This window comes from Triticum urartu, chromosome 4A, assembly GCF_056163025.1.
Source record: "Triticum urartu cultivar PI428250 chromosome 4A, HENAU_Tu73, whole genome shotgun sequence".
NCBI lineage: Eukaryota > Viridiplantae > Streptophyta > Magnoliopsida > Poales > Poaceae > Triticum > Triticum urartu.
In genome coordinates, this window is record NC_141876.1 from 427,740,901 (window position 1) to 427,812,989 (window position 72,089).

Consider the following 72,089-nt stretch of genomic DNA (forward strand, 5'->3'; position numbering starts at 1 on the left):
CCCTCTCTACTCTTTTGCACATGCTATGTGGGTGAAATGATGATACCATGCCAAGTTTCAACATTTTAAAGGTGCATTTATAGTGATTTTCAATTTCACGGTCATTTAGCTCTCTAAACAAATTGGTAAATGACTGAAAAATAGCAAATGATGCCAGAACATGTTGAAAATTGATGATGTCGCTTTGAATGGTGCATACGGAATGCAAAAAAAGTCTGGAGTTCAAATAAGTTTTAAAAAATAAAGTGCCCGTGTAATAGATGAGTTCTTGTCCGAAACCCTGATACTCCAAAAAAGATTTTTCAGTTTGTACACGAAGTGCGTCCAGTTTTTGCCGTAACCCTCTCTACTTTTTTGCACATGCTATGTGGGTGAAATGATGATACCATGCCAAGTTTCAACATTTTCAGAGTTCATTTTGTAGTGATTTTTGATTTCACGGTCATTTAGCTGGGGCGATTGGCGGGGGAGGACCGGCGCGGGGGGTTGAGGGGGAGACCGAGTGAGTGTGAGTGGAGAGAGAAGAGAGTGAGGGCGTAAACATGTAAATATATATATATATATAATATTGATTATCGATAATCTTTTTGTGTAAAATCTAAATTGTCAATATGAGTCTTTACCGGTTAACGGTTTAGAAACCGGTGAAGACTCATATTGCGACCATAAATTCTACACATAGAGTTCAATTAGGACCAAGTGCTTCTGATTGTTTGAGAAGTAACATATTTAAGGTGATAAAAATCCTGCTAGGGGAGCGAGGTGGGACTAAAAACAGCCTGCCACAACCTCTTTACTACCGGTTCATGCCATGAACCGGTACTAAAGGGGCTGGCCGGGCCCCAGCCTGACAACAGCCAGCCACTGCCTCTTTAGTACCGGTTCGTGGCACGAACCGGTACTAAAAGTTCACTACGAACCGGTACTAAAGATCTCTTCCCGCCTAGCCATTGGAACCGGCACTAATGGACACATAGTGCCGGCTCAAATTCAAACCGGAACTAATGTGTCTTACATTTAACCATTTTTCTACTAGTGGTAGTTTACTAGGCAAAACTGATGAAAACATCATGATGCAACTTAAGAAAAACACCACGCTGACTGAAGAAATACATGAGCTTTTTATTTGATCAGAGAAACTATGCATCTCCAAGCGCTGCAAGAGGCCAGCATACACCAGAGGATGCTCTACACGAGTACACCACTCCAGTTTCTCCAATCATGCTGCATCGATGATCAGATCAGACGAGCCCACACCTTCCTTCCTACGTACATATACCAGTAGTCCAATACTAATTAACTACTAGTACTAGTAATTAACCAACAACATACGATCGGATTGGCACGAACTTATACATAACGAACTGAACACATAGACGTACGCATGCATGCATGGTGCCGCGCCCGCAATTGATAAACATACCGCAGCTATATAGTTAGGTCATTCTGCTCCATCACGTAGATCAGACCACCTCGACGGCCATTCTCATGGGCGGCAGTGGCGCAGGGTGGTCGACCGGCGGCAGTGTGGGGTGCTCCTCGGGGGGCGGCAGCACGATGTCCACCACGGACACGCTTTGCTGCTTGTCGCCGCCGACGTCGTCCTCCCTGCCGTTCACGACCTCCTCGTCGCCTTCGATGATCGGCGCAACGACGTGTGCCGTTGTGCCGGCCTGCTGCTGCTGCTGAAGTGGCAGCTGGTTCTTCTCGTCGTCCGCCGGGACCTGGACCTCCGACACGGCGCCCTTCTTCTTGGGGTTCTTGTACACCAGGTGCAGCGACATCTGGGCCAGCCCGAACAGCAGCCCCAGCACGTTGGGTGCCTACACACACAGATACACGTTTTGGTCAGTGCAAAACGCGTGCAACGTCTTGAGGTTCCGGTAGCTAGTGCTGAAATGCTGATTGATTTACACTCCTAGTTAACAACAAAAGTTTATAGCTTCACGTTAATTGAACATCATCGTGTGGGGATATACTACTACTACTTTGACTGATCGTCCTTTACGCCTGTAAGTACGATCTTTGCTTTTGGTGCCCAAGATAAATAGTATATACTAGTCCTTGTAGCTCAATTACGTGTTGGGGAGTAGTATCTTTTTGTTAGGTTCTACTCCTGTTCTGGTCATGCATGCAACAACCGGGGGCACCTGGCGCATGACACAGCCGCAGCGCACTAGCTAGCTTGTTTGCGCTAGTATTAGTATGCATGCATGATTGCCCAAAAGTTGGTGTATAAAACCAATTAACCACACCCCAAGCTGGCAAGGCTAGATATCTTAGCTTAGCTCGCGTGCCTGCCTGCTTGCTTGCATGAAAATATTATGCAATTCTTAATTTTGTAGGCCGGGGAAACAACCGTACCGCTACGAAGAAATCTTTCATGAGTAGGCCGTAGAAGAACCAGACGACGGCGCTGATGGTGAGGAAGAAGGATAGCCAGAAGGGCAGGAACTCCACGCTCTTGGTCCTGATCACTTGCCTCTGCAAATTTAACAGCGTGCCGTCAGTCAACTACGACGATGCAGATGAAGAACGTACAGAGGACAAGGTATTACTCTACTTACGATGATGGCTAGAGGGGCGACGAAGACGGCGAGCGCGAAGGCGGAGCCGATGCCACCGGCGATGGTGACGCGGCTCTCGCCGTCCTTGACCAACAGCTGCAGGACGCAGACCATGGCCCCGTAGAGCGCCATGTTCATGATGCACACGAGCTTGACGGTGAAGGCCCTGGCCTGCTTGGGTGCGTAGGCGAGGTAGATGGCGAGGTAGGCGGACTCGACGACGCACCCCACCGTGTTGATGGTGAGGAGGAGGAGGTCCTTGGTGAGCAGCGCGTAGTAGAGCCACAGCATTGCGCTCAGCAGCGCCATCGCGTAGGGAACTGACTGGAACGACTCCGTCGACTTCCTCGTGTACACACGGTAGAACGTCGGCACCGGCGCCAGGATAACCAGGAACGACAGGATGTTGCCTGCGTGCAAAAAACACAAAGGAAAACAAAAACTCATCAGACCTAGCTACATCTTCTCTCTTACACAAACAAAACAATCTAGACGTAATTAACACGGGAAATTCAAGCATAGTGGTACTGTGGCATACTGGTAGGTTATGGTGTAATTTCATGGAAGTAGGTATAAAATACTCCTACTTGATCTACGTATGAAATTGTGACCATGATGTGCATGCATGCATGCATACCTAGGATGCCCACAGCAAAGACCAAAGGGCTCCCAACGGCACCCATCTTGGCGGGTGGTCTGATACTGATCTCCTGCTCTATAAACAAAGACCAGCTAAACTAGAGCAAAGTGGTCGATTGACCCCTCTTGCTCTTGGGAGACTACTACTGCATGTAGTGCTGCGTACCACTTGACACTGGTTGCTTCCTGGCCACCCCATGGTATTTATAGAGCTGGGAAAGGAGCTGAGGAGCTTAAAAATTATTATTGTTCAGATCAATCGAAGGACAAGGATGATATAGACTATACAGTTCATTGCTTAACGAGCTTTGCCTTCCACAGTGCATGTATACGTGTGGCCCGGCGCACCATGAGCCATAGTCCTACTCATATTTTTGCCCGGTGTATGTGTCGCCCATCGGAGGCATCTCACCTGACACATGGATAAGAGCATCTCCAACAGCCGCATACAAATTTAGCGCACAATAAAAATTATAACGCATCATTATAGCATTTTTATTGCGTCGGGACCAACATTGCTTTTGCAAACGCTCAAAAACGTGCGCCTAAAAAAGCACGCAGTGCAAATTATAATGTGCGCGTAATCCGAAGCCCAAAATATGTTGCGCACGAGATAGCGTTTTTCACCGCGTGCCCAAAACTTTTTAGCGCGCGCAATATTTTACTGTTGGAGTTGTTCGGCGCTAAAAAAATGAATTTCTAGCATGCGGAGCTCTTTTTAGGCGTCTGTTGGAGATGCTCTAATCAGCTGTTTACATGTGTCGGTCGATGGATGATCTTAAGTAAGGCCTTGGGCAACTAATAGCCGTGAAAATCTTGTACGGAAGCCGGCTGGAAAAAAAGAACTTGTAATTAACGCCTCTGTTGAAGCCTCTCCTTAATGAAGCCGACCCACTAGTGACCCAAAAAACAACCATATCTGGACATGGCATTTTTTTATGAGAATAATACGTGTATTACTTATTCACCAAGTCTTTACAATCATCAAAGACTAACTGCAAAACATCCTCCGGGCCGAACCGACCCAAGTCATCTCTGGACATGACTAACTCAAACCCCTCGGCCGTCATTTTCTTTTGCGGGCAACTCAGAGAGCTTTATTTAACAAAAGTGTTCCCCAAGCAATCAGCCAAGAGGCTGGTTACAAAAAACTAGGGGTCTCCTCGAGCCAACATTCGGTCACATTCAATGTGCATGCACGTTTTGCACATAGATGTGCCGGTAAGTTTGCTGACCTGTTTACATGTTGAATCTCAAAAACAAAAAAATCACAACTAAGCTCTCCTATTTCATCTAGGATAGGAGCCACAATCAAACGTGAATTGTGGCGTGTATGCCAGAGTTGCACTAACTCCTGACAGTCAGTCTCCATTATCAGATGTGATAGGCCTCGAAGTTTTGCAAAGAGCGTTCCTTCTCGCATTCATAAGGCTTCCATTATCAAAGGATCGGATATGTCACCGAATGGCTTGCACCAAGCTCTTAGTAGCACGGACTCGGACCGGGCTATGCCACCCGCTCCTCCTCAATTGTTGGTGTCAAAACCGGCGGATCTCGGGTAGGGGGTCCCGAACTGTGCGTCTAAGGCGGATGTTAACAGGAGGCGGGGGACACGATGTTTACCCAGGTTCGGGCCCTCTTGATGAAGGTAATACCCTACGTCCTGCTTGATTGATCTTGATGATATGAATATTACAAGACTTGATCTACCACGAGATCGTAGAGGCTAAACCCTAGAAGCTAGCCTATGGTATGATTGTTGTTGTCCTACGGACAAAACCCTCCGGTTTATATAGACACCAGAGGGGGCTAGGGTTACACAGAGTCGGTTACAAGGGAGGAGATCTACATATCCATATTATCAAGCTTGCCTTCCATGCCAAGGAGAGTCCCATCCGGACACGGGACGAAGTCTTCAATCTTGTATCTTCATAGTCCAACAGTCCGGCCAAAGGATATAGTCCGGCTGTACGGAGACCCCCTAATCCAGGACTCCCTCAGTAGCCCCTGAACCAGCCTTCAATGACGATGAGTCCGGCGTGCAGATTTGTCTTTGGCATTGTAAGGCGGGTTCTTCCTTCGAGTACTCCATAGAAGATTTTGAACACAAGGGTAGTGTCCGGCTCTGCAAAACAAGTTCCATATACCACCATAGAGAGAATAATATTTCCACAAATCTAATCTGCTGACACGTTTGACAGCATGACATCATACCACGGCCCGATCATTATTCGAACCGTTTTTCTCAACCAGCACTGCACATATCACGAGGCGATTTTCTTAACACGTCTTGTCGAAGCAGAGATCGTGTCCCCTTATCACGGGATTCTCATCAATACGGGTATGGGTAACCCAACCACGCCATCAATTACGGCGTTCGGAGAATAAGCGATTTTACCAGGTAAGTGGGGAGGCGCATCGCCTTCTCCGCCCTTATAAAGGGACAAAGATTCACCCTTTTTACCCACGCCTTCTTCCTCCTTGCTTATCCATTCTCTCAGACTCGAGCTTCAGCGCCCAAGTTCGCGTCTTTCTCCTCAAACCACTCCAAGCATGTCCGGAGCGGGAGGCAAGTGGATGGTCTCCTCGTCATGGAGGAGAACATCACAAAGCTACGGGAAGCCGGATATCTGGCCGCGGACATTGCGCACCGGCTGCCAGATGCGGGGCAGATCATCCCTACGCCCGAACCCCATGAGAGGGTAGTTTTCCTTACCCACTTTGTCCGCGGGCTCATGTTCTACTACGGGCTGGATTTTCATGATCTGGCCCCCAATTTCATTCTCAACATCTCGGTGTTTATCGTCGTGTGCGAGGCCTTCCTCCGCATCAGGCCCCACTTCATCGTGTGGATGAAGACCTTCAATGTTAAACCAAAGGTGGTGGTCGGCCAGCAAGCAGAGTGCGGAGGCGCCATGGTGGGCAAAATGCCTAACGTCACTTGGCTCGAAGGCTCCTATGAGGAGACCATAAAGGGGTGGCAATCGGGGTGGTTCTACATCACTAAGCCGCGCGACACCAACTGGGTGGCGGCCCCCGAATTCCGATCCGGAATCCCCACGCGGCTCACTTCCTGGAAAGAGAAGGGCCTGTCCCAGGGTTCCCCGGTAGAGCTGACCAGACTCCAGACCTGCATCAAGAACATGATGAGCAAGAAAATCAAGCTCGTCAACGTGGTCCAGGTCATGCTCTTCCGCCGGATCCTCCCGTGTCAACGACGGGTATTCAATTTGTGGGAGTTCGACCCGGCCAAGCACCAGACGCTACGAGAGCTCTTCGACACGATGCACAAGGACATCTGGAAGGTGTTGTTCAAGGGCGCCGAGGTACCTCCTCCCCTTACCGAGGACCACGAACTCAGCGCAAAGCGCCATGCCAATCCGGTAAGTTTTTATATCTCCCAGGATATTTATTTGCCCCAGTTTAATCATGTGCGGGATCTAAGCTTCCATGCCCTTAACAGGACTGGGTAGAGACGGCGGAGCAGATCGATTGCCCAGCCCCCTGCCTGAAGATCCTGCAGATGCTCTCCTAGCGGAGATGCTAGTTCTGGCGCCTTACGAGGTGTCGGTGAAGAAGGCCAAGAAGAAGGCCACGGGGACCCGAAAGGGTCTCCGGCGCAAGGTTATATCGGACTCATCGTCCGATAACTCCGAGGCGCACTCCTCCCACGAAAACGAGGAGGAGGAAGAGGAAAGCCCCCCCCCCCAGCCGGGGGAGACAAGAAAAGGAAGGCCGCCCCAACCGGGGAGGCCGAAGGGTCCAAGAAGGGGAGGACCCTCCTTTCGGACTGCTCCACGACGGCCGCCTACAGCGGCGACGAGTGGTTACCCAGGGACAAGCCCCTGGCGAAGTCGTAAGTATCCGGATACCATAGTAATTCACGGTATGTTTTATTGCACTGCTTCTCCTTACGCCGAATATGATTATGCAGTCTGTCCCGAGCCCGTCTTGACGTATCTTCGTCGGACGGTTCTTTGGACTCGTCGGATATGAATAGCAATTCACTTCCGACCGCCTCCACCCCTTGCCCTACGGACAACGTCGAGGTGTTGTCTCAAAAGGCACCGAGCCGAGGGGAGGTAGTCCTGGGGCGCCTCGAGGCGACCTTCCGGACCCTGGGCGCAAAGGGAGCAAGACTCCCACGGGCTCCAAGTTCGGCCCCCAGCCGAACACTGCGCCAGAACCTTCGGTGGTTCCGGACTCCGGCAGGCGATCCCCCGTTAAGAGGGGCAAGCTGCCCGTGTCGGTGGCCTCTGTCCATCCACAGGCACCGGACAACTTGCTGGAAGCGCTTCGCGGTGCTTCCATCGACGAAGAGCACCGCACTATCATGAGTGCGGTGATCGAGAAAGTTCAGTCCGCTAAAAGCGGACTAACCGAAGCTTGTGCCAGCCTCCTAACAGGCTTTGAGGTAAGCAATCAAAATATAGGAAAATATTACCGCATAGACAGTAGCCCCTGATGCTCTGTTTGGCGTTCGCGTAGAAAGGCCGAATAGAGGATCAAATAATGACTCAGGAGTCTAATCAAAATATGTCTATGTGCATATGCAGGCTTCACTGCTAGCCGCTGCCACACGTACTGCGGAGGTCGCTGCACTGAAGCAGGACCTTGGGCGGTCCGAAGTCGACCTCGGCCTTACCAAGAGGCAGCTCGAGGAGAGCAAAGGTAAGCAATACCTTGTCTATATATTAAAAAGAAATTCGGTTGTAAAGTAATAGGATCATCATGAATTTGCCAGGGGCCACAACCAAGGTGGCGACCCTGAAGAAGGCGCTGTCCGAGGCCAAAGACAAAGCGGCCCAGGAGCGCATTGAGCGGGAAAAGCAAGAAGCCCGGGTAGGCCAGGTGCAGCAAGAGCTCAAGGCTCTCGCCAAAAAACATGAGTCCTTGGATCTTGACTCTAAGACGCGGGAGTCCGAGCTTGCGAAGGCGCTCGAAAGCGCACGGAGCGCCAAGGCTGAAGCCCACAAGGCCCTCCAGGAGATGGATGTGGTGAAGAAGATAGCAGCGGGCCGGCTAAGGCATTCATTATGCAAAGCAAGCATGTGAAGGAAACTTTTCTTTTACTTACCCGAGTTCGGAGCTCTCCAGGAGCGTTCGCAGATCTTCCCCGCAGTGTACTGGATGCCGCGGAGTTTTACCGAGCTAAGGAGGGGAGCTCGACGGAAAAGTTGTTCTGGTCTCAGTATACTGGGACCGAACACCCAATGCCCTTGAGCGACCAGCTGAAGCAACTGGTCGAGCTTCACAAGGCGGACGAACAGGCCATGAAGGGTCTTATAGTCCGGATGTGGCCTGGCGATCCCCTGCCTAGCAGCTACTTCGGTCTGGTGAGGCGGCTTGTGGATGCCTGCCCACGGCTTGAAGTCATAAAGCGGTCCGTCTGCATCGATGATGCATGCATGGCTTTTGCCTGGGCGAAGGTGCACTGGGCGAAGCTGGACGCCATAAAGCTGGTGAAGGAGGGGCCGCCAGAGGGCAAGGAGCATCGCTGCCCCGAAATGTATTATGACAGTGTCCTGAAGGGTTCCCGCCTTGTGGTGGAGGAATGTGCTAGAGATGTAATTTTTGAATGAACATGCTCATGTGATCCTGTAATGTGAAACGAGTTCATTTGCGCTATGCAACGCCTTTTGAATTTAAAATATTACCTTCTGTGCGGCCGCTTATAAAATCTAAGAGTTGGCTAGTCGTCGGCTTCTGCCCCCATGTAACTAGTACTGGGGTGTTCGGGATAAACCTGAGCACTCTTTATCCTAATTTTGGGTCCTTCGAGGGAGGTGTTCAGCACAACGAACCAGGCAATTGGACTATAAGGCTTTATCACTCACACTTAGCCATAGAAGTCTACAATTTTAAATTTTGGTGAAGCCCCTAGTATTCGGAAGGCCGAATTTGGGGCGCTATATACGCCTAAGTCGGGCAAGGCCGGCTCCTCGCCCGAAGCGGAAAAAGTCATTAAGGACTTGAGACCTCTCGAACAGCGACCAGCTCTTGCCTTATCATGACAGTCAGTTTTTGACTTTCTCTACTGAGGTGCTCGTCTGGAAGAACCGGGACACAATTGTAGTAGTTCTCCCTGCGCTACCTTAGCCGATATAGCGGAATGTAAGGTACCAAATCATGGGAGCCGGGCAAACCCAACTATTGACCCAAGACATGATTCGGAGCTGATGCATATAATGCTATAAGTTCGAGGTGTCGCACTGTTGAAAGTGTTCGGACTTCTCATGCCGTACTATGGGGTAAACGAAAGCCCCTGGCGTACTGACTGTACCAAAATGAACGGGTGCAAGTTGTCGTAAATGAACATATAAGAAAAAATGGATGGATAATGCAATAATAGAATAATGCTATGCATTGTTATTTAAATAATACGTCAAAGCGTACTGATACAAGTAGTGCAATAAGCAAAAAATAGGACTATTTGACATGTCCTATCCAAGGGCAAGCTGTGTATGGGTAGTAAAAACGGGTATGTCGATTGTTATGAGAGACCACCTGGGGGTTCCCTTGTACGTCTTAGCTTTCTTGCCTCCTTGGTTGTTCCTTCCCGTAATGTTTCCGGCAATCATACTGCCGGAGAGGGCTTCCAGAGAGTAAGGTCCTGAAAGAGAAAAAATGATAAAGGTATGCAGCCCCTAGGGCGGCTAAGCCGCATTATGGGACGTGCCCTGATCATGCCCCCACCTATGCCCATGATATTTTCAGTGCGTAATTATGTACGCGCGGCACGGATTTCGTCGCTTCACTAGGACTGGGACGGGGGCCGAATTGCTAGGTGAGCTCTGAACGTGCCAGGCGATCATGTTGCAGGTTACTCCGGACTCGCTTAACAGTGTCCGGGGGCTGTATCGCCGAATTGGCGGTTTGCCTTAAAAGGCTGCTTTGTGCTTCTGCTGCGAGGGCCGCAGTGTGCTCTTCCGTGCGGAGCGAGCGTTCTGTGTTTCCATTGACTGTTATGACCCCCCTAGGTCCTGGCATCTTGAGCTTGAGGTATGCGTAATGCGTTACCGCATTGAATTTTGCAAATGCAGTTTGCCCGAGCAGTGCGTGATAGCCACTACGGAACGGGATGATATCGAAGATTAACTCCTCGCTTCGGAAGTTATCCGGAGATCCGAAGAGCACGTCCAGTGTGATTGAGCCCGTGCAATGGGCCTCTACACCTGGGATGACGCCCTTAAAGGTGGTTTTGGTGGGTTTGATCCTCGAGGGATCTAACCCATTTTGCGTATTGTATCCTGATAGAGCAGGTTCAGACTGCTGCCGCCGTCCATAAGGACTCGAGTGAGGTGAAATCCATCGATGATGGGGTCTAGGACCAATGCGGCGGATCCGCCATGACGGATACTAGTGGGGTGGTCCTTGCGATCGAATGTGATCAGACAAGAGGACCATGGGTTGAACTTTTGTAACGCCCCGAGACCGCTGTGCCAGGTGTCCTCCAGTTATTCGTTGTCGTTGCCTTGTCATTGCTTGCGTGTCATGCATTGCATATCATTTCATCATGTGCATTTCATTTGCATACGTGTTCGTCTCATGCATCCGAGCATTTTCCACGTTGTCCGTTTTGCATTCCGGCGCTCCTATGTCCTCCGGTGGTCCTTTCTACCTCTTTTCATGTGCGGGTGTTAAACATTCTCGGATTGGACCGAGACTTGCCATGCGGCCTGGGTTTACTACCGGTAGACCGCCTGTCAAGTTTCGTGCCATTTGGACTTCGTTTGATACTCCAACAGTTAACCGAGGAACCGAAAAGGCCTCGTGTGTGTTGCAGCCCAACACCCTTCCAAAGTGGCCCAAAACCCACCTAAACCTCCTCCATCATCTCGGTCGTTCGATCACGATCGCGTGGCCGAAAACCACCTCATTTGGACTCTCCTAGCTCCCTCTACCTATATATATGTGATCCCCTCCAAAAATCTCGCGCAGTTGAAACCCTAAGAATCTCCCCGCACGCCGCCGGACATGTCCGTCCCGCCGCCGGACGTGTCCGCTCGCCCGGCCACCTCACCCGACCAATGGGAGCAAGACACCTCAGCACCACCGCCGCCTCCTTCCATTCAGGGGCCGCCACCTGTCCGGCGACGCGCCCCACTTCGCCGCGTCTGGCCCGCCGGCCCATCTCCGGCCCTCGCCTGAGCCGCTCCGGGCCCGAGCCGCCCGCGCACTCCTCTCGCCTGCGCCGCCCTTTGCCGCCATGCGCCGCCCCGCTCCCCGCTGGAAGCCGCGCTCCGCCGCCCCGCCACCGCGCCTGCACGCCGCCCCTCGCCTTCGGCCGCCGCGCCCGCCTGAGCCGCGCCGCCGCCCTGCACGCCGCCGCCGGCGACCCGCGTCCTCGTCACCGGCGCAACCACCGCCGCCGCCGTGCCCGAATCTGGCACCGGCCGGCCGGACCTCGCCGCCCCCCTCTCCGACCTCTACTCCGGCATCTACAGGAACTCTGTTGATCCTCGGGAAGCGCGCCACCTCAAATCCAGATCCAGATTTGGATTAGGGTTGACTTTTTGCCCTATTCTCCGTAATTTTTGGGCATTTTCATCATGGCATAACTCTGCACCCGTTGCTCCAATTCGTGCATGTAGCATATCAAAATGTTCGTCTCGACGAGTACATCATTTCATATCATTGCATCATTTTCTTTTGAGCTCATCTTGATGCTTGAAATGCTGTTGGAAGAGGGCTATGTTATGATTATGTCAGATCTGTTTCAGCAAATGGCCTTTTGTCATTTTTGCCATGATTAATGTGTGCATGCTGTGATCCTGAGCTCTACATGTGTTTTGTAGAATGCCATGCCATATTTACATGGGTGTATGCCATGTATTTTTGTGATCTTTGTGGTGACTAGCACAAGCATGCAAAGTAGCTTACTCAATGATGCTGATTTTAGGGACTTAGAATTTCACTAAGTCCTTGTCCTGTTATTGTTTTTATGCCATATGTTCATGTTGTTTCCTAGTGATCCGTGCCTCTTTTGAGGATGATCAGTAAGGATGTTTTGTTAATATTGTGGTGCTCTATACATCCATGTCTTTGTTTGCATTTATGGAGCAACCTAGCTTGAGTCAATCGAGCTCTACTTTTGCTATAAAATGATCTTGGCAGATTGTTGACATATTTAGCGATTTTGCCGAGGATGTTGCTATTGATCCGTGCATGCTATGTTATCGTTCTTGCCATATCTAGCTCCTATGCCATGTCTTCTTGATGGGTGTATGCTTAGTTTGTCATGCCATGCTCTGTAGTGAGTGCATCGAGCTCGTAAACATGCCTACTTGTTAATCTGTTTGCATGCTCCAGTTTTTCACTAAGTCTAAATATGTTTATGTTTTGCTATGTTCGCATGCTTGAAATTGTATTCTCTGATCCCTTTTGGCTCAAGGTCACTAAGGGACTTTTGTTATATGCTTAGAGTAGCTTCATTCCATGCCTTGATGTGCCATGATATGTTCCTGTAGCATGTAGTTTTCATGCTCTAAACATTGCTTCCTGATGATAAATTCTTGAATTGCTGTTAATTTCACCAAGTCTGAAACCTGATATCTTTTGCATTTTTGCCATGCCTGTTTGAGCTTACTATTGAGTGAATTAGCCATAGCTCAGTGTTCATCTTTTGTCAAGCATCATGAGTGGATACCTGCCATGTATTTTGTTGCCATGTTTGAATGCATTAGCATGTTGTTCTTGATGCATTTAGATGGTCTCGTGCTGATTATCGCAGACCGGTGCCATATTTGTTTTGCTTGCCATTTCCAAACCGTGCATCCGATTCCGGTGATCTTTATATCGATTTCAACCGAAATCAACTCACCTTTCCAGTGACACTCTTGGATTTCCAAGTTGAGGCCAGGTTCAATCATTCCTTTTCAAATCATGCATATGCATCACATAACGCATCCCGCATATCATACCATGTTCGTGTGTTGGTTGTTTACTATGTTGTGTGCTTATTTCCGGTGTTGCTTCTTCAGGTTGGTTCCGTTAACGTCGTGTTTGTGAGGACCTGTTCTACTACGTCCGTTTGTCTTCTTCATGGACTCGTTCTTCTTCCTTGCGGGATTTCAGGCAAGATGACCATACCCTCGAAATCACTTCTGTCTTTGCTTGCTAGATGCTCGCTCTTTTGCTATGCCTATGCTACGATACCTACCACTTGCTTATCATGCCTCCCATATCGTTAAGCCAAGCCTCTAACCCACCTTGTCCCAGCAAGCCGTTGTTTGGCTATGTTACCACTTTGCATAGCCCCTCTTATAGCGTTGTTAGTTGCAGGTGAAGATTGGAGCTTGTTCCATGTTTGGAACATGGATATTTTGTTGGGATATCACAATATCTCTTATTTAATTAATGCATCTATATACTTGGTAAAGGGTGGAAGGCTCGGCCTTATGCCTGGTGTTTTGTTCCACTCTTGCCGCCCTAGTTTCCGTCATATCGGTGTTATGTTCCCGGATTTTGCGTTCCTTACACGGTTGGGTTATAATGGGAACTCCTTGACAGTTCGCCTTGAATAAAACTCCTCCAGCAATGCCCAACATTGGTTTTACCATTCGCCACCTAGCCTTTTCTTTCCCTTGAGTCGGCCGGCTCAAGGGTCATCTTTATTTTAACCCCCCCCCCGGGCCAGTGCTTCTCTAAGTGTTGGTCCAACTGAGCGATGTCCGGAGCTACCAGGGGCAACTCTGGGCTGGCCTACCCGACGTCTGGCTCATCTGAGTGTGCCCTGAGAATGAGATATGTGCAGCTCCTATCGGGATTTTTCAGCACATTCGGGCGGTTTTGCTGGACTTGTTTTACCATTGTCGAGGATGTCTTGTAACCGGGATGCCGAGTCTGATCGTATTGTCTTGGGAGAAGAAATATCCTTCGTTGACCGTGAGAGCTTGTGATGGGCTAAGTTGGGACACCCCTGCAGGGATTGAACTTTCGAAAGTCGTGCCTGCGGTTATGGGCAGATGGGAATTTGTTAATGTCCAGTTGTAGAAAACCTGAAGTTTATCTTAATTAAAATGCACCAACCGCGTGTGTAATCGTGATGGTCTCTTCTCGACGGAGTCCGGGAAGTGAACACGGTGTTGGAGTTATGCTTGACGTAGGTTGTTCTAGGATCACTTCTTGATCATAGATTCTCGACCGTGCTTTGCCTTCTCTTCTCGCTCTCTTTTGCGTATGTTAGCCACCATATATGCTAGTCGCTTGCTGCAGCTCCACCTCATACCTTTTATCCCTACCTATAAGCTTAAATAGTCTTGATCGCGAGGGTGTGAGATTGCTGAGTCCCCGTGACTCACAGATACTTCCAAAACCAGCTTGCAGGTGCCGTTGAACCGTGCAGGTGACGCAACCCGGCTCAAGGAGGAGCTCGATGAAGATCTTGTCCTTTGTGTTGCTTTGTCCTAGTTGTTCAGTAGTGGAGCCTAGTTGGGACGATCGGGGATCTGTGTAGCATTTGGGGTAGTCTTCTTTTATTTTGGTTCCGTAGTCGGACCTTGATTGTATCTGGATGATGTAATGTTTTATTCATGTACTTGTGTGAAGCGGCGATTGTAAGCCAACTATGTATCCTTTTCCCCTTTATGTATGTACATGGGTTGTTTGCAAAGATTACCTCACTTGCGACATTGCTTTCAATGCGGTTATGCCTCTAAGTCGTGCTTCGACACGTGGGAGATATAGCCGCATCGAGGGCGTTACAACTTTGGGGCGATGGGCTCTATCGCATAGACGTCCCTTAGTGCACGCTTCTGTCCTCCCGTGTTGGGAATGTGGGTTCCGTATATCATGTTCACCGTCTTCACTTGTGGGGGGAACCTCTTCTGTCCTCCCATATTCGGCGGCCGGGGCTCCTCCTCGTCATCACTATGCAGCCCCTTGTCCTTGTTTTCGGCAATTAACTTGCCGGCCTGCTTGAACACCCAGCATTCTCTGTTGGTGTTATTGGCTGGCTTATCGGGGGTGCCGTGGATTTGACATGAGCGATCAAGTATGCGATCCAAACTGGACGGGCCCAGAGTACTTCTTTTGAATGCCTTTTTCCGCTAACCAGATTTAGAGCCTCTGAATACGGCATTAACTGACGTATCATCGGCGTTATCGCCGTTGTTGCGGCGCTTGTGTCTGTTACGACGTGGTCTGCCGTTGGCATCTTTAGTATCCGAAGTGCTCGGATTCCTTGATGTATTGTTGCTGCGAGCCAACCAGCTATCCATGCCCGCGCAAAAGCGGGTCATGAGTGTCGTGAGGGCTGCCATAGACTTCAACTTCTCCTGGCCGAGGTGCCGGGCGAGCCACTCATCATGGATGTTATGCTTGAATGCCGCTAAGGCCTCTGCATCCGGACAGTCGACAATTTGGTTTTTCTTAGTTAGGAACCGTGTCCAGAATTGCCTGGCCGATTCCCCTGGCTGCTGAGTTATGTGGCTCAAGTTGCCAGCATCTGGTGGTCGCACATAAGTGCCCTAGAAGTTGTCAAGGAATTCATCTTCCAAATCCTCCCAACTGCCGACGGAGTCTGCTGGTAGGCTATTCAGCCAATGCCGAGCTGGTCCTTTAAGTTTTAGTGGGAGGTACTTGATGGCATGCAGATCACCACCGTGAGCCATGTGGATGTGGAGGAGGAAATCCTCAATCCATACAGCGGGATCTGTTGTACCATCATACGATTTGATATTTACGGGTTTAAAACCCTCCGGGAATTCGTGATCCATAACTTCATCAGTGAAGCATAGGGGGTGTGCGGCGCCTCTGTGCCGGGCTATATCATGACGTAGTTCATATGAGTCTTGTCTGTTGCATTCAGCCCAGACGAATTTACTTTTAGTGTATCCGGCGTGACGGTCATCGTCCCGTGTTGGCACGCGCCCCCGTGACCCGTATATCAACCTTGCATGTTTTGCCCTGCTTTCCAATACGTCTCGCAGGTCCCGCGTGTTGCCCCAGGCCTTGATATTTTTCTTTGAGTGACGGCGGGGTGCATGCTGAACTTCAGGCTGAAACGCCTCTCTGGCTCGGCCACGAGGTGGCCAGTCAACCGCATCGTACACTGGTGATGTAGGTTTTAGTGCTTCCTCCTCGAGTCGGGGTAGCAACCTGCGCTTTGGGTAACTCTTGGAGGGGCGCTCGAGTTCGTATTCCTCAGCCGCAAGGACTTCGGTCCATCTGTCTGCTAGCAAATCTTGATCAGCCCGAAGCTGTTGTTGCTTTTTCTTCAAGCTATTTGTTGTGGCAATAAGTCGGCGCTTGAAGTGCTCCTGCTCAACGGGATCCTCAGGCATGATAAATTCTTCATCGCCAAGGCTCACCTCGTCTTCGGAGAGAGGCATGTAATTGTCCTCCTTCGATTCTCTATCTGCTGCCCGCTCTGGAGGGCTAGCTTGTTCACCCTCCCGCTCTAAATCGTGCTGGAGGGGATTGTTGTCGTCTTCGGCACTATCCGAAGTGTTATTGTCTCTCGTGCCGGTATCACTACTTTTGCTATGGTGGGACTTAGAGCGGCGCCGCTGAAGTCGACGCTTGGGTTGCTTCTTGGAGGGGTCATCCTCCGCTGTCTCGTCACCATTGCCTTCTTTGGGGGTGTCCACCATGTATATATCATATGATGAGGTGGCGGTCCAGCGCCCTATGGGCGGTGGTTCCGGTTCGTCTCCTGCATCGTTGTCCATACCGTCGATGTCTTCGGAGTAGAAGTCGAGCATGTCGGTTAAATCGTCGACAGTGGCTACTAAGTGGGTTGTGGATGGGGGGGGCAAATTTCTTCGACGTCCGCATCCCATTCTAGCCGGACATAGTTCGGCCAAGGTTCTCCTGACAAGGAAAGAGACCTTAATGAATTTAGCATGTCGCCGAAAGGTGAGTGCTTAAAGATATCCACGGAGGTGAACTCCATGATCGGCGCCCAATCGGATTCGATAGGCATGGACGCAGGCGGCTCGGAGTCCGTGGCCGGAGATGAATCCAATGGTTCGGCAACACGGCTCTCGTAAGGGGTGAAGTCAGTATCCGGCTCTATCACCACTAAGAGTGCGGCCTCTATGGCGGGGTCTATCCACCCGTCCTCGGATGGCGCAATTTGCTCCGGATTGAAGGCCGGAATAGTTGTAGGTGTGATTTCTCGAACACTGTCCGACGACAGAGTTACGTCATGCTTGTCGTGATTGTGCGGTGCACCTGACATGGTCTCAAATCCGTCGAAGATCAAGTCTCCGCGAATGTCGGCAGTGTAGTTTAAGTTTCCGAACCTGACCTGATGGCTAGGGGAGTAGCTCTCGATCTGCTCCAGATGGCCAAGCGAATTGGCCCGCAGTGCGAAGCCGCTGAATATGAAGATCTGTCCGGGGAGGAAAGCCTCAACCTGGATCGCATCGTTACCGATGATCGAAGGAGCCATCAAGCCTTGCGGTGACGGCACAGTGTAACTCTCAATGAAAGCACCAATGTCGGTGTCAAAACCGGCGGATCTCGGGTAGGGGGTCCCGAACTGTGCGTCTAAGGCGGATGCTAACAGGAGGCGGGGGACACGATGTTTCCCCAGGTTCGGGCCCTCTTGATGGAGGTAATACCCTACGTCCTGCTTGATTGATCTTGATGATATGAGTATTACAAGAGTTGATCTACCACGAGATCATAGAGGCTAAACCCTAGAAGCTAGCCTATGGTATGATTGTTGTTGTCCTACGGACAAAACCCTTTGTTTTATATAGACACCGGAGGGGGCTAGGGTTACACAGAGTCGGTTACAATGGAGGAGATCTACATATCCGTATTACCAAGCTTGCCTTCCACGCCAAGGAGAGTCCCATCCGGACACGGGACGAAGTCTTCAATCTTGTATCTTCATAATCCAACAGTCCGGCTGTCCGGAGACCCCCTAATCCAGGACTCCCTCATCGACCCTCTGCCACATTGAGTGCTCCATCACAAGATATCTTGGTCATACCTGATTCAGGTGGCCTCCATCCATGACCTGGTAACACAGTCGCTTCATTCCGGTGTAGCTCCAGTAGCGCTAGGGCCTCCTGGGTAGATCTAATAGCGGCTGTTGGGTCTCTCCCCTCTTCCCCATGTTTGATCCGGTTGCGGGAATGCCAGATCGTCCACATGATGGTGAGGATCTTTGCGCGATGTTCATCCCTGATCTGATCGCCACATAGTATATCTCTGGCCCACGAGCGTGGGTGCAGTTGAGGGAGTCTGAGATCAAACCAAGCACTAGCTTCGTTCCAAAAACGTCGTGCGTGGTAGCATTTTATTAGCGCATGCATAATATCCTCCTCTCTTGCCATGCACACTTTACAAGTGTCTACAACTAAGATGTGGCGGTACTTGAGGGTACATTCATCAGGTAGAATCCCCCGCAATACCCTCCACCAAAACACCCGTACCTTTGGGATCACTTTGAGTTTCCACAGGGCTGTCCACATATGTTTATCATCCGTTGAAGCACCGGTAGCCGTCCCTTCTTCTAGAGCTAGATGCTCGTTTTGAGTCACTAGAGCACGGTACACCGATTTAACAGTGTAGTTGTCTGATCGTTCAAAGGCACAAGCATAAAAATCTTGTCCTCCCCCTCCTGATTGGTATATTGAGAACAACATCGGCATCTGGGGCGATAAAAGTTGTCCTTATGAGATCCTGGCTCCATGACCAGTTTTCGGTGTCAATGAGATCCAAAACTGTCTAAACATTAGTGTTGGGAGGTCTAAACAAAGGTTTCATGGAGATAGTTCCGAGAATCCACTTGTCCGTCCAAACATCAATGGAGCTCCCGTCTCCCACTCTCATGACAAGTCCCGCTTGTAAAGCTTCCTGCCAGCAATGATAGCTCGCCAAGTAGCAGACACTGATTTGGGAACAGTAGCATGCAAGAAATCTGTGTCAGGAAAATAGCGGCCTTTCATTACCCTTGTGCTCAGAGAATTAGGGTTTGTCATAAACCGCCACCCATGCTTCCCGAGTAGCGCAATGTTAAACTGATGGGGATCACGAAACCCCATACCACCTTGGCACTTTGGTGTAGCCAAATTCTTCCAGGACACCCAACGTAAAGCATTTTTGTCAATGGAGCTGCTCCAAAAGAATTTTGCCATTGGTGACATCAAACTCTTGCACACCTTTTTTGTTAATAAGAATGTGCTCATGTTGTACGTTGGAATGGCCTGTACAACTGATTTCAACAATGTCTCCCTACCTACACATGCGAGTAGTTTTTCAGACCATCCCTGCATCTTCCCGCGATCTCTCTCCCCGATGTGATCGAAAGTTCCGCTTGTGATGCGGCCGATCGCAGTGGGTAGCCCCAGGTACCGCTCGCTAAAAGCCTCGACATCAATGTTGAGGACCGTTTTAAGCTGCTGCTTGAGCTGGGCCGGTGTGTTGGGGCTGAAGTATACTGCACTCTTGGCATGATTGACACACTGACCCGAAGAATCACCATAAACCCTCAGGATATCATTCAGTCTTGCTGCACTTTGGGTGTTTCCACTAATAAAGATCAAACTATCGTCTGCGAAAAGCAAGTGTGTCACCTAAGGCGATCTGTAGCTTACTCTAATACCTCTATCAATATATCCATGATTATAGTACTTCAACAGAGAGGAGAAACCCTCCGCGCACAGCAGGAAAAGAAAGGGTGAGGCTGGGTCACCTTGTCTCAGCCCACGCGAGGGTGAAAAGAATGGCAATAGCTCACCATTAACTCGGACTGAGAAGCACCAAAGACACACACTTCATGTTGAGCCTGGCAAAATCAATGTTGAAGCCCAACTTAGTGAGAATTGCCTCAAGAAAATGCCACTCGACACGGTCGTAGGCTTTCATCATATCGAGTTTGATAGCACAAGCATAGTTTTTCCCTTCTTCCGCCTTCGCATAGTGTGCACACTTTCGTATGCCACCAAGACATTGTCCGTTATGAGCCGTCCAGGGACAAACGCGCTCTGCTCTTCACTGATAATCCCCTCCGTGAATACCCTCAATCGGTTTGTCACACATTTTGAAGCAATCTTATATAGAACCGAACAAAGAGAGATAGGCATGTACTATGATATAGACTGAGGATGCCGTAGCTTGGGGATCAAAGTGATCGAAGTGTCATTCAAACCCACAAGTAGTTCCCCTCTGTTTAAGAAATCCAAAACTGCCTCGGTTACAGCCTCACCAAGCAAGCTCCAGTGACGCTGATAGAACCCCGCGGTAAAACCGACTACCCCGGTGCTTTGGAGGGAGCCATTTGAAACAAAGTTGTCCTGACTTCCCCTGTTGTATAGGGTTTCGTTAACTCTACATTCATGTCCTCCGTAACCTTGGCTGGAACATGGTCGAGCAGTTCTGTAGAGTCCCTAAAACCTTGAGACTCATACAAGTTATGATAGAACGACTGAACCTCAGTCTTGTCTTCCTCTTCATTTGCACAAAACGAGCCATCCGATCTACATAAACCCTGAATTCTGTTGATACGTTTCCTTTGTGCCTCCTGAGCTTGAAAATACGAAGTATTACGGTCACCTTCTCTCAGCCAGGGAACACGGGATCGCTGCCGTAACCAGATCTCTTCCTGATGCAGGGCCTCGCGCAGCTGTCTTACCACTGTTTTCTCCTCCTCTGTAGGCCCTCGGCCCACCGAACGAATTGTAGGTTATCGAGTCTCTTCTGTAGCTGTCTGAGACGGCGGGTTAAGCAGCCAAACTCGCGGGTCCCCCAAGGTTCAAGTGTTTCCTTCGGATGATGCAGTGAATCCGCAATACCTTGAAGGCCCGGTCCTCTATTTGCCTACTGCCACGCATTGGTGACAATACGATCATAGTCCACATGCGATGACCAAACATTTTCATATCTGAACTGTCTCTTTGCACGTGACATGTTCATGATCTTATCCCTTATCTCCGCTACAACATAGCAATGATCAGATTCGACAGAAGGAACATGCTTGATTCTGATATATTGAAAATGTTGCCGGAATTCCTCATTGGCAAAGACCCTTTCTAGCCTTGCCTTAACATTCGCGTCACTCGCTTGACGATTGTCCCAGGTGTACGCAGTGCCTGACCACCCCAAATCTTGGAGAGCCACTTCGTCGGTGACTTCTCTGAATGCTCTCATCTGTCTCTCCGTCCTAGCAGCCCGACTAAAATGTTCATCAGAGAAGAGAGTTTCATTAAAATCACCCAAACATATCCATGCAGCATGCGGTATGTTATACAAAGTGCGTAGGAAACGCCAACTGTGATGCCTATCTTCAGCTCGGGGCGCCCCATAGAAACCAGTAAACCTCCATTGAAAGGAGTCTTGCTCTTTAAATTTAACAGAAACATCAATGTGACTAGCACTATAATTTTTGAGATCCACAAGAACATCATGCGACCAAAACAACCCAATGCCACCACTTAGACCAACACTATCCACTGCAAAGCACCCGCCGAAGCCTAGATGTCTCTACAAGTCCTCAACTCTCTTCCCTTCGATTTTTGTTTCCATGACGAAGAGAAGAGTGGGTCCTTCTAGCTTCACAATATCGAACCGCCTCGGGGTTCCCAAGCCCCCGGCAGTTCCAAGAGAGGCAACTCATTGGGATGGGCTGGACCGATCAATGGTCTCTGCCGAGTTGTCAGGCGTGGGCCTCTTCTTCTTTGGTTCGCAAACTAGGTCCTCATCATCTTCTCCCCCTGCAGTGCTCGTGCTCGGATCCTCCCCCTATAGTGCTCGTGCTCGGATCAAGTTCTCCAGGGTTTTGTGCCACCGTCAGAAGCAACTGCTTTGGTTTGTAGACTGTTGTAGGTCCCTCCTTCCTCTTGTAGCGGATGTTCTCTTTGTTCTTAAGGGGAGAGACCACCTCTTCCCCCCCATCTTGCTTCGATTTTGTTCTAGAATTCCTTGTCTCTTGCTTGCTTCCATGATCAGACTTCTGTCCCCTAGAGGAGTTGTCGCTACTGGCTGGATATCTGGTCTCATCAGGAGCTCGCAATGACAGCCCAAACGGCAGCTCTCCCTTGTCATCTCGTGAGCCAGGGTTAGAGCAGTAAAGATCCGAGTGGCCCAGCCTTCCACAAGAGAAATAGAAGTATGGAATCTGCTCATATTGTATGTCATAGGGATCCACCTTCTTCCTCCTTGCCGAATCTATGAGCACCCATCTCCTGAGCGGTTTATTGACATCCACCGAAACCCTTGCTCCGAGATAGCCTCAAGATCGAACTTAGCAATCTGCACCTCCTTATCAATCATCCATGCTATTGGGAGACTCCATGCATCATCTCTCAGGTTGTATGGTAAATTCAAAACCCTAGCCCAAACTTGTAGTCGATCAAACATGACCTCATCAGGGCGCATGCACTCTTCGAACTCAGCCAGGATGACCGCGTTCTTGTTGATGTGCCAGGGCGATCCCGCCCAAACTCTATCATGATCACGCTGGGCCTCAAATTCAGCAACAAAAGTGTTCGCCCCAGTTGATCGGAATTGCAGTCCTCTAGGGTTTCCCCAAGCCGGTCGCAAAGCGTTGCCAATGGTATGAATATGATACAGGTTTCGGTAGAGAACCTTCCCTGCCAGCAACCACTTCGCCAGAGCATCGTCCTGCCGGTCATCTATCACGAGAGGAGTCGCCTCCTCTTCGGATATATCCAGCTTCCCCAGAGCTTCCTATAGTTTCTCCCTCGCCGATCTAGGGTTGGTCGAACTATTGGGGAACGTAGTAATTTCATAATTTTCCCACTCACACGCAGGAACATGGTGATGCATAGCAACGAGAGGGAAGAGTGTTGTCTATGTACCCTCGTAGACCATTCGCGGAAGCGTTATATCAACGCGGTTGATGTAGTCATACGTCTTCACGACCCGACCGATCCAAGTACCGAAAGCACGGCACCTCCAAGTTCTGCACATGTTCGGCTCGGTGACGTCATCTCCTTCTCGATCCAGCAAGAGGAACGGAGTAGTAGATGAGTTCTGGCAGCACGACGGCGTGGTGACGGTGTTGGTGAAGAACAATCTTCGCAGGGCTTCGCCTAAGCACTACGAAAACTATGACGGAGGATAAACTAGAGGGGATGGGGTTGCCGGCACACGGCTTGGTGTTTCCTGATGTGTCTTGGGTGCTAGCCCTACCCCTCTATTTATATGTTGAGCCTTGGGGTCGAAACTTGGAGTAAAAGCCTCCACAAAGTCAGTTTCACCCGAAAGGCAAGAGTCCTCGGACTCCAGGGCCAGACGCCAGGGTTTCCGGCGTCTGGACCCAAACGCCAGGCACCCTGGCGTCTGGCCCCTGGACTTCGCAAAACTTCCTTTTGCGCTTTCCAAAAACCTTGTGGGCTTTCCCCTTTGGCCCAAATAAAGTGGTCTCGTACCCAAACATTTCGGGAAACATTCAGAACCCCTTCCGGTGAATTCCGGAACCCTTCCGGTGACTAAACACTATTATCCCATATATCAAACTTTATCTCCAGACCATTCCAGAGTTCCTTGTCATGTTCGTGATCTCATCCCGGACTCCGAACAACATTCGGTTACCAACATACATAACTCATATAGTACTATATCGTCAACGAACGTTAAGCGTGCGGACCCTACGGGTTCGAGAACTATGTAGACATGACCGAGACACCTCTCTGGTCAATAACCAATAGCGGGACCTAGATTCTCATATTGGCTCCTAGATATTCTACGAAGATCTTTACCAGTCAGACCGCATAACAACATATGTTGTTCCCTTTGTCATCGGTATGTTACTTGCCCGAGATTCGATCCTCGGTATCTCAATACCTAGTTCAATCTCGTTACCGGCAAGTCTCTTTACTCGTTCCGTAATACATCATCCCGCAACTAACTCATTAGTTGTAATGCTTGCAAGGCTTATAGTGATGTGCATTACCGAGTGGGCCCAGAGATACCTCTTCGACAATCGGAGTGACAAATCCTAGTCTCGAAATACGCCAACCCAACAAGTACCTTCTGAGACACCTATAGAGCACCTTTATAATCACCCAATTACATTGTGATGTTTGGTAGCACACAAAGTGTTCCTCCGGTAAACGGGAGTTGCATAATCTCATAGTTATAGGAACATGTATAAGTCATGAAGAAAGCAATAGCAACAAACTAAACGATCAAGTGCTAAACTCACGGAATGGGTCAAGTCAATCACATCATTCTCCTAATGATGTGATCCCGTTAATGAAATGACAACTCTTTATCTATGGCTAGGAAACATAACCATCTTTTATCAACGAGCTAGTCAAGTAGAGGCAATACTAGTGACACTTTGTTTGTCTATGTATTCACACATGTATCATGTTTCCGGTTAATACAATTCTAGCATGAATAATAAACATTTATCATGTATAAGGAAATAAATAATAACTTTATTATTGCCTCTAGGGCATATTTCCTTCAGTCTCCCACTTGCACTAGAGTCAATAATCTAGTTCACATCTCCATGTGATTTAACACCAATAGTTCACATCACCATGTGATTAAAACCCATAGTTCACATCGTCATGTGACCAACACCCAAAGGGTTTACTAGAGTCAACAATCTAGTTCACGTCGCTATGTGATTAACACCCAAAGAGTAATAAGGTGTGATCATGTTTTGCTTGTGAGAGAATTTTAGTCTACGGGTCTGGCACATTCAGATCTATATGTATTTTGCAAATTTCTATGTCAACAATGCTCTGCACGAAGCTACTCTAGCTAATTGCTCCCACTTTCAAAATGTATCCAGATTGAGACTTAGAGTCATCTGGATTAGTGTCAAAAATTTCATCGACGTAACCCTTTACGACGAACCTTTTTGTCACTTCAGTAATCGAGAAACATATCCTTATTTCACTAAGGATAATTTTGACCGCTGTCCAGTGATCTACTCCTAGATCACTATTGTACTCCCTTGCCAAAAACAATGTAGGGTATATAGTAGATCTGGTACACAGTATGGCATATTTTACAGAACCTATGGCCAAGGCATAGGGAATGACTTTCATTCTCTTTCTCTCTTCTGCCACGGTCGGGCTTTGAGTGTTACTCAGTTTCACACCTTGTAACACAGGCAAGAACTCTTCCTTTGACTGTTCCATTTTGAACTACTTCAAAATCTTGTCAAGGTATGTACTCATTGAAAAACTTATCAAGTGTCTTGATCTATATCTATAGATCTTGATGCTCAATATGTAAGCAGCTTCACTGAGGTCTTTCTTTAAAAAACTCCTTTCAAACACTCCTTTATGCTTTGCAGAATAATTCTACATTATCTCCGATCAACAATATGTCATTCACATATACTTATCAGAAATGTTGTAGTGCTCCCACTCACTTTCTTGTAAATACAGGCTTCACCGCAATTCTATATAAACTATATGCTTTGATCAACTTATCAAAGTGTATATTCCAACTCCGAGATGCTTGCACCACTCCATAGATGGATCGCTGGAGCTTGCATATTTTGTTAGCACCTTTAGGATTGACAAAACCTTCTGGTTGCATCATATACAACTATTCTTTAATAAATCCATTAAGGAATGCAGTTTTGTTTATCCATTTGCCAGATTTCATAAAATGCGGTAATTGCTAACATGATTCGGACAGACTTAAGCATAGATACGAGTGAGAAACTCTCATCGTAGTCAACACCTTGAACTTGTCGAAAACCTTTTGCGACAATTCTAGCTTTGTAGATAGTAACACTACTATCAGCGTCCGTCTTCCTCTTGAAGATCCATTTAATCTCAATGGCTCGCCGATCATTGGGCAAGTCAATCAAAGTCCATACTTTGTTCTCATACATGGATCTCATCTTAGATTTCATGGCCTCAAGCCATTTCGCGGAATCTGGGCTCATCATCGCTTCCTCATAGTTCGTAGGTTCGTCATGGTCAAGTAACATGACCTCCAGAACAGGATTACCGTACCACTCTGGTGCGGATCTCACTCTTGTTTACCTACGAGGTTCAGTATTAAATTGATCTGAAGTTACATCATCATCGTCATTAGCTTCCTCACTAATTGGTGTAGTAGTCACAAGAACAATTTTCTGTGATGAACTACTTTCCAATAAGGGAGCAGGTATAGTTACCTCATCAAGTTCTACTTTCCTCCCACTCACTTCTTTCGAGAGGAACTCCTTCTCCAGGAAGGATCCATTCTCAGCAATGAATGCCTTGCCTTTGGATCTGTGATAGAAGGTGTACCCAACAGTCTCCTTTGGGTATCCTATGAAGACACATTTCTCTGATTTGGGTTCGAGCTTATCAGGTTGAAGCTTTTTCACATAAGCATCGCAGCCCCAAACTTTAAGAAACGACAACTTTGGTTTCTTGCCAAACCATAGTTCATAAGGCGTCGTCTCAACGGATTTCGATGGTGCCCTATTTAACGTGAATGCAGCAGTCTCTAAAGCATAACCCCAAAATAATAGCGGTAAATTAGTAAGAGACATCATAGATCGCACCATATCTAGTAAAGTACGATTACGACGTTCGGACACACCATTACGTTGTGGTGTTCCGGGTGGCGTGAGTTGCGAAACTATTCCGCATTGTTTCAAATGTAGACCAAACTCGTAACTCAAATATTCTCCTCCATGATATGATCGTAGAAACTTTATTTTCTTGTTACGATGATTTTCAACTTCACTCTGAAATTCTTTGAACTTTTCAAATGTTTCAGACTTATGTTTCATTAAGTAGATATACCCATATCTGCTCAAATCATCTGTGAAGGTGAGAAAATAATGATATCCGCCATGAGCTTCAATATTCATTGGACCACATACATCTGTATGTATGATTTCCAACAAATCTGTTGCTCTCTCCATAGTTCCGGAGAACGGCGGTTTTGTCATATTGCCCATGAGGCACGGTTCGCAAGTACCAAGTGATTCATAATCAAGTGGTTCCAAAAGTCCATCAGTATGGAGTTTCTTCATGCGCTTTACACCGATATGACCTAAACGGCAGTGCCACAAATAAGTTGCACTATCATTATCAACTTTGCATCTTTTGGCTTCAACATTATGGATATGTGTATCACTATTATCGAGATCCAACGAACCATTTTCATTGGGTGTATGACCATAGAAGGTTTTATTCATGAAAACAGAACAACAATTATTCTCTAACTTAAATGAATAATTGTTTTGCAATAAACATGATCAAATCATATTCATGCTCAACGCAAACACCAAATAACATTTATTTAGGTTTAACACTAATCCCGAAAGTATAGGGAGTGTGTGATGATGATCATATCAATCTTGGAACTACTTCCAACACACATCGTCACTTCACCCTTAACTAGTCTCTGTTCATTCTGCAACTCCCGTTTCGAGTTACTACTCTTAGCAACTGAACCAGTATCAAATACCGTGGGGTTTCTATAAACACTAGTAAAGTACACATCAATAACATGTATATCAAATATAGCATTGTTCACTTTGCCATCCTTCTTATCCGCCAAATACTTGGGGCAGTTCCGCTTCCAGTGACCAGTCCCTTTGCAGTAGAAGCACTTAGTCTCAGGCTTAGGTCCAGACTTGGGCTTATTCACTTGAGCAGTGATACGTCTCCAACGTATCTATAATTTTTGATTTCTCCATGCTACTTTATCTACTGTTTTGGACTATATTGGGCTTTATTTTCCACTTTTATATTACTTTTGGGACTAACCTATTAACCGGAGGCCCAGCCCAGGATTGTTGTTTTTTGCCTATTTCAGTATTTCGAGGAAATAGAATATCAAACGGAGTCCAAACGGAATGAAACCTTCGGGAACGTGATCTTCTCAGCGAACGTGATCCAGGAGACTTGGACCCTACTCCAAGAAGTTTCCGGGGAGGTCACGAGGGTGGAGGGCGTGCCCCCTGGGCGCGCCCCCTTGCCTCGTGGGCCCCTCGGAGCTCCACCGACGTGCTCCTTCCTCCTATATATACCTACGTACCCCCATTAGACCAGACACGGAGCCAAAAACCTAATTCCACCGCCGCAACTTCCTGTATCCACGAGATCCCATCTTGGGGCCTGTTCCGGAGCTCCGCCGGAGAGGGCATCCATCACGGAGGGCTTCTACATCAACACCATAGCCCTTCCGATGAAGTGTGAGTAGTTTACTTCAGACCTTCAGGTCCATAGCTAGTAGCTAGATGGCTTCTTCTCTCTTTTTGGATCTCAATACAATGTTCTCCCCCTCTTTCGTGGAGATCTATTCGATGTAATCTTCTTTTTGCGGTGTGTTTGTTGAGACTGATGAATTGTGGGTTTATGATCCAACTTATCTATGAATAATATTTGAATATTCTCTGAATTCTTTTATGTATGATTGAGTTATCTTTGCAAGTCTCTTCAAATTATCCGTTTGGTTTGGCCAACTAGATTGGTAGTTCTTGCAATGGGAGAAGTGCTTAGCTTTGGGTTCAATCTTGCGGTGTCCTTACTCAGTGACATAAAGAGTTGCAAGGCACGTATTGTATTGTTGCCATCAAGGATAACAAGATGGGGTATTTATCATATTGCATGAATTTATTCCTCTACATCATGTCATCTTGCTTAAGGCGTTACTCTGTTTTTAACTTAATACTCTAGATGCATGCTGGATAGCGGTCGATGAGTGGAGTAATAGTAGTAGATGCAGGAAGGAGTCGGTCTACTTGTCACGGACGTGATGCCTATATACATGATCATACCTAGATAACCTCATAACTATGCTCAATTCTATTAATTGCTCAACAGTAATTTGTTCACCCACCGTAGAATATCTATGCTCTTGAGAGAAGCCACTAGTGAAACCTATGGCCCCCGGGTCTATTCTCATCATATCAATCTCCATTACTTTATTTTACTTGTTTTGATTTTACTTTTCACTTTGCATCTTTATACCAAAAATACCAAAAATATTATCTCTATCAGATCTCACTCTCGTAAGTGACCATGAAGAGATTGACAACCCCTAAGCGTTGGTTGCGAGTTGTTACCGTTTTGTGCAGGTATGAGGGACTTGCGCATGACCTCCTACTGGATTGATACCTTGGTTCTCAAAAACTGAGGGAAAAACTTACGCTAATGTGCTGCATCACCCCCTCCTCTTCGGGGAAAACCAATGCTAGCTCGAGACGTAGCAAGCAGCAACTTGCTTGTCGTTCTTCTTGAAGTTCCCTTTCTTTCCTTTTTCCCTTTTCTTGAAACTAGTGGTCTTGTTAATCATCAACACTTGATGCTCTTTCTTGATTTCTACCTTCATCGATTTCATCATCATGAAAAGCTTGGGAATCGTTTTCGTCATCCCTTGCATACTATAGTTCATCACGAAGTTCTACTAACTTGGTGATGGTGACTAGAGAATTCTGTCAATCACTATTTTATCTGGAAGATTAACTCCCACTTGATTCAAGAGATTGTAGTACCCAGACAATCTGAGCACATGCTCACTGCTTGAGCTATTCTCCTCCATCTTTTAGCTATAGAACTTGTTGGAGACTTCATATCTCTCAACTCGGGTATTTGCTTGAAATATTAACTTCAACTCCTGGAACATCTCATATGATCCATGTCGTTCAAAACGTCTTTGAAGTCTCGATTCTAAGCTGTTAAGTATGGTGCACTAAACTATCAAGTAGTCATCATATTGAGCATGCCAAACGTTCATAACATCTGCATCTGCTCCTGCAATAGGTCTGTCACCCAGCGGTGCATCAAGGACATAATTCTTCTGTGCAGCAATGAGGATAATCCTCAGATCATGGATCCAATCCGCATCATTGCTACTAACATCTTTCAACTTAGTTTTCTCTAGGAACATATCAAAAAATAAAGGGATAAGTATATTTTTCGTCCTCGAACTCTGGCGATAGTATAGGAATGGTCCCTCAACTCCGAAACCGGTAAAACTCAGTCCCTCAACTATTTAAACCGGATAATTTCCGTCCCTCGCGGCACCTTAAGTGGTTTTGGTATGACCTGGACCCGGTTTTGACTAAAATTGTACACGTGGCTGGTTTTGACTGCCATGTCACTTAAGTGTCCCTGAATCTCTCTCTCTCCCGTGCATTCTCTCGATCCCATCTCGCAGACGAACCCTAAACCTAGCAGCAGCGGCGGCGGCGGAGAATCCCTCATGGGCTGCGGCGGCGGCGGTTGCGGCGGCTGGCGGTGAGGCGAAACTAAGACGGCGCGGCAGCGTGGCCTGTGAGGCGCGGCGATTGCTCCTGTGAGGTGCGACGCTGGCTGGCTGGCTAGGCACGGGAGCGACGGCAGCGTGATTTAGGCAGCGACGGTGATTCAGGCTGGGGTCGCCCGTTGAATCCCTTGGCTGGGCAAGCAGATGGCAACCTCGCTCACTTCAAGTCGCTCCCGTGGGTCTTGTTCTTCACCATCGATCCCTCTCGGCCGCTCCTCCCCCATTCCCTACTGTGAGGGGCCATTGGATTATCAGTCGGTGATTAAGTGCGACTGTGGCAACAAGGCAGCAAGATGGATATCATGGAGCAATGCTAATCCTGGAAGGAGGTATGTGAAATGCATGAGAGATCGGGTGAGTAAAATTCTGTACAAATTTTCACATGATTTGTTGCTTATTATGTACATTGTGAAGGGGATTAATTCAGGTTTTCTGTTGGCAGTTTCCCAACAGATGCAACTTGTTTGAATTTGTCGATGATCCAACTCCTCCTCACCTCGCCCAACTGATTATCGATCTCCGAGATGCTGTTTTGTCACTGAAGAAGGAGAAGCAAGTGGTATGTACTGAAAGAGATGACCTTGAGATGGCAAGGATTGCTGATTATGCTGAAATGGAGCCCCTAAGGCATGCATTGCGTAAGAAGGACCAGATGTTGATGGAGAAGGATGAGCTGCTGTTGCACAAGACAACTGAATTACATGTGCAAAAGAAGAGGAATGTGATGTTGTTTGTTGTACTGATGTGTTTTATTAGTGTTGTTCTGTATCGTGTCATGTAGCAATTGTAGACAAGTAGACGAGAACTGAATGTGCCATGTAAATTGTCCTATGTTATTTATGAAAATTTGGGTTTGCTCAGAACATTTTAGTCACATGTTTGTCCAGTTTGGACAGAGTACAGAACAGATTTCAAGACAAACATAATCTGACATAACCACAAACATAGTACTGATTAGTCTTACAAGCAAACCACAAGGGAATTTCTTAGTCTGACAAAGCAAATGAGAGATAGTACTGATTACTCTTGCAAGCAACCACAAACATGAATTCTGACATAACCACAAGGGAACATCAGTACAAGTACAGTACTAGTCCAGTAGTTTTGCTGGGACTTTCTTTGCTCTTTTATTTCCTCCAACTTGAGCACTTGCAGCACCAGATGTAACATTGACTGTAAATGATGAACTAGACTGCACGTTCACTGTCACATTTTTTACAGCAATATTGGAGGAAGCCTTCATCTTGTGCTTAGGCAGTCCTAGGGATTTATTTGCCCTCTTTTGCATAGGACCAAAGTTCTCATCAGTTGTAGATGCTCTTTTTCGGCTGGTGCTTTGTTGGGATGTTTTCACATTTGCCTGACAAGGGAAGAAAGATTTAACATCAGCAAAAAAATCATTTACAAGATTTAACATCAGCATGGTTATGTGTATTGTACCTGGGAACTAGACATCTTGGAGGCTTTTGCATTGCTTCTGGACTTGGTAAATGATCTAGCGGCATTTCCTGAAGCTGCATTTTGTCCAACAGTAGCTGCTCCATTTGAACTTGAAGCGGCATTTCCTGGACATGTAGTTTTATTGTGACCAGTGCACTTGCATTTCCTGCATCTAATCAAAGTTCCAACCCTCGAAACTTTGGTAGCTTTTGGTTTTTCAGTACCCTCTCTTTTTCTCTCTTTCCGAGGCCTTCCTGGCATCTTAACATATCCAGGGGCTAGTGGTTTAGGCTTGTCTGATTCTGGCCAACCTTGGGGTCCTTCAACTGGTTGCAGGTAATATGCATAGGTTTTCTTGAATGCTTCCACTGAGTAACAACTAGCCACATAACCATGTAACTGGTTGGTGTGTTGATGGATTGCAGAGACGGCATGAGCACAAACTATACCAGATAACTGCCAATATCTACAGCTATAGGTCATTTGATTGAGATCAACTGTAAACCTTTGAGATCCATGTTGCACCTCAAAACAGTTATTTCCATTGCTAACTGCATGACATATACCAGATACATCGATGGCCTTGCTTAATTTCTTGTTTATATTAGGACATATAAGATCATCCCATTTCTCACACTTGTCTCTGTTCTCTTGTATTTTAACCATCACCATTCTCCTGATTGTCTCTAGCATGAAAAGAATTGGGAGAAACCTAGCTTCTACTATCCACTTGTTAAAACTTTCGCACATATTATTGTCGACAGAGTCACAATTGCTACCTAGTTTGAACCATGCCTACACCAATGCTTTGGATCAGTTTTCAACATTGCTCTAGATCCAAGGACTGTAAGTTGAGCAAGCTTGGCTCTGCAATAGTTGAAAAAGCTTACACTTGCAGCCTTTGCACAAGCCCAGAATGGCTTCTGCCATTCCTTGTTCTTGAACTTCATCCTCCAGTTGGCATAAATATGCCTGGCACAATTCCTATGTTTAGCCCTCGGTGCCCAGTTTGAAACTGCGGTGATGATACCCTTCTGTTGTCTGATATAATCACCCAACCTTCACCATCTAGCACATTCACATCTCTGAAAAGTAATGAACAAAACCAGTCCCAACTATCATTGTTCTCTTTTTCAACAACTGCCCAAGCCAAAGGGTACATCTGGTTGTTGGCATCCCTCCCTACTACACATAAAAGCTCTCCATTGGTTGCTCCCTTGAAAAAGCAGCCATCAAGTCCAATAACCTTCCTACAGCCAGCCATGAACCCTTTTTTGCATGCCTCTAAGCAGATATATATCCTTTGGAAGATAGGCTTCACTTGATTTGGTTCCAATTTAACCTCTACTGTGCTACCTGGGTTACTCCTTAATAGCTCCAACTGATAGTCAAATATTCTGCTATATTGACCTTTCCTTGCATCCAGCCACTTTTTCATCAAAATCTTCTTAGCTCTCTTCACCTGAGCAATAGTCACATTGGCAAACATATCTTCTTGAATGTGTTGTTTCAAGCTTGAAATCTTCCACATTGGATTAGATCTAATTAGCTTGTCATACTTGGCAGCAATTCTTGTTGAGTTAACTACCTTATTGTCCTTCCTTTTTGGGCATAAATGAACATCATGAAAAGAGCTGATCTGCCAACTACATGATCTAGTGGTTTTACTCAAAAGACATACCCAAGGACATGTTGGCCAATCACACTTTGCCCTAACTCTTGCCTTGTCATTTTTGGGAAATCTGGTAAGCTTCTTGTGATGCAGACCATATCTGATAATTGCTTGCCTAAATTCTTCCTTGCCATCAAACTTCATACCAAGAGTAAACTCTGGTACATCCCCTTTGTCCTTGAACCTTCTATATCTAGACTTGAATGTCTTGACTTCACCATCACTGCCAATCTCATCGAATGAATCATACAAATCAAAGCTATCTTCATATGCAGTACCATTTCCATCATTTTCCTCCCCCACCTTATTTGATGACCCTATTGCAGGCCCACCATCCAGCATAGCATCATCAAGGTGCTCTAGTTGTCCAGCCTTCATCTTTGCCTTATACTCCTTATATTTCTCGTTGATCTCGACAGCCTCTTCATCTTCATCGGAAATGATGTCATCATCAGGGCAGTAATCACTCTCGCTGCTATCCTCGTCTTCATCTTCTTCTGAATTTTCATGCGCAACATCCGAATTTTCATTTGTAGCATCTGAATTTTCCTCTTCAGGCTCTTTTGAGTTACTGATTGCAACACAATCATTGTCTGCAGGTGGACAAGTAGCCAATGCGACAAAATGATCTACATCTCCCTCTGATTCACTACTAGCATTCGGACCCATCAGAAGATCAACATCTCTGCCTGGATCCCTGTCGTGTTCGTCGTTTTCAGAATTTGGATATAGCTCCACATATATTTCAGCTATACTTCCAACAGCAACACAATCTCTAATATGCTTGCAATCGGTGTCTAAAGCAACCATTTTTAGACCACAAACCATCTCTTTTCCAGGATATAACCAATGAAACATCTTGTCATCCTTTATTTGGCAGTGCATACCAAAACTCTGAACCAGATCAAAAAAACAGAAGTTCTTGCGATAAACAAATGACATGGCCTCTTTTCCCCTACTATATTCAAGTGTTTTCCCATCATTCAAAAACTGGCCTTCAAAATGAAATCTGATGAATAGCACGTCTCCAGGATCCATTTGACTGGCCTAGTTTATACAAGAGACAAGCACAACGTGAGGCCTGCCCTTGCTCCTGAATGTAAGATTTCAATGAGTGCACGCACAAATTACCTCCGGCAATCGAGCTCCTTGTCGTGGGTCAAGGCCGTCGCCGCTTGAATCGTCGTTGCCGCCGCTCCCCTACCCAGCCGACCAGCAACCGCCGTGCCTCACAGGCCCCGCCGTCGCGTCACCGTAGTTCCACCTCACCACCGGCCGCCGCAGCCCATGAGCGATTCGCCGCTGCCGCTGCTAGGTTTAGGGTTCGTGTGTGAGATGGGGATCGAGAGAATGCACAAGAGAGAGAGAGATTTCGGGACACTTAAGTGACATGGCGGTCAAAACCAGCCACGTATACAGTTTTAGTCAAAACCGGGTCCAGGTCATAGCAAAACCAAAGTGCCGCGGGGGACGAAAAGTATCCGGTTTAAATAGTTGAGGGACTGAGTTTTACCGGTTTCGTAGTTGAGGGACGATTCCTATACTATCGCCAGAGTTTGAGGACGAAAAATATACTTATCCCAAAAATAAAATAGACGAGCTAAACGCGAGCTATTGATCTACAACATAGATATGCTAATACTACCAGGACTAAGTTCATGATAAATTAAAGTTCAATTAATCATATTACTTAAGAACTCCCACTTAGATAGACATCCCTCTAATCATCTAAGTGATCACGTGATCCATATCAACTAAACCATGTCCGATCATCACGTGAGATGGAGTAGTTTTAATGGTGAACATCACTAAGTTGATCATATCTACTATATGGTTCACGCTCGACCTTTCGGTCTCCGTGTTCCGAGGCCATATCTGCATATGCTAGGCTCATCAAGTTTAACCTGAGTATTCTGCATGTGCAAATCTGGCTTGCACCCATTGTAGATGGATGTAGAGCTTATCACACCCGATCATCACGTGGTGTCTAGGCACGACGAACTTTGGCAATGGTGCATACTCAGGGAGAACACTTTTATCTTGAAATTTAGTGTGAGATCATCTTATAATGCTACCGTCAATCAAAGCAAGATAAGATGCATAAAAGATAAACATCACATGCAATCAATATAAGTGATATGATATGGCCATCATCATCTTGTGCTTGTGATCTCCATCTCCGAAGCATCGTCATGATCACCATCATCACCGGCGCGACACCTTGATCTCCATCGTATCATCGTTGTCGTCTCGCCAATCTTATGCTTCTACGACTATCACTAATGCTTAGTGATAAAGTAAAGCATTACAGGGCGATTGCATTGCATACAATAAAGTGACAACCATATGGCTCCTGCCAGTTGCCGATAACTCGGTTACAAAACATGATCATCTCATACAAAAAAATTTAGCATCATGCTTTGACCATATCACATCACAACATGCCCTGCAAAAACAAGTTAGACATCCTCTACTTTGTTGTTGCAAGTTTTACGTGGCTGCTACGGGCTGAGCAAGAACCGTTCTTACCTAAGCATCAAAACCACAACGACAGTTCGTCAAGTTAGTGATGTTTTAACCTTCTCAAGGACCGGGCATAGCCACACTCGGTTCAACTAAAGTTGGAGAAACTGACACCCGTCAGCCACCTGTGTGCAAAGCACGTCGGTAGAACCAGTCTCGCGTAAGCGTACGCGTAATGTCGGTTCGGGCCGCTTCATCCAACAATACCGCCGAACCAAAGTATGACATGCTGGTAAGCAGTATGACTTATATCGCCCACAACTCACTTGTGTTCTACTCGTGCATATAACATCTACGCATAAAACCTGGCTCGGATGCCACTGTTGGGGAATGTAGTAATTTCAAAATTTTCCTACGCACACGCGGGATCATGGTGATGCATAGCAACGAGTGGGAAGAGTGTTGTCTACGTACCCTCGTAGACCATTCGCGGAAGCATTATATCAACGCGGTTGATGTAGTCGTACGTCTTCACGACCCGACCGATCCAAGTACCGAAAGCACGGCACCTCCGAGTTCTGCACACGTTCGGCTCAGTGACGTCCTCGCCTTCTCGATCCAGCTAGAGGGACGAAGTAGTAGATGAGTTCCGGCAGCACCACGGCATGGTGACGGTGTTGGTGAAGAACAATCTCCGCAGGGCTTCGCCTAAGCACTACGAAAACTATGACGGAGGATAAACTAGAGGGGATGGGGTTGCCGGCACACGGCTTGATGTTTCTTGATGTGTCTTGGGTGCTAGCCCTACCCCTCTATTTATATGTTGAGCCTTAGGGTCGAAACTTGGAGTAAAAGCCTCCACAAAGTCGGTTTCAGCCGAAAGACAAGAGTCCTTCTCGGACTCCAGGGCCAGACGCCAGGGTTTCCGGCGTCTGGACCCAGACGCCAGGGACCTTGGCGTCTGGCCCCTGGACTCCGCAAAACTTACTTTTGCGCTTTCCAAAAACCTTGTGGGCTTTCCCCTTTGGCCCAAATAAAGTGTTCTCGTACCCAAACATTTCGGGAAACATCCGGAACCCCTTCCGGTGAATTCCGGAACCCTTTCGGTGACTAAACACTATTATCTCATATATCAAACTTTATCTCCGGACCATTCCAGAGTTCCTCGTCATGTTCGTGATCTCATCCCGGACTCCGAACAACATTCGGTTACCAACATACATAACTCATATAGTACTATATCGTCAACGAACGTTAAGCGTGCGGACCCTATGGGTTCGAAAACTATGTAGACATGACCGAGACACCTCTCTGGTCAATAACCAATAGCGGGACCTGGATGCCTATATTGGCTCCGACATATTCTACGAAGATCTTTATCGGTCAGACCGCATAACAACATATGTTGTTCCCTTTGTCATCGGTATGTTACTTGCCCGAGATTCGATCGTCGGTATCTCAATACCTAGTTCAATCTCGTTACCGGCAAGTCTCTTTACTCGTTCTGTAATACATCATCCCGCAACTAACTCATTATTTGCAATGCTTGCAAGGCTTATAGTTATGTGCATTATCGAGTGGGCCCAGAGATACCTCTCCGACAATCGGAGTGACAAATCCTAATCTCAAAATACGCCAACCCAACAAGTACCTTCGGAGACACCTGTAGAGCACCTTTATAATCACCCAGTTACGTTGTGACATTTGGTAGCACACAAAGTGTTCCTCCGGTAAATGGGAGTTGCATAATCTCATAGTCATAGGAACATGTATAAGTCATGAAGAAAGCAATAGCAACAAACTAAATGATCAAGTGCTAAGCTAACGGAATGGGTCAAGTCAATCACATCATTCTCCTAATGATGTGATCCCGTTAATCAAATGACAACTCTTTGTCTATGGCTAGGAAACATAACCATCTTTGATTAACGAGCTAGTCAAGTAGAGGCATACTAGTGACACTCTGTTTGTATATGTATTCACACATGTATCATGTTTCCGGTTAATACAATTCTAGCATGAATAATAAACATTTATCATGATATAAGGAAATAAATAATAACTTTATTATTGCCTGTAGGGCATATTTCCTTCATGAACCAGAGTCCCCTTGCGCCGCCTCCATCACCGGTGGTGTAGCCGTCACCCCGGCTGAGTCCTCGGGGCGGCCCGCCGATGAGCTCCGCGGCCGCCGATTGGTTTCCACTCCAAACCCTAGCGCCGCCAGAGAGCCCTAGGTTTCGGGGGACCTGCCGTCTACCAGCCGCGCCGTACCCCTCGGCCGTCACTGATGCAAGTACAAATGTTTTCCTACTCATCTATAAAGATGAAGTCACTGCATTCAAATACACACAAATTATGTTTAGTTTTTTTGGGACACTGCAAGGTAAACACACACAACTCAAACACACTCATACGCGCACACTTTTCCTACACCCACGTACTAGAAAAGTACTCGACCCCCATCCTAGCATACTTTTAGCACCTCTAGCAGATGTGGCGCCATAGCGGGCGATCGCCATCCGTTATATGGAGTGCATTTCATATAGATATGGTGACATCACATGCGATGCGCAGACTCAAAGTTGCCATATATCTCAACCCCCATAATACAAACACTTCGGTTCTCTTCAAATTTAAACGTTGACAACATTAAGTAAATATGCACATAGTTTCTCAAAAATTTCACAAGCAAAAGCACAACGGCATGTACAAATCACATGTTCCCACCGTGTGCATCCTCCCATCCTTCTCTGGCTTGTCCATTGTTCCCTCCTTCGAGTTTCCTGAAATTAATGATCAAATCTCGCTACTATGCCCAAAAATCTCGTGCCATTAGATCCATTTGGTTTGGATCCAATGTTTTTTCGTAAAGGAGGATGGCCCCTAGCCTCTGCATCAAGCAATGCACACAACCATATATTATTAATAATATGAAATCCAACAGCTGAACAACATCGACCTGGAAAAAGGCAGAAATAAAACTCGAGGTCGCATGCCTCGCGACAGTGACTTTACTTGGCTATGCGTTCAACTCTCGCCCGATCCTCCATATTTTGGAGCCTACACGCCTCCACCCCCTGTTGATTTTGGAGCCTACGCACCTCCATCCCTTCTTCTAGGCTCCTTTGTCCTTTTATCTCCATCAACATGATCGTCCATTCCCTGAGAGGAAATGGCGCACTTCCCAGCTTTTTGACTACCATCATCATTCCTTCGTCTTCCACTTCTCGTGCTCTTCAACCAAATCCTAATAATATTGGAGACCAAAAGGTTTGCCATTCAACTTTGGCATTTGTTTGTACCTATCTTGGACTATCTCATCCTAAAACAAACAAATGAACAAAGGATTGCTACATATTGATCAACGGTGACACTGCTAGGAGGAGCATCCTTCGTTTGCTCCTTACAATCCATCCAATGGTCACACATCTGTTGAATCGTACCCCAGTGGTTTGTGAGAGAATTGAGAGTACAATTTGTTTTCTTCCCAAGATGAAATCTGAAATGTTCCTCAATGCACTTTCAATACTTTGTTATTGATTGATTTTTCCCTGCGATCGCATCAAAAATGATATATTGCCATGCAAGGACAAGCGCAACATCCTCATCGGGCGTAAATTTGCCTCCATGTGAATTTTCATCTTCTTTGACTATTCGGTGGCCTCAAATTGATCAAACTTTGTATCTTGACTAGACTGATGATCCAAAAGCGACAACAATGTGCCATCAAGATCACACCATTTCTCGCGATTGATCCATCATTGCATTGAGAAATGATTCGTCATCGCTGGTCAATCACTCCAATTTCATAAAATTGCCATTAAATCGCAAGCATTGCACATTTGCCCCAAAAGAATCCACGGTCACCTCACATTCAATTAAACAAAACCCAAATACAAGGGAAACAATTGCTTATTATACATCATTGTTATATCTGATTCGGCATACGACTGGGAAGGCATCCCAGTTTCCCCTACCTCGGGACGAAGAGAGGTGGGGGAGGGCTGTGGGCAACTAGTTTCTCTGTTTTTTTTCTTCTATCCCTTCGACACCTGTGAGGGAGTCTATAATTTTTTTGTATGTTCATGCTACATTGCTATCAATTCTATACACTTTGGCATACCTTTTATTAAGTTTTATTGGACTAACATAGTAACTAGTGCCAGTTTCTATTTTTGCTATTTTTGGAATTTCAAGGAATTGCCGTAAAAAGGCCCGAGGAAAAATAAAAAAATTGTAGGGAAATTTTGTGTCGGAGGAAGACCAGGGGCTAAGGTCCATCCCCTGGTGGGGTCCACACATGGACTATGGCTTGTTGGGTTCCCTCAGGTCGCTTTGGTTCCCGATGGCCTACAGATGTCCCGAAACATTCACCCTAATTGTTGAGCATTTATCCGCCGCCACCACATCGTTTTTCTGAGGCGATCTTCATTTCAACCATGATCTGGTACTCTGCCAGAGGGGGAAGTCATCTCAATTGTCATTAACATTGATGCTCGTGCTCCAAGATGAGGTGTGAGTAGTCCACCACCTGGACTACGGGTTCATGTTGGTAGCAAAGTGTAATCTATCCTCTTGATGTGTTTAGATTATCAATACAATATCCATATATATGAGCTTCCCTACATGATTATGGTTAATCCGATGTATTAATAGTGGTGATGTTGATCATACAATGAATTATTTCCTTATGTTTAGATACATGAATGCCATCTTGTTTGATTTATAGATGTATATTTATCTCCAGGTGCTTGTTTACTCTTGGTCAATTTATATTAGTAATCATTAGTGGGAGAGGTGTATATTAGTTGGGTTGAATCTTGCAAGTAATCTACCATAGTGACAGAAAGTGGAAAAGGCTTGTATAGAATTGTTGCCACTAAGAGCTATGGTTTATTAGAAGATTCATTGGAATTCCATAAACAAAAGTATGCCATCTTGCTCAAAACAATTACATGTGTTCATACTTAATGTCCATATGGCGCAAAGGGATCTCGGTCTATGGACATGCTATTTAGCTATAGGATCTAGAGGGTGACTTGGTCTAGTACTATTATGGATGTAACACATATGTAGAATCAACACATTCATATGTTTGGCATGAGCACAAAATATTTTATTATATACTTTTTCACATGATTATGTTACTTACTGCACTTTTATATACTCGAGAGATGCACTTGGTGAAACTATGAACCCCAATCCAGTTTTTAGCATAATAATCACCTTCCAACAACTTTTACAGACTCTTTTTTTATTATATTTCAAAATTGTCTTGTGCAACTAGCAAGGTCGATACCCTTGTTATCTACAATTGTTCTATTATAAAATTTAGTATAATAATATTATCTACCTCTGAAAGTGCATGTAATCCCTGAGTGGTATTGGTAATCCATAATAGCATATATCTCATTGAACTAATGCCTATTTCAAAAGAATATTTCAGGAAAGTTCAATTTAGTTACAACAATGGGATCTGAAAATCGCCCCCCTCCAAATGCTAAGGCCAAAGTGTTGGAACCAACCCACGGGGTTTGCCCTTACTTTTCATCTTTGCTCAGTTTTGCCTTTAGATTTATCTCCGAGGTCACCGAATGCCCTTAGACCATTTGGCCATTGTTTAGAAAATTCATAACAAATTCGTATGAACTAAAAAATGCAAAAAAAAAATATCAAAATGTTCAGAAAAACATTGCCTTTATGTGCATGCCATTTGCATTCAGGACAAAAGTACCATTTAAACTACCTAGGGTTATTAATGTTATTAAGACATGAACATATTAGTGATGTTTTCTGAACATTCTGATATCTCATTTGCATTTTTTTGAGTTCACATGAATTTGTTATGAATATTGAAATAACTTTGACCGTTACTTATGTGCATGCCATTTGCATTCAGGACAAAAGTCAGGGAAAAACCCATGGGCCGGCACAACTAAGGGCAAAAAAAATCCAATTTCCCGTTTAAACAATGGTGGAATGCGTGCAAAAATTTCACTCCTCACCTTCACTCATCCACGATGAAGCTCTGGTTGTATGCGTGATTGCCTCCTCATTTGAGTTAGATAATCCACCTCTCCATTTCCTTCTTCCTCGATGTCCTGACCGTTGTCGCGACACTTACCATGCATATCCCCATCCCCTCCTCCTAACCCAAACCATCATCGGTCGTTGTTATGGTCGACCACGCATGCCTGGGAACTCCACGAGAATCTGGCTGTGGAGAGGCAAAGAGTGCACAGTTGCACGCGTGGAGGAGGCCGTGGTGGCTGCCATGCGTGCAGACCCCAAGATCCTATAGGAGCTCTAGGTCGTCGAGGAGACCTTCAATGACTTGCGCTCTACCGCTGCTGCACATTTATACCCATTAATTAATATGGCTTTGGAATTTTTCCAAGCCATGGGTGATGACTATGATGAGGTGTTTTGTGAGCGTGCTCGTACATATCTCAAGTACAGAGCCAATGTGTTGGTGCCCCTACTAGCATATGCCACCCACCAGGATGAGGTAGTGCCAATCATCGTATGCTCTGACGACAAGGAGGGCACCCATGATGTGGAGGCCTTGATCTCTTCTAAGGGGAAGGAGCCCATCGTCATCTCATCCTCCAACAAATAGTAGCTCGTTTTTAGCTTACTTGGACCTAGTTTGAGCTAACTATGCCTAGTTAATTATCTTTAGTTGGCCTTTTATTGGAATTCATTAATTTAATATACGAGGTTGTTTTTGCCTTTCCTCTAAAAGATCTAGTCAATTACCCAAATTAATGTTATTACAGAATGTGATATTTAAGTATTATATGCACTGTTTGATGTTCAGTTTTGCAATTGTGTAATGGGATATTCAGTTGTGTATTGTTTAGTTCAATCATTGGTTTCAACTTTCTAGTGTTATATATGTGAAAAATAAATTGAATTTGACTATACTATATACATGAGAAACATATAGAGTAGATATATTTGTCTGGTGTTAATAATGTTGTTGTTAACATGCCTTTCCATGGTTGAAATCTCTTGATTAGTATTGTGTTCCTCAAGCTATTACTGATAATATGCTAATTCTTGTTTACCCCGATCAATATCTACTTTTTGTAATTGCAACGTAGCAACCGAAGACGTTGAGGTTTATCATCGAGTTTGCATGGTTCTTTGGCTTATAGTACAATATTGTTCATTTGCAGAAAACTTTTGAATATTTAGGTCTTGCATGTAGATCTTGGTGTCATTGGTTTAGACCCACTCTTTGACCCATTTTGCGTACATGGAAATGAGATATTCATGCATATTAGTAAGTCAAGAAAGTCGGAAATATTGTGAGGATAAAGAAACTAGCGACGAAAAAGAACAAACTATTTGTTTCAAAATGAATAAGACATCAGTCGACTATAGGATGGTACAAACTTCCTTACCATGTTTTTTTTCTTACACACAATATTTGAAAATTTAGACAATAATTTGGAATTTTAGACAATAAATTTATGAATATCTTTGATTTCAATTCCTTCCAAAGTAGTTCACCTATCGTTACCTCTCAAAACACTTGTATGCTGAAGAGGCAAGGAATGTATTCATACGGCACCCATGATACAATATTGAAGTCTTTCTCAAGAGGGCAAAGGATGGGCATGTGATCATCCACAGGCGCTGGCCTAGAGTTGTGTGCACCTTGAAGATCACCGAAAGGCGCAATATTCGCCTTCCACATCAGCAACTTTTTAGATGAGATTCGTCTGTCTATTACCATCTATGATGCCACTTTACACCGGTTTAGATGTTACATGTGATTGCTTCCGCGGTACATGATTAGTTTGATGTCTGTGTACCTTGGTATTATGATTTCAATCATAAAATCATGGTGGGCATTTGATGGATATGAAGTATGTTCTGTGTAACGATTGTGACACAAACAACGTATGTGATGAACGAACCAACACACACGATTGTGACGTAGACAGCATGTGCGATGGACGAACCAACACACACGCTCCTTACAAAGAACCTTGTGCGATAAATAAAACCATCCCACACAATTGCTCTTCTCTAGACGTGTGCGATGGAGTATCCTATTGCACACGATTCCTCCAAAATGATCTTCTACAATGTATGACCTATCTCACATGTAATTTTTTGGCTAAATGTGCGAAGTGGCTCATCCCATCACAAACGTTCCATCTGAACTTATCATGTGAGATGGGCTCCCCTATCGCACATGATCTACTATATCGTGTGTCATAGAATCACCAATCTAACACCATCGCAAGCCGACGGTTCATTGCTGCGCGTGTGATGGGATATTTTAACCATGTGCGATGGATGGATCTACACTAGTGTGATTAAAAACTTGATATTACACTAGGTGATGCCACTGGAACACGTTGCAATGATTCAGCTGGATGCAACATGATTATTTAGATTACCAATATGATATTTTTAAAAATACATATGATTTATTTTATTTGGTAATTATTTAGTTGTAAAATTATTATTGAATATAGATAGCATAATAGAATGGAAATACATTTTACATGCATAGCCTTTTTCATGCATGAGTGCATGTTTAAGTGTCATGTTTGCATGCTGAGGAAAATATGCTAGTGCATATCACCTGGACTATTCGGTTGTGTAGGATAATTATATCACACTATATCTCTTCATGTTTCAACGTCTAATGTGTAACTCCCTCCGTTCCATAGTATAAAAGCGTTTTTGACATCACATTGGTGTAAAATTGCTCTCAAATTATGGGACGGAAGGAGTAGATGGTAAAAGCAACAATGATGAACTTACCTAATTGTACTTTGTGCAACTATATGGAGCGGTACGAAGCATTCTCTGGATGAGCTGCATGTTGGCTCCCATTTCATTTATCTACTGCTTCCATCGAAAAAGTCTCTTCCTGAATGATCCCTTGTTTCTATTTATCACCTAGAAAAACAAGAGTGCAACAAAATATAGTTAGTAAAGTCATGCCCCGGCCCGGCTTGGAAAATGAAAGATAAATCATCATTGAGTTATATGACCGGCAAGGAGTCCAACCCATCCTTTACTTGACACATCTTGCTTACCGACAGCACTTACTTTATTTCCAAGTATATATATATTACTTATAATACACTTTGATCAAAAGCTAAGCATGATTTGGCATGGACCACGGATCGAACGATCCTGGCAGGATCCTAAAGTCGGAGCAGAGTTTTGATTGGCGATAAATCATTTGGTTATGTATAAAGGGTGCAAGTTCTAGACAAATAGGTGGGCATAGCCTCCCACAAAGCTGTAATCATGCAAGTAAACTAGTTCAGTTAGCCCGTCTCTGCCTTTTTACCGAAGTTGCACGTACGTACGCAGTGTAAAATCCGTGCCTTGAGAACTAGGTTGTAGCCTAGTGGCAAAGGGGCACAGTGGTGCACCGTACGGCCAGAGTTTGAATCCCGTCGGGATTCCTCACCCGGGTGAGATTCTTCAATAAAAATATGTACTGGATGCTAGTATTCATGGATCTTATACTTTTTTTTTAAATCCGTGCCTGCAACTACTTCTAGTGGTTACTTTGGACCAGCAGCGGTGGGAAGGCGTGCTGCGTACGTACCAGGGGCGGAGCTACCTGTAAACAAAACTGTGCCGTGGCCCTCCCATGCCCAAAAGAAACAGTGAAGGCCTCTTTTGGTTTGTGGGATTTTTATAGGAATTCTAAAGAATAGAATTTGCAAAAGAAAATTTTTTTTGAAGCTCTTTGGTTTGTAGGAATGGATTTCTATTTCTATGTAGGATAGGAATCAATCCTTCACGTTTTGGAGAAAAAAAATTACCTAGACTCAATGGAAAAAACCCTATCATATGCATCAAATGGCATTTCTTTCTTTATAGGAATTGACATCATCTCACTCCCTATGATTTTTCTATTTCTATAAAATTTCTATCATATGAATCAAAGAAGGCCGAAGAGTGAAGGTGAATCTAGACTTTGAGAGCAAATTTTTTATGATTTCCTTCAGCATGATTCCCTTTGGCCCGCCTAATAAATTTTGGGCAGCTCCGCTAGTGCCACCACGGGCGTCAAAAAACGCGGGAAGTCCTTTTTCTTTAGAACGGCAACGCAGCAGGACCTGAGCGAAGTAATAAACACGTCGATCGTTAGGCCAGCCGGCTGCGCTCGGCTTTGGCCGTCCACGTGGGTAGCATGTGTGAGCTTGAGGCGATCACCACCGTACATGTGCATGCCCAGCTAGTCTCCCTCTCATCGGGCTATGTTTCTGTTCTCACGCATCGTGTCATACCAAACCTTTGGTTTGGTATTGTACAATTATTAGTAAAGCAAGCGACCCATCCAAAAAGAAGATGAGAGAGCATGTGAATAACCATGAGTGAGATGCATATTGTTCTCTCCTCTCGAATACTAAAAAGAGACCATGCATGACACCTAACGGATTTCGCACAAATTTGTGATGAGAGCAAAATATTTGGGAAACCATATAGAGCAACGGTGGGGCACTGCTTGTGCTAGTACATAAGATATTTGTGAGCAACCGAGCATGCATGACTGTGCGCTAGTGCTCACACACTTTGCATGAGAAGGGCACGCCATTGGCTGGTCAAATACCGTCACAAGCATGCATGGGTCGACGATAGATGGATGGAAACCTAGCTAGCTTAGTGCCCTTGCTTTGCTTTCTCACCCCGTCGAAATCGATCGATCTCTTGTCTTGCGGACCCAAATGTCGGGAAACGATTGGGGTACAACAGAGAGATATGGATATCCTATCCCATCGCTGTCGACCAGCAGCTTAACTGATTATCATATATATACTCCACATTGCTTGCAGTACTACTTACAGGATATCTTAGTAGTAGTTGGCAGGCAAGACAGCACTAGCTAGCTTAGCTGAAACATAGATAAGGAAAGGAGTTAGCATGCATCATGCATGCATGTACTTAGTTTTATTAATTAATACGACAACGTATTAACATAGATGATTAGGTCAGGCTATGTTGCACTAGCTAGCGGGAGCTAGCATCGCCCACTATGCCCGGCCCTAGCGCAAACAGTATCGCAAATATAGAACGGGGAGTTTAAATTGTGGTGGTACATGTGGCGGCAAAGCTGCCGGCCGCTATCGGCCGCGCTGCAAACCGCATTACGGCGGCGCGAATTCGTTTCTTAGTAGATGGAAAGGTGTTGTGAGCGTTGAAAAATCTAGTATATTTTTTAGCCCCAACACAAAAGTGAAAGACAAGGCACAAATTTGTACTATTTTGAATATTATGACTGAAACCCTTAATGACAAATATCTAGGTTTGCCTGCAAATGTGGGTATGGACAAGAGCGATTGTTTCCGATTCCTAATTAATCGAATTATTATAAAAATTAGTGGATGGAAAGAAAAACTGCTACCAGCAGGAGGAAAGGAAATCTTACTCAAATCGGTTGTACAAGTTATCCCAACTTATGCCATGTCCGTCTTTAAAATTCCTAAAAAAAATTGCAAAGAAATCATTGACGCGATGTCGTATTTCTGATGGGTTGACGAAGACAATCAGAAGAGAATGCATTGGATGGCTTGGTGGAAAATGTGTGCACCAAAAGATCAAGGTGGAATGAGATTCCGAGATATACACTGTTTTAGTTTGGCCTTGTTAGCCAAACAAATGTGGCGTCTACTTGATAACCCTGATTCTCTATGTGCCACTGTTTTGAGAACCAAATATTTCCCGGATGGCGACATAATGAATGCAAGTTTAAAAAAGGGTTCTTCTTTTACTTGGCAAAGCATTATGAAGGGCGTTGATTCTCTCAAAAATGGCTATAGTTGGAGAGTTGGAAATGGACTAAATATTGATATTTGGAAAGATGCATGGATCTCAAACTGTGCAAATAGGAAAATTATTATTCCTAGAGAAGGGCACCTGCTATCAAAAGTTGCTGACCTTATCAATCCGGTCACCAATTTCTGGGATGAAGATTTAGTTAGACAAACATTGTGGCCAGTTGATGCTCAAAGGGTGCTAGTGATCCCCCTCTCCATGCATAAGATGACAGATTTCATTGCTTGGAATTACACAAAGAATGTGTGTTTCACGGTTCGGTCAGCTTACTTAGAGGAATGGATCAAACAACATGAGAGGAAATTGAACTACACAAATGGTATGGGGAAAAATGTCAATCCTATTTGGAGAAAGGTTTGGAAATTATCTTGTCCAGCAAAGGTGAAGATTTTCATATGGCGTACCTTGCACGGAACACTACCATGTCGTGCCACACTTGCTAATAGACATTTGAAAGTTTCTCCCATCTGCCCATCATGTTCGAATGGACCAGAAGATACAAAACACATGTTGTTTCTTAGTCAGAAGGCGAAAGATGTTTGGAGAAAACTGGGATTGCATGAGGCCATCAGTAAAGCTTGTGTTATTAATCGTGCGGGAGAGTCAGTTCTTGAGTTTTTACTTCTTATGCCAGAGGAAGAGCTATCTAAAGTAGGCACCCATAATGCACATGAATTGATTGCTATAACAGCCTGGTATTTATGGTGGAATAGATGGACGCTAGTTCATGAGGGAAAGTCCCAAGATGCATACCAAACCTCAATGGGAGCCCGTGCTATAGCGGCAAATTATGTTAAAGCTCATTCCTCGAGGGCAACAATTAGAACAGGGGGATGGGAAAGACCTCCCGTGGGTTTTGTGAAATTGAATGTTGATGCCTCTTTTGATCAGGACATGCTTAGAGGTACAGCAGGGGTTGTTCTTAGAGATGACAAAGGAAGGTTCATTATTGGGGGGAACTAGAGGATGGATTGTTCCGCAGATGTCTTAACAGCAGAAGCGTTGGCTCTAAGATTTGGCTTATCACTTGCACAGAGGGCGGGATGTAATCGTCTTGTTGTTGACTCCGACAATGTGGAAGTAGTTGACACAGTGAATAATGGAGGACATTCAGCGGGAGTGGCGGCGGCAGTTTTTGATGATTGTTATTTTATGGTGTGCGATTTTCTGCGTATTAGTTTTGAGCATTGTAATAGGAAAGCAAATAAAGTTGCTCGCGAACTTGCTAGATTAGATAAATTTTCTGTGACTAGAGATTGTTTTGAGAAACCTATGAATGAGATTGTAACTTTTCTTATTAACGATAAAACTGTTATTTCCAATGTTTATATTTAAAAAAAGATGGAAAGGCGAGGTCGAGATACCCCGGTATCTCACGTGCGTGTGGCTTAGTTTAGAGCATCTCCAACAACCTTTTGTATATTGAATTGTTAAAAACATCTTATGACAAGAGGAGACAGCTATAAACAAGATATGTAGAGGATTCGTTTGGTGCAGAAGGATGGAAGCGAAGGGTTGGAAACTGTGTTGTGGCGTGGGGACGCAGTTTGTGCTCCTACATGGGCAGGTGGCTTAGGATTGCGTGACTTGCGTTGGATGAATGTGGCCATGCAGTCTAGATGGACCTGGCTTAAAAGAACAGATACGACTAGACCCTGGAATGAGTTCAGCATCAAAGTTCCTAAGGATTCCATGCTCATCTATCAGGCAGCCACTAGGAGCACCACACATGATGGGCTCACGACACTCTTCTGGGAGGACCGTTGGCTACATGGGTAGAGGATACATGAGATTGCCCCATTGATCTATAGCATTATTGAAGGAAATATGCCCTAGAGGCAATAATAAAGTTGTTATTTATATTTCCTTATATAATGATAAATGTTTATTATTCATGCTAGAATTGTATTAACTAGAAACTTAGTACATGTGTGAATATATAGACAAACAGAGTGTCCCTAGTATGCCTCTACTAGACTAGCTCTTTAATTAAAGATGGTTAAGTTTCCTAGCCATAGACATGTGTTGTCATTTGATGAACGAGATCACATCATTAGAGAATGATGTGATGGACAAGACCCATCCGTTAGCTTAGCATTATGATCGTTTAGTTTATTGCTATTGCTTTCTTCACGACTTATACATGTTCCTATGACTATGAGATTATGCAACTCCCAAATACTGAAGGAACACCTTGTGTGCTATCAAACGTCACAACGTAACTGGGAGACTATAAAGATGCTCTCCAGGTGTCTCCGATGGTGTTTTTTGAGTTGGCATAGATCATGTTGGGGAACGCGGTAATTTCAAAACAAATCCTACGCACACTCAAGATCTATCATGGTGATGCATAGCTACGAGAGGGGAAGAGTGTTTTCCACGTACCCTCGTAGACCGTAAGCGGAAGCGTTATGACAACGCGGTTGATGTAGTCGTACGTCTTCACGATCCGACCGATCCTAGTACCGAAAGTACGGCACCACCGCGATCTACACATGTTCGGCTCGGTGACGTCCCACGAACTCTCGATCCAGCTGAGTGTCGAGGGAGAGCTTCGTCAGCACGACGACGTGATGACGGTGATGATGACGTTATGGCTAAGGGATCAATGATCAACTTGTGTGTTCTAGGGTGCCCCCCTGCCCCCGTATATAAAGGAGCAAGGGGGGAGCCCGGCCGGCCCTTGGGGGCGTGCTAGGAGAGGAGGAGTCCTCCTCCTAGTAGGAGTAGGACTCTCCTTTCCTAGTCCTACTAGGAGGAGGAAGGGGGGAGGAAGGAGAGGAGAGAAGAGAAGGAAAGGGGGGCGCCGCTGAGGGAGTCCTGGACTAAGGGGTCCTCGGGCGTCCGGCCTGTTATCCATGGGCCAGACTGGTGGGCTGTGAAGACATGAAGGCCGAAGACCGCACCGTGTCCGGATTAGACTCTACTTGGCGTGGAAGGCAAGATTGGCGACCGAAGATTCCTTCTTATGTAACCAACTCCATGTAAACCCTAGATCCCCTCGGTGTCTATATAAACCGAAGGGAATAGTCCGGAAAGGACACCACATATACTCATTACCATATTCATAGGCTAGACTTCTAGGGTTTAGCCATTACGATCTCGTGGTAGATCAACTCTTGTAATACTCATATTCATCAAGATCAATCAAGCAGGAAGTAGGGTATTACCTCCATAGAGAGGGCCCGAACCTGGGTAAACATCGTGTCCCCCGTCTCCTGTTACCATCGATCCTAGACGCACAATTCGGGACCCCCTACCCGAGATCCGCTGGTTTTGACACCGACATTGGTGCTTCCATTGAGAGTTCCACTGTTCCACCGATGAAAGGCTCGATGGATCGCCTTGTCATTAAAGACAACATTACCGCAGGGGTAGTTTTGGCCTCAGGCCAAACCCTCTGGCTGGGCGACTTTACTATGATCGCCCGTTCGGCCGCGGAGCCGACGATGACCTCTCGGGCCATCAAAAATCCCCTTCGCATCAACTTCGAGCACTCCAAGGAGATGGATCCGGTTGAGTTTTCGTCCTTAAACGAGCTCCTATATCGCATCGCCGCTTTGGGAATCGTCACAGATTACAATCAGATCGGGCCTAAAACCGATCAGGGAGAAACCGAAACTCCACCGGTCACCCACCAGATCGCGGCAGTCCTGGAGCAGGACGACGAGTCTTCTTCTATATTGAAGACGGGCTATGTTCGGGTCGCCGTTCATGAAGAGCCGGATACTCACCCGCGAAAGGATGCAACCAGCCCTCCGAAAATAGCATCGGACAGCGGTTCCAAACAATCAGAAGATATTCCGGAACCCAGACTATCTAGTCCGGAAGGTCGTCGGACTCCGGACAACCGGTTAGGTCGGGGTTCGGATTTAATTCCACCCACCCACCTGGACATAGAGGCTCTCATGAGTATAAAACAGCAATCTCAGGAGAAGGTCCACCACTTTTGGGCCAGATTCCTCCTTGTCAAGGACAAGGTAAAAGATTGCCGTGACGAGGACGCAATATCAGCGTTCTGCAAAAACTGTGCAGACGAAGGAATCCTTAACGCCATCAATCAACACAGCATACTAAAATTTGATGACTTAGCAACCATCGTACAAAAATACTGCGTGATGGAAAGCGCCTGGGAAACTCGGGCAGCTTGCTGGGAACCACTAGCCCCAACCCAACTTCCCCTACAGGCGAAAAGGGCGTACCCTCGGGGCACACCCAGTCCAACAGTCAAAAAACACAAAGCCACTATACGACACGACACCGTTCTGGAAGGGTGGCTCGATGGCCCATGCAAAATACATACAACAATAGATACCGTGGCAACCCACAGCCTTAGAGCATGTTGGATACTACGACAGGTAGCCAAGAGCGGCGAGGACATCCTTATCAAGGATGCCCAGAACAACACCCCCCAGAAGACGATGACCCAAGAGTATTGTCAGTCTTCGAGACATTCGCTTCAAATAACAGGCACAAAAGGACACTTCACGAGCTCAACGAAGTCTGCCAAATCGCTGTAATAAACCCATGGAACGACACGGCTATAACATTCAACGCCAGTGACGAACCAAAGTACAGAACGGTACAAGCACCAGTCGCGTTAGTCCTCAGCCCCATCATGGATGGGTTTAGACTCACTAAGGTCCTCATGGACGGCGGCAGTGGACTAAATCTCATTTATGAGGACACACTCCATAAAATGGAAATAGACAGGAGCCGCATCAAACAAAGTAGCACAACCTTCCGGGGAATTATTCCTAGTCGGGGGGCACGGTGTGCGAGCAAAATCACACTTGACGTGGTATTTGGATCGCCGGTGAACTATTGGTCCGAAGAAATAACCTTCCAAGTGGCCCCTTTTAGCAGCAGATATCACGCCCTGTTGGGGCGGGATGCTTTTACGCGCTTCCAAGCTATACCTCACTACGGATATATGAAGCTCAAAATGCCCGGACCAAATGATATAATCACCCTCGTCAGTGATCCAGACATAGCACTCCGCGCTGAAAACAAAACCGCGTCCATGGCCTTGGAGGCGCTATCCGATGCCCTCGCAGCCGAAGAATTAACCGCACTACGCTCCACGGTGGGCAGGGACGATGTGATCCTCGACAAACACCCCAAATCCACCTTGTTCAAACCGGCAGAAGAAATAATCAAATTCCAGGTCCACCCAACGGACCCCAAGAAGATAGCATCCATCGGAGCTCAACTGAACCCAATAGTCGACACCGCACTACGAGAATTCCTGCGCGAAAACTGGGACATATTTGCCTGGCACCCTTCGGATATGCTAGGGATCCCATGCAAGTTGGCCGAACATAGCCTCAACGTATTAAAGGGATTTAAACCAGTCAAGCAAACACTTCGGCGCTTTTCTGAACCTAAGCGACAAGCCATGGGGGAGGAGCTGGCCAAGCTCATTGAGGCCGGATTCATCAGAGAAATCAAACATCCGGACTGGTTGGCAAACCTGGTAATTGTACCAAAGAAAGATAAATCCTGGCGCCTATGTGTCGATTTCAAGGATCTCAACAAGTCTTGCCCTAAGGACCCCTTTCCCCTTCCCCGCATTGATCAAATCATTGAGGCCACCGCATGACATGACTCACTGTGTTTCCTCGATGCATACTCCGGATACCATCAAATCAAAATGAAGGAATCCTATCAAGCTGCAACAGCATTTATTACCCCATACGGGCCATTCTGCTTCAATACCATGTCCATTGGGCTCAAGAACACCGGCGCCACATATCAACGCATGATTCAAACATGCCTGGAGAAACAGATTGGCAAAATAGTAGAAGCTTACGTTGATGACGTCGTCATCAAAACCAGGCACGTGGAAACACTAATAGACGACTTACGTCTTACATTCGACAACCTCAGGGCGTATGACATCAAGCTCAACCCGGAAAAGTGTGTCTTCGGCGTCCTCGCTGGAAAACTGCTGGGCTTCATCGTCTCCAATGGGGGAATCGAAGCAAACCCAGCCAAAATCCGAGCTTTGTCACAATTGGCTAAGCCAACAGACCTTAAACAAGTTCAAAAACTTGCAGGTTGTGTGGCAGCTCTAAGCCGCTTTATCTCCAGATTAGGAGAAAAGGCACTGCCACTCTATCGCCTTCTACGGCGAACCGACCACTTCGAGTGGACAGATGCGGCAACAGCCGAACTGGAAGAAATAAAAACCCTTCTTGCGAGCAATCCAATCATGTCCGCACGAAACGCCGATGAACCATTGTTATTATACATATCAGCAACACATCAGGTGGTGAGCGCCGTACTCGTCATGGAACGAGAACAGGATGGACATAAATTCCCGCTTCAGAAGCTAGTATACTACGTATCTACTGTCCTTACACCATGCAAATCCCGGTACCCTCATTATCAAAAAATAGCATACACGGTCTTCATGGCATCCCGAAAGCTCCGTCACTACTTCCTTGAGTGTTCGATCACGGCGGCCTCTGAAGTACCACTCAACGACATTATAAACAACCACGATGCTACGGGCTGGATTGCCAAATGGGCCATTGAGCTCCTGCCATTTGACATTACATATAAACCACGTCGAGCTACCAAATACCGAGTACTGGCCGACTTCATCGCCGAATGGACAGAGGCCGAACTCCCTAAAGAGTACGGCACATACTCCAATTGGGTCATGCACTTCGACGGCTCCAAAATACTGGCAGGGTTAGGAGCGGGTGTCGTTTAAACGTCCCCTACTGGAGACATCGTCCAGTACGTTCTCCAAATACTATACACAGACTCCAATAATGCAGCTGAATACGAGGCCTTATTGCATGGTCTCTGGATGGCTGTCTCCATGGGAATACAACACCTAGAAGTGTGCGGGGACTCAAACCTTACAATATCTCAAATAAACGGAGATTTCGACGCTAAAGAACCGAAGATGGCAGCGTATCGTAACGCACTCATAAAAATGTCGGCCCGGTTTGAGGGGCTCGAGTTCCATCATGTGGCTCAAGAAAGTAATCAAGCGGTGGATGTTCTTGCTCGTATTGGCGCTAAGCGCGACCCCGTCACACCTACTATCTTCCTCGAAAGGCTCTTTAAGCCATCCGTGGTGTGGCAAGGGAAAATGGCAATACTAGTCCGGACCGAAACATAACCCCAGATCCCGGAAACACCGACATAACACCATCGGCGCATCTCATCATGGCAGTCATTGCCCCATGGACCGAACCCTTCCTGGCCTACCTTAATAGGAAGGAGCTTCCTGAGGACCAGAATGAGGCCGGCTGCATTATCCAGCACTCAAAGGCCTACAAGGTTCACGATGGAGAGATCTACAAGAAAAGCGCCACCGGAGTCCTTCAACGATGTATATCCGAGGAAGACGGGCGACAGCTCTTGGCTGAAATTCATGCCGGACTCGGCGGTCACCACGCCGCAGCTCGGGCCCTTGTTAGCAAGGCCTTCCGTACAGGTTTTTATTGGCCGATGGCCCGAGCAGATGCACAGGACCTTGTCCAACGTTGTGTCGGACGCCAACTCTTTGCCAATCAAAGTAATATGCCCCCCACTACCCTACAAACAATCCCCATCAGTTGGCCTTTCGTGGTCTGGGGACTCGACATGATTGGACCCCTTAAAGGAGGAAGCCATAAGAAAAAATATCTGCTGGTTATGGTGGACAAATTCACCAAGTGGATAGAGGCTAAACCGGTCAAAACGGCTGAGTTCGGCTTGGTGATAGACTTCATATCCGATGTTGTATACCGTTATGGTGTCCCACACAGCATCATCACTGACAACGGCTCCAATTTCACAGCCGACGAGGTAAAAACCTGGTGTACTAATCTGGGTATTAAACTAGATTACGCCTTCGTCTACCACCCACAAACCAACGGTCAAGTCGAACGCGCCAACAGTCTTATTATGAGCGGCATCAAGCCCATACTAGTGCGGTCTTTGAAAGAATCAGACAAGCACTGGGTTGAGGAGCTCGACTCCATACTCTGGGGGCTGCGGACCACGCCCAACCGTACTACCGGGTACACACCTTTCTTCATGGTGTATGGTGCAGAGGACGTATTGCCCTACGATATTATTCACGACTCACCTAGAGTGCGTATGTACGAAGAGAGAGAAGCCGAGCTCGATTGGCAGGACAGCCTAGATGCCCTGGAGGAGGAACGCGATGTCGCAAAAGCCCGTTCAGCAGTTTACCAACAGCAGGCTCGAAGATATCAAAGCAGAGAAGTACGGGCCAAGACTTACAACGTTGGCGAACTCGTTCTACGGCTCCCGGAGAAGGAAAAGGACAAACTCAAGCCCAAATGGGAGGGTCCCTTCATAATTGACGAAGTTCTAACCGGAGGAGCGTACCGTCTTCGAGATGCATCAGATAATCGCCTCGAGCCGAACCCCTGGAACACGGCCAGACTCCGGAGATTCTACGCCTAGCGCTAAACCCCTTGTTCGTCTCCTCCTCCCATATAGTTTCCATTATTTTTTCTCTCTTTTCCGATTACTTTCTTCTTTCTCGCTTTAAAGCTTTGGGGCGGCTAGACCGCACACCATTGGCACATACATCTTTAAATATGTACGCCACTTGTACCCGGGGGCTTCTCGGACAGAAGTTCTTGTCATTCCTTGAGCATCAAGCTCCTCACATATGAGTTTTTCCATATGTACCTTTTCTTTGCCACTATATGCATCGATATGACTTAAGTTTTGGCCAAGCTGGGTTGCCTGGCTCCTGTGCTTATGCCCTACATTCCCGTTAGTTCGGCTAGGGCATAAAGGGAGCACCTCTGCGATTGTTACCGCCGGGTCATCCGGATGTGTACCTCAGACTGGGTGAAGCCGAAAGCTAGCGTTCTTAAGGGAATATTCGGCCGGCGAATTAAAGATGTTTTTTAAAGCTCACTCCATTATGCACCCCAAAAGTTATACAACCCATGGTGCTCACATAACAATTCGGACATGCGCATTAAATGCATGCACGCCCAGGGAAAGGAACCCTTTACAGAACTATTCTCTCTGGAAGATGTTTCTTACGATATTAATGTAATATAACATAGCTAGCCGGATACAACTTGTCTGTTCAAGCAACTATGACCCCTACGCCTAGTTTTCCAGGCATAGCCCGGCCTATTCGGCTGCGATGGTATTCGGAAACACTCCGCACCTTCGGGACCGGAGGTTGAAGTGAAAAGGTCTGCCATGACAAATGATATACAATTCAACTAGATGAGGAAAGTACACAGTCACTTGGACTCAAAAACCTCCTCCTCTACACCTTCCAACAGGTAGTCTAACTTACAATCCTATTGGGAATATTTGGCGGCCACCTGTACTTGGTCATATACTAAACTAACGGGAATTTATTCCCCATTCGACCCTACCGGTCCGACATGAGCCATGTGATTAGGATCCAGCTTGGTATATCGCGTCTTCACCATGGCCCAGGCCTCTCGCGCACCCTCTCGGCATGTCGATATCTTCCACAGCCGGATACGCCGCCGCGCTCCCTTGAACAGCTCTACCAGCTGTCCATGCTTCCTGGAGGGGGGTCAGATGGCCATAAAGCCTTGGCTACACTCCACATCGCCTGCCGAGATTGCTCGTGCAACTGCGACAACCCTTGCAGAAGATCACTCAATGATCCGGACACCTCTTCAGGGCGGTTCGTCAAAACACTTGCAATTACAGCTATGTCAGCTACCGTTACCTCCAAAACTGTTATAAAACAAAAGTGGCCACATACTGAATATGCCGCCTCACAGCTTCTTGTTCTCCTTCACAGAGTCAGCCAGCTGAGCTCACACATCTTTCAGTTCTTCACACAGTTTGGAGTTCGTGTCCTAGAGTTTCTTTTTCTCTTGAACGACTTTTGTCAATACATGCTTGCCCACTGCTAGTAGCTTTTTGGCTCCGCGTTCTTCGCTTCGAGTGGCGTCCAGCTGCTCTTGCACTTGGTCTAACGGCCGAACACAAAGATTAGCACCCAGATTCGCACTATCGGTGTATCATTATGAATTTTCGATAAAAGGAAACATTACCGGGAGATGCCTTGTATTTCTCCAGTTCGGCATTGGCAACAAGCAGCCGGCGCTGACACTTTTCCAGCTCCTGAGCTAGCTGGATGTTCTTCTCCATAAGCACCTAGTCATACATTGATCCTTAGATCAGTTGTTTCAACTCCTTTAAGTCTCGGGGGCTACTGGCATATGGTTATCATAGTCAGACAAAATAAATTTACCTGCACATCTTTCAAATGTTGCCTTGTGGCCCTGTTAATCCCATCTCGAGCAGCTCGGATGTACGCATCGGCTGAGTTGAAGGCGTTAAACGACTCATTTGAAAAGCCAGGGTCTTGTAAAATGGCCCGGCGGCGCCGATGATTCATCGCACTCTCCACTTTCGAGTTGGTGACGGATACATCATCCGAGTCCTCGGCCGGAGGACAGTCCGGTTTCGCCTCCGCATCGGCCCCCGTCTTCATGGTAGGATTTGAATCCTGGCTGCGGGAAGTACGGCCGCTCGAGCCTCTGGATACGGTCCGGCACGTCTTTCTCCTGACACATGAATAACAGGAAGGTCACGGTTGGACGTGACTGCTCAGGTGCGGGTTGGCGAATTCATACCTCTTCGATGAGGGCATGGTCGTATCTTCGTTTGCTTTCCTCTTGGAAGGCTCGCCCGGAGTGGGGGACGCTCTCTTCGGAGGTACCCTTGGAGTAGTATGGCATGCTGAACCCTTCCCCTTTTGAGCACAAGACAGTCGGTGGGTAAAAAGGAAGGAGAGATCTCTTTTGAATAAGGTGTGTTCGGATCACTTACGTGTGAAACTGGAAGAAGACCAGGGTAGTCGGCGATGATGGCCACTTCTGTGCCATCGTAGCTCGTCTGGTAAAACACCCCCTCCGCAAGCACCACAAATATATCCGGATCCTCTTTGAACCCGGGATCGAGCTCCCGGTTGTGGTCCTTTGGCTGTGGGGCGGGACTATAAAATCCATCGGTGACCTTTCGCTAGTGCTGCCATAAGCAAACGGGCTAGAAGTTTATCAAAGTAAATTCGGAGATGGAAGAAGTGAAAACAGAGGGGTCAGGCCTTACCCATCTAGGAGGGTTATACATAGAGTACCCGTCTCTACATTTGATGCGGAGAAATTCCTTTTTCTCCCCTTTGAACAGTTCAACTAATATCTTAGCCAAAGCGGCAGGGGTATCCGGACCTTTCCGGCCGCAGCGAGAGGCGTCGTCCTCCCCATTGTATTGCCACATGGGAAGCCCTCTGTTTTGGAGCGGCTGAACCCCTCGCGCTATGGAAATCGCCATAACCTCGATTACTCTAAGTCCGGACTGGGTGAGCTCTTTTATCCTGCTCATCAGGTGACGAACCTCCGCGTCGTCTTCCTCTTCAAGAGTCCGGGGACGTCAACTGTGGCGTTTCTTCAGCGGGACACGCGCAAATTCAGGAAGACCCTTTCGAATCGGGTCAGGAAGCGCAACATCCTCTATATAAAACCATTCGTAGGGTCATTCATCAGGTGCCTTCCTTGGTGTGCCGGACGGATATCCGGTATCGGCGACGCGCCATATTTCGGCGCCACCCACTTCAAATATTGACCCTTCGTGATTGCGCGGGACGAGATAAAACAACTTCCTCCACAACTCGAAATGAGCCTCGACGCCCAGGAAGAGTTCGCATAAAGCGATGTAACCCGCAATGTGCAGAATAGAGGCCGGAGTGAAGTTTTGCAGCTGGAGGCCGTAGTATTCCAGAAGCCCTTGGAGGAACGGATGGATTGGAAATCCAACACCTCTTAGCAGGTAGGGGACAAAACACACTCGCTCCCCCCGGATGGATTAGGGAAGTCATTTGCCTGAGTCCCCTCATTGAAGAAAGCTAGCCCCATTCGAACAGGGACTAGATCTGCATGGGGAAGGAATCCCTGCGTTTGCAACTTCGTCAATCGTCTATGAGACACGGAACACCTCTCCCACTCACCTTTCTCTGGGTCGGGACGAGTGGAGGAGCTGGGAACACTAGCCATGCTAGAATGGTTTCTCCTAAGCAGTCTCTGGGGATTTCTTCCGCGTAGCGCTGAATGGATCTGGGATCCAATCTCTTTAAATAGGCGCTCTCCCTTGCATGGATGGGAGGTTATTCGCAAAAATACCCTGACTTTCCACATTCACTCGACACATGGAGGACGAAGATTATTCAAACGCGCATAAGCCAAGGAGGCGACATTGGACCAATGGCCGAATACATTACTTGGGGATCAGTGAAGGGGGAACCCGCCTTGCAATACCGAAGACAATTTGTGCGCCAAGCACCTCGCTATTGAAGACTGGTTCAGGAGCTACTGAGGGAGTCCTGGACTAAGGGGTCCTCGGGCGTCTGCCCTATTATCAATGGGCCGGACTGGTGGGCTATGAAGACATGAAGGCCGAAGACGGCACCGTGTCCGAATTAGACTCTACTTGGCATGGAAGGCAAGCTTGGCGACCAAAGATTCCTTCTTATGTAACCGACTCCATGTAAACCCTAGATCCCCTGGTGTATATATAAACCGAAGGGGATAGTCCGAAAAGGACACCACATATACTCATTACCATATTCACAGGCTAGACTTCTAGGGTTTAGCCATTACGATCTCGTGGTAGATCAACTCTTGTAATACTCATATTCATCAAGATCAATCAAGCAGGAAGTAGGGTATTACCTCCATAGAGAGGACCTAAACCTGGGTAAACATCGTGTCCCCTGTCTCCTGTTACCATCGATCCTAGACGCACAGTTCGGGACCCTGTAACATCCCAAAATTCTAAATTTTGGAATGTTATAATAAATAGATAGATTTGATTGATTGTTTGATTGATTGTGTGAAATTGAGTGAAATTTTAAACCTTTTTGAATGTTAAATGAGAGGGAATAAAAGGACTTTCCCAAACTTCCATTTTGCATTTATGATCTTCGTGAATTCAAATTCTTTTCAAATACAAAACCCTAGAGAGAAGATGACATGACTTCTTCCATTTAAATAAATGAAAAGGGTGTTTGAAAAATATTTGAATTCCATTGGGAAATATTTTCCAATTCAGAAACTTTATGCAACTCAATGATTTTCACGAGAGAAGATAAAATGACTTCTTCAAATTATGAAATATGAGTTGGGAGTTTCAAAGATCACATTTAAAGTCCTTTTTGAATTTATTTTCAATTTGGAGTTATCTGAGTTTTAATCAAATTATTTTTCTCCAAAAATAAAATATATGGAAAATAGGGTAACATGATTCCCTACATCAGAAAATTGGAGATAAATAAATTTAAATTCATTCTGGTATTTCTAAAATGATTTTTATTGGATTTTATTAGACCAGTAGCACTCTTTGAATTATCTGAATTTGTGTGAATTTTATTTAATGCTAGGAAAATGTTCATCTTGTAGGAAATCTTTTTCTGAAAATTTTGATATATTATATGCCTATGTAAAATTTTTATTTATTTAGTTTTTATTTTTCTTTCTCTAGAAAATGTTTTTTTTAAAAAACTTCTGGACCGACCGGACCGGGCCGCCCCAGCCAGCCAGGTCACGTCCCAGCCGGCCCAACGCCGCACCCCGGTCGTCCCCGACCTCCAGCGGGGAGTCCAGCTACCGCCCGACACCGCCGGCGCCGCCATCTTCGCCCCGGCCTCCTCCTGCCCCTTTCCCACTCCGCCTCCTCGCCCCTCCTCATAAAAGGCGCCGCCCCGGGGCCCGTCTCTCCTCCTCCCTCGCCTCGCACCTCACCGCATCTCGCCACCACGCCCTAGCACTGCCGCCTACCACTGGACTTCGCCGCCACAGCTAGCGGCGCACCGCCGCCAGCGCTGCCGCCCTGCCCGCACCGCGCCACCGCTCCCCGCTGCCGCGATGTGCCTTGCTGCTGCTCGCCCGCAGCCATCGCCCCGCTCCTCGCTGACGCCCACCGCCGCGGGAAGCCGTCGGAGCTTCGCCGCCGGTTTTCCAACAGAAAACCGCCCCGACCGGTAAAACCCTAGAACGGTTTTTATTTCGGTTCTTTTTGGTTAGTTAGGTTTAGATCGGTTTCGGTTTTCTTTTTAGTTAGGTCTATTTAATGGACGTTCATTAGTTAGGGTTCTCTAGCGAACAATTTTGTTCGGTAGTGTTCGGTAGCGAACGTTCGCTATTTAGATTTTTCTTTTTTCTGTTTATTTACATCAGGGGCCTATTTGTGATGAACTTTTTTACAATTTAGTCCCTGAACTTCAAACGATCATTACTTTTCACTCGTTTGTCCAAAGCCAACGAAACCAACGCCCACATATTCGTTATGATCCCCTCTATCCATTAAAACAACTCAAACATGTTTTTGGAAGTTTTAAAAATTGAATTAGATCAGATTTAGATTTAAACTTTGTTTGATCATAACTTGAGTTTCGTAGCTCCGTTTGAGTTGATTCTTTTTGCAAATTGAAGCTCTTGACCTAAAATTTCTGATAAGGCCAAATTCATATAATTTTGGTACTGTTAGAAATTGTTTTATGTTGCAAGAGTTATTTGCTTGGTTTTGGTGTTTTCCGAATCGTCTTCTTCGTTCTTTCTGATCTGTTGAGTGATTGCTTATGTGTGGTTCTATTGCTTGCGTACAATAGATTGACCGGAGTGTGACGAGTAGATCTATCAAGATTTGTGAGTGCGAATCATCTTCATCAATATTGCAGGCAAGTTCACACTTTGATCATATCCCTTTCATACCCAGTTTTTATGCATTAGTTTCACCCTCAAACATTGCATGAGTAGGATTGATAACATGTGGGTATTGGGAAGTAGTTGATGAGGTAGGAACCTATTGTCCTGCATTCAAACCTTGGGAGTTACTATTACGTTATGCGTATATTGCCATGCTATGCTCGTAGACGTGGATTGGGTTTGAGAGTATTTCATGACAGATGTTAGATTGTTAATTAATGGTTTACTTAAGGTGGCAACTTTAACACACATCTGGGTGGATTGAGGCACCTGGGTATTCCAGCGATTGCCTGTCTAGGCACCTGGGTATTCCAGGATTGCCTGTTTTTTTATGGACCGCCACCCAGGCTCAAAGGGATCATGAGATTATTCATACTAGAAACTTCCGTGTGCAGCCACAAGCTATTATGGGCTCTAGCATAGTTGATTAAGTCATGTGAACTCTTACAGTGGTAGACTAGCAGATGTAGGGGTTGTAGGTGGTACGGTCTACCCATCGTAAGGTGCAAACGCTTCTGACAGACTATGTCTCGGTCATCCGTTTCTCAAACACCATGTAGTACGAGAAATCCAACGGAGGAGATCGAGTCTTGTGGGGAAAAGTGTGCAAACCTCTGCGGAGTGTATAAACTAATCATGATTAGCCGTGTCCCCGGTTATGGACGTTTTGAGTATCTAGTACTTGGATTATCATGTGAATCTCATCATGTTACTTTAAGTTAATTTTATTGGGTTTAATGATGTTACTTAATTGGGATTGAGAATGTTGTTAACCATTCTCAATGTTCAACAACCACCATGATAGTTAATTAAAATGTATTCCTTTGCGGTAGGGAAAATTGGCTTTTCGCAAAAACATTATAACCCCAGAGCCTTTCCACCAGCCAAATATGCATGTAGTGATAGCCTTTATTCATCATTATCCTCTGGTGTGAATTTGCCAGTACATTCAATGTACTGACCCTTTGTGGCTGCAACGTCTCATGTTGCAGGATTTCTTACGACGAGTAAGTGATACGTTAGGGTTACGATTTCTACACTCAACTTTGCCGTTGGTGTTGATGGGAATCCACAACCTTGTTACTTCCGCTATTTTGGATTGAGGTAATAGTATTTACGTTACTTTACACATGTGATTTACCTCTGTTATAAATCCTCGAGTACTGTGTGTGTCAGCATACCGATCTAGGGATGACACTTAAGCACAGAGACTTGATCCATTCGGGTCGGGTCGCTACAAGATGGTATCAGAGCACATGTTGACTGTAGTACGTGACCCTAGAAACTGGCAAGCCCATAGCAACGATTTTTCTCTATAACTTTCCCTTTCAAAAAGATCATTTACCTCTCTTCTCTTCTGAGCTTATTCAAAAATTCCCTCTTAGTGAGACCATATCCCTTTTCCTTTTGGATCACTCGAAGATTCGACGGATGAGACCACCCCAAGAAGTATAAGAATATCGGACAACCGAGACCATTCGGAATGAAGAGGATTTTACCATACATTATGATAATGGAAACTACAACTGTTGAAGACTCTGAAGACTAGGAGAATTTGAAGACTCTGAAGAATTTCCCGATCAGTATGACTAGGAATACTACCCTTATGGAACTTGGCAGACTATGGAAACTGTCAATACCCGAGATCAAGGTGTGTCGGAGGAAGACCGGAGCATGGAGAGTTAAAAAAACTCAAAGTTTTGTCAAAGAATACCCTAAGGCAGGAGATATCAACTATGGAATGATAGCTCATGGGAATGAAAAGAGCAGAAACACGGCTATCCATGATGTTATCGCCCGCTTATGCTATTTGTCACCATGCTGAGTTAAGCATGCATATGCAGGGAAGGATTGGATGGTAGAAGGCTGATGGAGCATCTATCAGCAAAATGGAGTTTTAAACTTTAGCTGGTGTATCGCCAGAATCTGGAGTGTTACATCAAGAAGTTTAAGATGGACTTGTAGGAAGTCATATTTGACAATGAGGCCATTCGTGAAGAACTTAGGACCCAGAAGCTGAAGTAGCCAAATTGGAGGAACAAAACCTCGAGATACCGGAGATTCGTCAGGAACTGAAGGACAGTTGGACCATGGTTCATGCGAAGGATGTTGAAACCAGAAGTTTGGAATGCAATTCCAGAATATTAAAGGACATCACGAGAGACTTCGCGTCAACAAAGTTGATCTGGCAAAAGAACTTGAGAAAGACAAGCATGATCAAAAGAAGCCATTGGAGGCATGAACAAGGCTTGAAGAGTTTGGAGACATTGAAGATTTATTGACCTTTAGAAGACCAAACCCTTGTTATATACCTACGTTAGATGCGACGTTTGTGAGCTGTCATTTGTTTGATGTTTTTCCCGACAGCCACAAATAAAATCTGTCTTTCAAAACTTTTGTTTGTATTGTGTGTATCCCTCTCTATCTCTCTTATCTCACCCCAAACCCATGGACCCAATAGAGGATGAATGGAGATGAGCTTGTATTTTCTGGACCGATGAGTCAGTTGGAGACAGACCGATGGATTCAGAACATGGAGGATCACATGGAGAATAACCCTATAGTAGGAAAGGATATGACCCAGCATGCTCTTCAGTGCTTTGAAGGAGGTGCTGCTACTTGGTGGAGGATGTACCAAACCATCAATGGATTGCAAGGAGTAACCACTTGGAAAGAATTTAAGTTGACTCTGCCAAAGTCTCGGCTTGTGTCCCAGAAGTTGAGGCCTTATGGAAAGGATATGAAGAAACCTTATGCATGCAAGATTTGTGGAGAAATAGGACACACCCATAAAGAACACAAGGATGAATGCCCAAATTGTGAAGGAATTCACCCAGTTGAAGAATGCCCAATTAGGCAGATTACTTGTTTCTTGTGTGAAGGGACTACCCACTATCCTGCTCAGTGTCACATTTACCCCATGGTACAACGAACCATCCAGCAGAAGAAAGAAGTAATGAAAGGAGCCCTCATGGAAATTTTAGAAGAAGTTGTGATGAGGGAAGAGATGGAGGACACACCTAAAGAAGACCCGAGTAAACCCTGCACTAAGTCTTGCTATTCATGTGGAGAAGGACACATCTCCCAAAATTGTTTGAATGGGGATCTAGTAGAATTCCCGACAGAGGAAGTAGAATATGACCCATAGGAAATAGAAGCCCTGATTGGAATGGAAAAGTCCAGGAAGAGAAACCGGTTGGAGCCCAGGAGGGACCTGAGTCATATCACCTGTTACAGGTGCAAGGAGTCAGGGCACTACCTCAACAATTGCCCAAAAAGGAAACCTCGATACTTGTCAGAAGTAATATGTTTTAGTTGTAATGGAGCAGGGCACTTTGCCAGAGAATTCCCCAAGGAGAAGGAAACTTGTGCTAGATAGTTGAGTTTGCAACAAAAGAAATGGAGTAGTAGAAGTGAGAACATTTTCTTTTATATTGAGGTGTTGAGTTGAGACATGTAATGGAAAAGCGAGAGATTGTAATCACTTGAGAATGAATAAAGTTAGCATCGTTGGTACTGATATGGATTTTATGAGTTGTTACTCTATGAAGAAGAATTTTGGCCATTCTGAGGATATGAGAAATATGGTCTATGGAAGATTTGTGCATTTTAAGGGTGGTAGTACCCTATAAAAACCGTTGACCCCTAGAAAAGATAAGGATACTCCACTGAGTGGATTTCGGACAATATGAATACGAGTTTTGTCTCGATAAGTGTGATACCCCAAGAGTGTGTGGGATGAAGTTGGAGACCATCAGTTGTTTTGACCAAATGTGATCAAGGAGTCAGAAGAGAATGTTAAGTTTATTCGAGATAGACTGAAGGTAGCTCAGTCCAGGCAGAAGAGTTATGTAGACTCAAAAACTCAAGGAGGTAGTCTATGAAATTGGAGATAGAGCATGTCTTCGTGTGTCCCCTCTGTGAGGAGTTAAACAGATTGGAGTTAAGGGACAGTTAGCCCCGAGATTTGTAGGACCATACCGAGTTTTGGAGCGTATGGGAGAAGTGGCCAACAAGTTGGAGTCACCCGAAGGACTGTCAGGAGTTCATGATGTGTTTCACACTTCCCAGTTGAAGAAGTGCCAATGCAGAGATGGCCAATATTCCCCTGTAAGGACGGTTGACTCTGGAAAGGATAATGATGTTCCACGAAGTGGAATATGGACTCCATAAGTATAAGTTTTTATCTTGGTATGTGGGATATCCCACGAGGATGATGAGATAAATTACTATTGGATATAAAAGAGGTGTGATGTCGGAAATATGGATTAATGGAAACTCCATGACGAGTCTGAGTAATCATGTCCTAGTTTGGTGCCAATAGAAGGAAGGAAGACAATACAATTGGATGGATTTAAGAATACTAGGAAGTTGGAAGTTGGAATAATGATCAGTTGCCCGATGATAAGTTCAAGGACTACAAGTGATGAGATGGGCCATAACCCACAGGCCCCAGGACCTGCCAAGAAGCAAGCACATTCTTGCTGAAGGAAAAACCCTGGAGGAAGATACGATGTTTATCGGCAGACGATTTTATAGGAGTAACTCAAAACCTGAGAGATTGTGAAGGAACGATAGATGTTTGTTTGGCTTGCAGAATCAATGGATTTATCCGAACCTTGGTTCGTTGACAAGAGAAATTCTGCAATACTTGTGAGGATGACCGAGTGTTAGAATGCGAGATTCACTAAAGCATATACATGGTAATGATTTGGGTGCGGGATGGATTGATCACCATACCGACTTACTCTTATTATTCGACTTGCTATATGGGATGGTAAATCTGAGTGACTTACCTATAGTAGAGAGACGACGATCAAAACCCTGTTTAAACCTTAGAATGGTATAAGTATTTTCCCTTGTACAAGGCAGCTTTTGCCAACAGTAGGTTATACGGTGAGGATCAACCAGACCCATTTCCTGCAGAAGGAACCATAAATTGTTGACCACCATGAGATATCGATAGTTGTTTAGTTTTGGCGCCAGACCCGTCATCTAAGAAGACCCAGTCACAGAAGAACCTTACCAAGATGAAAGACAGAAGAATTGAGGAAAAGGTTATGCCACTACCGAAAGAGCCCAGATAAGGAATTATCCTAAAGATCTAAGAAGACCGACACTGTTAACAATAGGGATGGAGTATATGAGTTTTGATGGAACCGTAACCATGCTTCTAAGGTTGGTAGCACCCCAGACCCCGGAGACAATTGATGAAATTTTGAAGAGACCCTGAACCTAACCTATTTCTTTCTAGCCTCTCCGAATCTCGAGGACGAGATTCTTTTTAAGGGTGGTAGGTTTGTAACATCCCAAAATTCTAAATTTTGGAATGTTATAATAAATAGATAGATTTGATTGATTGTTTGATTGATTGTGTGAAATTGAGTGAAATTCGAAACCTTTTTGAAATAAAAGGACTTTCCCAAACTTTCATTTTGCATTTATGATCTTCGTGAATTCAAATTCTTTTCAAATACAAAACCCTAGAGAGAAGATGACATGACTTCTTCCATTTAAATAAATGAAAAGGGTGTTTGAAAAATATTTGAATTCCATTGGGAAATATTTTCCAATTCAGAAACTTTATGCAACTCAATGATTTTCACGAGAGAAGATAAAATGACTTCTTCAAATTATGAAATATGAGTTCGGAGTTTCAAAGATCACATTTAAAGTCCTTTTTGAATTTATTTTCAATTTGGAGTTATTTGAGTTTTATTCAAATTATTTTTCTCCAAAAATAAAATATATGGAAAATAGGATAACATGATTCCCTACATCAGAAAATTGGAGATAAATAAATTTGAATTCATTCTGGTATTTCTAAAATGATTTTTATTGGATTTTATTAGACCAGTAGCACTCTTTGAATTATCTGAATTTGTGTGAATTTTATTTAATGCTAGGAAAATGTTCATCTTGTAGGAAATCTTTTTCTGGAAATTTTGATATATTATATGCCTATGTAAATTTTTTGTTTATTTAGTTTTTATTTTTCTTTCTCCGGAAAATGTTTTTTTTAAAAAAAACTTCTAGACCGACCGGACCGGGCTGGCCCAGCCAGCCAGGCCACAGCCCAGCCGGCCCAACGCCGCACCCCGGTCGTCCCTGACCTCCAACGAGGAGTCCAGCTCCCGCCCGACACCGCCCCGGCCTCCTCCTGCCCCTTCCCCACGCCGCCTCCTCGCCCCTCCTCATAAAAGGCACCGCCCCAGGGCACGTCTCTCCTCCTCCCTCGCCTCGCACCTCACCGCATCTCTCCGCCACGCCCTAGCACCGCCGCTTGCCGCCGGACTTCGCCGCCGCAGCTAGCGCCGCACCGCTGCCAGCGCTGTCGCCCTGCCCGCACCGCGCCACCGCTCCCTGCTGCCGCGCTGTGCCTTGCTGCTGCTCGCCCGCAGCCATCGCCCCGCTCCTCGCCGACGGCCGCCGCCGCGGGAAGCCGCCGGAGTTTGGCCGCCGGTTTTCCAACGAAAAACCGCCCCACCGGTAAAACCCTAGAACAGTTTTTATTTCGGTTCTTTTCGGTTAGTTAGGTTTAGATCGGTTTCTTTTTAGTTAGGTTTATTTAATGGACGTTCATTAGTTAGGGTTCTCTAGCGAATGATTTTGTTCGGTAGTGTTCGGTAGCGAACGTTCGCTATTTAGATTTTTTTTCTGTTTATTTACGTCAGGGGCCTATTCATGATGAACTTTCTTTATAGTTTAGTCCCTCAACTTCAAACGATCATTACTTTTCACTCGTTTGTCCAAATCCAACGAAACCAATGCCCACGTCTTGTTTATGATCCCCTCTGTCCATTAAAACAACTCAAACATGTTTTTGAAAGTTTTAAAATTTGAATTAGATCAGATTTAAATTTAAACTTCGTTTGATCATAACTTGAGTTTCGTAGCTCCGTTTGAGTTGATTCTTTTTGCAAATCGAAGCTCTTGACCTAAACTTTCTGATAAGGCCAAATTCATATAATTTTGGTACTTTTAGAAATTGTTTTATGTTTCAAGAGTTATTTTCTTGGTTTTGGTGTTTTCCGAATCGTCTTCTTCGTTCTTTCTATCTGTTGAGTGATTGCTTATGTGTGGTTCTATTGCTTGCGTACGATAGATTGACCGAAATGTGACGAGTAGATCTATCAAGATTTTTGAGTGTGAATCATCTTCATCAACATTGCAAGCAAGTTCACACTTTGATCATATCCCTTTCATACCCAGTTTTTATGCATTAGTTTCACCCTTAAACATTGCATGCGTAGGATTGATAACATGTGGGTATTGGGAAGTAGTTGATGAGGTAGGAACCTATTGTCCTGCATTCAAATCTTGGGAGTTACTATTACGTTATGTGTATATTGCCATGCTATGCTCGTAGACGTGGATTGGGTTTGAGAGTATTTCATGACAGATGTGAGATTGTTAATTAATGGTTTACTTAAGGTGGCAACTTTAACAGACATCTGGGTGGATTGAGGCACCTGGGTATTCCAGCGATTGCTTGTTTTTTTTATGGACCGCCACCCAGGCTCAAAGGGATCATGAGATTATTCATACTAGAAACTTCCGTGTGCAGCCACAAGCTATTATGGGCTCTAGCATAGTTGATTAAGTCATGTGAACTCTTACAGTGGTAGACTAGCAGATGTAGGGGTTGTAGGTGGTACGGTCTACCCATCGTAAGGTGCAAACGCTTCTGAAAGACTATGTCTCGGTCATCCGTTTCTCAAACACCATGTAGTGCGAGAAATCCAACGGAGGAGATCGAGTCTTGTGGGGAAAAGTGTGCAAACCTCTGCAAAGTGTATAAACTAATCATGATTAACCGTGTCCCCGGTTATGGACGTTTTGAGTATCTAGTACTTGGATTATCATGTGAATCTCATCACGTTACTTTAAGTTAATTTTGTTGGGTTTAATGATGTTACTTAATTGGGATTGAGAATGCTGTCAACCATTCTCAATGTTCAACAACCACCATGATAGTTAATTAAAATGTATTCCTTTGCAGTAGGGAAAAATTGGCTTTTCGCAAAAACATTATAACCCCAGAGCCTTTCCACCAGCCAAATATGCATGTAGTAATAGCCTTTATTCATCATTATCCTCTCGTGTGAATTTGCCAGTACATTCAATGTACTGACCCTTTGTGGCTGCAACGTCTCATGTTGCAGGATTTCTTACGACGAGTAAGTGATACGTTAGGGTTACGATTTCTACACTCAACTTTGCCGTTGGTGTTGATGGGAATCCACAACCTTGTTACTTCCGCTATTTTGGATTGAGGTAATAGTATTTACGTTACATTACACATGTGATTTACCTCTGTTATAAATCCTCGAGTACTGTGTGTCAGCATATCGATCCAGGGATGACACTTAAGCACAGAGACTTGATCCATTCGGGTCGGGTCGCTACAAACCCCCTACCCGAGATCCGCCAGTTTTGACACCGACAGCCGCCCCCCTTCCCTAGTCCAATTTGGACTAGAGGGGAGGGGTGCGCGGCCCTGCCTTGGCCGTCCCTCTCTCTCTCCACTAAGGCCCATGTGGCCCATTAGTTCCCCGGGGGGGGGGGGGGGTTCCGGAAACCCTCTAGCACTCCAGTTTTCTCTGAAATCACCCGGAACACTACTTGTGTCCGAATATAACCATCCAATATATCAATCTTTATATCTCGACCATTTAGAGACTCATCATCATGTCCGTGATCACATCCGGGACTCTAAACTATCTTCGGTACATCAAAACACATAAACTCATAATACCGATCGTCACCGAGCGTTAAGCGTGTGGACCCTACGGGCTCGAGAACTATGTAGACATGACTGAGACACGTCTCCGGTCAATAACCAATAGCGGAACCTGGATGTTCATATTGGCTCCCACATATTCTACGAAGATCTTTATCGGTCAAACCGCATAACGATATACGTTGTTCCCTTTGTCATCGGTATGTTACTTGCCCGAGATTTGATCGTCGGTATCTCAATACCTAGTTCAATATCATTACGGGCAAGTCTCTTTACTCATTCCGTAATGCATCATCTGGTAACTAACTCATTAGTCACATTGCTTGCAAGGCTTATAGTGATGTGCATTACCGAGAGGGCCCAGAGATACCTCTCCGATACTCGGAGTGACAAATCCTAATCTCGATCTATGCCAACTCAACAAACACCATCGGAGACACCTGTAGAGCATCTTTATAGTTACCCAGTTACGTTGTGACGTTTCACAACACACTAAGTGTTCCTCCGGTATTCGGGAGTTGCATGATCTCATAGTTATATGAACATGTATAAGTTATGGAGAAAGCAATAGCAACAAACTAAACGATCATCGTGCTAAGCTAAAGGATGGGTCAAGTCAATCACATCATTCTCTGATGATGTGATCCCATTAATCAAATGAAAACTCATGTCTATGGTTAGGAAACATAAACATCATTGATTCAACGAGCTAGTCAAGTAGAGGCATACTAGTGACTTTCTGTTTGTCTATGTATTCACACATGTACTAAGTTTCCGGTTAATACAATTCTAGCATGAATAGTAAACATTTATCATGATATAAGGAA

At 45.7% G+C, this 72,089-nt stretch overlaps 2 protein-coding genes and 1 pseudogene across 3 annotated transcripts; all 3 read right to left on the bottom strand.

The window, feature by feature from the left end:
* Positions 1-1,025: 1,025 nt before the first annotated feature.
* LOC125553905 (bidirectional sugar transporter SWEET12) lies at positions 1,026-3,377 on the bottom strand. Its single transcript, XM_048717555.2, has 4 exons — positions 3,205-3,377; positions 2,568-2,977; positions 2,365-2,484; positions 1,026-1,823 (listed from the first exon to the last, which is right to left on the bottom strand). Exons 1-4 carry the CDS (start codon positions 3,248-3,250, stop codon positions 1,464-1,466), a joined length of 936 nt encoding a protein of 311 aa, XP_048573512.1. The 5' UTR covers positions 3,251-3,377; the 3' UTR covers positions 1,026-1,463.
* A 28,087-nt stretch (positions 3,378-31,464) lies between these two features.
* On the bottom strand, positions 31,465-32,564 carry LOC125521175 (uncharacterized). The gene is made up of 2 exons (XM_087518515.1): positions 31,815-32,564; positions 31,465-31,734 (listed from the first exon to the last, which is right to left on the bottom strand). The coding sequence occupies exons 1-2, from the start codon at positions 32,562-32,564 to the stop codon at positions 31,465-31,467; spliced, it is 1,020 nt and encodes a 339-aa protein (XP_087374641.1).
* A 29-nt stretch (positions 32,565-32,593) lies between these two features.
* On the bottom strand, positions 32,594-34,690 carry LOC147976058 (uncharacterized; annotated as a pseudogene). Its single transcript, XR_015601299.1, has 2 exons — positions 34,618-34,690; positions 32,594-34,528 (listed from the first exon to the last, which is right to left on the bottom strand). The product of XR_015601299.1 is annotated as an uncharacterized LOC147976058 (transcript).
* Between the last annotated feature and the right edge of the window lie 37,399 nt (positions 34,691-72,089).

Bases quoted from the DNA above. Each gene is read 5' to 3' on its own strand.
- LOC125553905 (XM_048717555.2), bottom strand. From the start codon at position 3,250: ATGGGTGCCGTTGGGAGCCCTTTGGTCTTTGCTGTGGGCATCCTAG. The intron at 2,485-2,567 runs GTAAGTAGAGTA...TTAAATTTGCAG, and splicing joins TCGCCCCTCTAGCCATCATC to AGGCAAGTGATCAGGACCAA. The intron at 1,824-2,364 runs GTACGGTTGTTT...CTGTGTGTGTAG, and splicing joins TGAAAGATTTCTTCGTAGCG to GCACCCAACGTGCTGGGGCT.
- LOC125521175 (XM_087518515.1), bottom strand. From the start codon at position 32,564: ATGTGCGAAAGTTTTAACAAGTGGATAGTAGAAGCTAGGTTTCTCCCA. The intron at 31,735-31,814 runs GTACAATACACA...TTCCCTTGTCAG, and splicing joins CCAAGATGTCTAGTTCCCAG to GCAAATGTGAAAACATCCCA.